Source organism: Tinamus guttatus, unplaced genomic scaffold (assembly GCF_059628265.1).
Source record: "Tinamus guttatus ecotype Peru unplaced genomic scaffold, ASM5962826v1 Tinamus_guttatus_pri_ptg000210l, whole genome shotgun sequence".
Lineage (NCBI taxonomy): Eukaryota > Metazoa > Chordata > Aves > Tinamiformes > Tinamidae > Tinamus > Tinamus guttatus.
In genome coordinates, this window is record NW_028288744.1 from 161,915 (window position 1) to 234,003 (window position 72,089).

The following is a 72,089-nucleotide window of genomic DNA, read 5'->3' on the forward strand; positions in this document are numbered from 1 at the left end:
TATTTCAGAACATGCGCCAGCATGTTCTGTTAGTCCCAGAGTGTTTGGTCATCTCATCTGCATTTGTCATGGGAAAGAACAGAAATGATAGTAAGGCAAATGTTACCCAGATTAATATATGGCATGTCTGAAAACTTTCTGTTAAGATTACTTTAGAAGTTGCTTTGGACTTTCCTACAAGAAAAGGACATTTTAGCATAAAGAAGTTAACAGGTGTTTAACTGTGTCTGTAATGCCCTTTCTTTTTGAAAAAGTTTTAATTACACCTTGTACTAATACACACTGTGAAGACAAAGAAACTCCCCAAACCAAAAAGAAAAAAAAAGACCCTATATTCCTGTAATGACTTAGGTTTTTATCATTTTTATCACAATACAGAAACCTGAAATCCCTGCATGCAATTAAAAAAAAGATCTTTCAGTCCCTTCATTGAGGTAAATGAGTATTTATCACCTCAAATGTTGACAGATTTGCCACTCACTGGTGCCTACTCTGTTCAACCCAAAGACTAATCCTAATTAAAAAAAAAAAAAAAAGTAACTATTTTTATGTGATGATGGAATGTATCAAGTGTTCCAGGTTGGCAGGTGACATCTTGTCATTGCACCATCAAGCAGAAAAACTTATTTTTGCTAGTGGATATAAAGTTGGCTATTAGCAATAGATCCAGCTCTGACCACATCCAGGCAATTTGGTTTAGAAAACAGTGGTCTGCCGCTTCTCCCAGGCCACAGGGAGCTTTAGTTCCAGTCAAAGCAGTTTGCCAACCCCAAGTAAGATCTCCTACCTTCTGTAATAGTGTAACACTTTTGATAGTATTGCTAGAAATTTTCAGTCAAGGCCTTGGATGGAATCTTGGACTGAACCTTGTATTCCGAAATTTAAAAAACCCTGCAGCCCATAGGTTAAATATTTGCTCGTTTGCTTTTCTTGTTTACATAAATGCCAGAATATTTGCTGAGGAAAAAAACAGCTGGTCTGCCCTCTGCTGTTTCTATCTGTCCTCCAAGAAATGCACTGATTTTCACTTGAATTCAGAAGGCAACCTATGCCTATATGCTATTACTCAGGTAAACTAGTCCAGATGGATGCTCAGTTGTCAGCAGTAAAACTGTGTCCTCTGCAATCTATGGCTGAGCACACTTTCTCATAGCAATAGTTGTGTTTTTTGGTTGGTGTTGCTTCACTTACCTCAGGCTCTGCCACTGTAATGGGGCTGTCCCTTGCAAATACTTCAGTCGATTCCCTCCAAATGCAGTCTGCAGTCGCTTTGAAGCTGTAGTTGTGACATTTTGGCCTAATCACTTGTGTTGCGTTGTTGAAAATCTGGCGGCTGTTTGAAGTGGCGATTTTGATTTTCAGTGTGGCGTCTACTCGATCGACTACCGTGTAAGTACCTATACTTCCGTCATCAAATCCAATAATGATATTCAAATGCCTCTGAGAGAGTGCAAGGAAAGTGGGAGTTTTATAGAGAGAACAGGCACCTATGTTTTTGCCATCTGCTAGCCTCATGACTATCAAAGTGGAGACCGCGCCGTTGTCGTCGTCGTCTTCGTTGCGAAAGCAGATGTACACAAGGTAGCGGCCGTCCTGAGAGAGCCGCTGCCGCCAGACGACCCCCGGCGCGTGAAGCACGCGAAGCTTCCCGCTGTGCAGATCGAGTACGTTGATGTTCTCATCTCCGCGGGATATAATGCCGAGCTTCCCATTGGGGGATATTTCAAAATCTTCCAAATTTTTTAAGAAATTGTTAGGCAATTGTACACGCCTGCAGATGACTTCCTCTGTTAGGCTCCAGATGTTCACAGTTTCAGTGGATGTTATAAACACAACAATATCTGGGCAATCTGGTATTAGCTTAATATCCACAATGATTGCACCGTCGTCACAGGAAAACTTCTTGGTTATACTGCCTGTCCAGAGACTCACTGCCAACACTTTATTCTTTGCCATTCCAACTACGAAGGTATTTGCAGTGGTTATAAATGCGTTGTGTAAGGCAACGAGAATATTGCAAACTCTGTGTCCTGTAGCCAGCCGCCACACTCTGGATGCGTTCTGCTCGCAGAGGGAGACTACGAATTGATCGTTGTGAGTAATCATCAGCTCTGAGATTTTCTGCCCGTTAATGCGAAAGATATTTTCACCACTGACAGTGTGCCATACGTACTGGCTGCATTTATCGTCCGATGTAACCATTATTTCTCCAGAAGAGGTCAGCACACAGTTTTCAACAGTACCTTCGTGCTTGAACACAGCTTCGATGAATCCAGTACTGAAGTTCCACTTATGGACAGAATCTGATCCATCCAAGGTATATATTAATTCACCTCTGGCTGGCAACACCAGTCTCTGGATTGGTTTGCCAGACTTGTCAATATTGGACATAGCTGTTATGATATCTATATCCCAAATAGAAAGGACACCACTGGTGGATAAGGATAGCAGCATGTTGTGATGATTGGATTTAATTAGCCTGACTATAGTTCCTGAGATTTCCTGTAAACTTGCCATACACTGTCCCGTATCTCTTCTCCAAACAAAAATGGCTGAGGTATTTTCTATTGAAGCGATTATACAGTTGCCATTTTTGGACAGCACGGCAGATACAAAGCGCTCGTTGTGTTTGGCTCTGAACTTTTCAGCCACCTTCCACACACGAGTGTCAAGCAGCTCGATGCTGGCAGCCTTACAAATTAAAATTGCACTTTGGTCTTCGGACAGCTCAACGCTGACAACTTCACTGTCTTCTCTCCTGCAGTCCAAGTCATCTGTAAGCTGGGGATTTGCAATTTCCTCTGTATTCCACACCGAAAGGCTCCCCTCACTGTCCACCATCACCATTTCCTGGGCTGTGTCCAGAATGAGAAGGAATTTCACAAATCCACTAGAAAATTCAGAGGTCACAGTGGCCAGCTTCTCTCCACTGCCTAAGTGAAAAATGGTTGTGGTGTTCAGATACTGCCCGCAGAACGCATAAACTCCATCTGGAGAGCACTGCACACACGTCACTTCGTACCAGCAGTGGAAGTGATAGAGAGGCCAGCCATAAAGCAGATCTATTACTGTGACATCCTTGCTGGCCTCCAGCCAGGCAAGGGCATGGTTGACTGATAATGTGAATCCATTTATAAAATTTGAGTCCCCCCCGATTCCGCAGTGTTTTGACCCCTTAATTTCTACCTCAGACAAGAGACAGGAATTTATGTTATCGTATATCAAAAGAGTGTTCTTTGTTGTAGCCACTACCAGATACTTCTCATCAGTGGTGAGTTTCATCCCTAGGATGACAGATGGAGATGTGGTAATTTGCCTCAGCAGCTGGCGTGTCTCTACATCCCAGGTGCTGATGGAGCCATTTTCCAAAGCAGCAATAATTGTGCTGGGGTTGAAAGTAGGCAGGATTTCCGTGACGTGCATGCAGCTGGAGGACAGGGGCAGGCGCTCGGGGCTGTATGTCACATCCATGGAAGAATGCAAAGGAACTATGGAGCAGTACTTGGGTCCATCCTTGTCGCATTCTAAAAGCAGGTGTCTCAGTTTAGGCAATGAACTTACTACCGGGAGGAGCCTCTGCTGCAGCTCAGCAGACAGAGAACCTGGGTATTTCACTACTTTGAACTTTATGCTGCGGAGGGTGCTCGCAAGAAATTTCAGCTCCTTTTCTTGCGAGTAGGTATAAGCCAATTCGATGTCAGAAAGGGCCTTATCGAACTGCCCTATTCTAATCATGGTGTACAGCCAGCTGAAGTTCATGATGACTCCATAGAGGAGATCATCTGTTCGCCCGCATCGCGTCAAGTGATGTATAAGCTCTGTCATTTTTCTGTGGTTGATAAAGAAGATGTCAGGCTCCAGTGGGTTACACTGGAAGACCCATGGCTGATCAGGTGCTTGCCTGTCAAAAGCAGCCTGATCCATACCGTGCTTTTCTTCCTCATTCATGCGTCTACTGCCACGGTCAGGACAACCATTCAAATACTGGTCACTGCTGTACAAAGGTTTTCTTCGCCCACCTGACCAAACACCAAGGAAATATTCTGCCATGACTGTGTGCATCTCATGCAAATCTTCTTCATTGTTCAAATACAATTTCTGGGCAATTAGTTGCAAGTGCCTGTTTGCCCAAAGAAGAAGTGTTACATTTTTCACTTGCCGTTCTATTAAGTATCCCTGTAAGCCCTCCTTAAGCCTTGCAATGTATATATATGGAATCCTCAAAGGGTTGCTTTCTTTGACATGCTCATTTAGTTCATATATAACACTGTTGTCAAGGGCTAAAATATCTTCTAATTCCATTTCACTGAGGCCAGATTTGGACATAGTGATGTAGCCAAGTGCTCTCGACAACAGTCTTGATCCGCACTTGCTTTCCAGTGACCAAAACAATTGCTCTATGCTTTCATGTACAGTGACACAGAGGGAGGACTCATCGACATCTTTGTGAGACCTCCAGTTGCGGACCTCTTTGAAGGTTAAGTTTACAAACATAGGCAGCGTACACTTGGAGAATGCTTCATTAACATAAATTTGTTGCCCTGACGTTACTTTTCTTTTCACTCGCAGCAGCTGATGTTTCAGTACCTGGCTACACATCTTTCTGTCCCTTGCATGCAGTTCGATGTAGTTGTCTTCGTCATGAATAAGGCACCTCAGTTTTTGCAGGATCCCATGTTTGTTTGGCAGTGTTGACAAAATTATCCGCACTGAACGGGGAAGGTGGATGGGAAGCCACCAGAGCTTCCTAGCATCATCATTATCTGTTAGTTGTTCTAGCGCATCAAGTATTATGACCAGTGGCCTGTGGAATGAAGACTCATTCAAGAGATTTATGAACAAGTCCCGAAGATCATGAATCTTCTTGGGGTAACTTTGTACGAGGCAACGATAGTTGACTGCTAATTGTTCACAAGTACTTTGAAGTATATGCTTCAGATCTGTACTTGTTTCCGTCGATCCCAAAAATCTTATGACCACCACAGGGTCGGAGTCTGGTCCCATCTCTTCTTGTAGCCAAGAATAGGCCTATAGAATACAGAACATAATTTAATTAAACTCTAAATGTAGCACAGTAATACCATTTATAAATAGCAATTCTCTATATAGAAATCTTATATTTTTAAGTGTCACTGATTGAATGGAAATGCTTTCACTAGCAGAGCTCCAAGATGGTTTATGTGCATTTTTTTTTTAAATCATATGTCATCTTTGTTTAGCTCACACAATATTCCAAAGCACTAAGACCCAGATCCATAAAGATCTTTGGCCTTGAGCAGAATTTAGACCATAAATCCAAGGTTACTTTTTGCAAAATGTATGCCTCATTTCCAAAGTTAGAAGTTTATAGTAAAAAAAAACTTCCTTTGACAGAGAGTGTTCTGCTATTACAGATATCTGAAGCTGACATACGTGGCGCAGTTGAGCAGCTTGGCACCTTGTCCCAGCTTGTTCCCAGTTTCAAAGTCAGGCTCTGGTTTTGGGAGACAGGGATAGGACTGCAGGATTGTCCTTTCCTAACTGGCTACCTTAACTCCTGGAGCACAGCAATATGCTCTCATCTGTGCGTGCGGAGGCTCTTGCGCTCCTGCGTGTTGCTACAAGGCCTAAGAACTCTCTCTTGTCCCTCCTTTCCATTGGAGTACTCTCTAGGCAAGAGAGGAACACGGCTTGAAATGCTCTTGGTCTGTGCGTGGGCTCCATTCACTCACTCACCAAATCTTTTCACCTCACTTTAAGTCACTACAGAATATTTTAAAAGAAAAGCATAACCCAAGCCCCCAGGTTGACTCACGTACTGAGATCTGAAATGAGATTTTAGGTTGCAAATCCCAGTTTCACATAGTCAACTAACATGAGTCTATAGGATGCTACTTTGTTTGGCAAAGAGATAGGATTTAAAACAGTATTGTTTCTTTAGTATTTCCTTCTGGTTGATGGGGCTGTTTCCTGGCCTGTTGTGCAGCCTGAGCAGCCTGCAGGGAACTCAAAGTTGGGACATCCAGCTCAGGGCTTAGGCTGGGTCATCTTTGGCATGTGCTCCTGTGTTGCCCAAGGTGTTTCTCTCACCCCTCTGTAGTACTCAGCTCAATGACTGAAGTGGTGTATGCCAGAAATAATAAGTACCTGTAGGTATTTTTAAAGATAGATAGATTTGTAATAAGGGTCAATTGGCCTAGTTGTAGAATAATTTCTGAAGAGAACATAAACCAAGATAGCAGGACTTGGAAAGACGTGTTGTAATTGTGAATAAGACAGGAACCAATACATGAAGTTTAAACAGCTGCACATTCATAGGATCTCAGCGGAGCAATATGGAAAGCGACAATTCTAAAACACAGGTTGGTAATTCAAAAATGTATTAACTCCTATTAGTTGAGTAAGACCGGTTTTTAAAAGCTCTGCTAAAGCTATTTTTGTTTCAATTAAACATATGATTCAGAGATGTTGCTATTAGAAGCTTTCTAGATGTGTACACAATCTAATATGTGGAGTATTGCTTTTTCTATCTTATTGAAGGCTGATATCAGAATTTATTAGCAAAATGAAGAATGAAAAATAATCTGGCCTCCACATGCTAATGCTCGTGAGGGCACCATTTTACATAAGGTATTTATTTACCTTCTTTGCCACTTCAGCCAGTAGAAGAGTTTTCCCTGTGCACGGTCCTCCATATACGATAAGAGGGTTAACGTGTCCCGTTTTGCTGCGTAAGAGGTACTTGTGAACTATGTTTAATGCCTCACATCTATATTCATAAAACATGGAGTATGTTTTACATAGTGACGAGTGTTGAAGAACTTCATCATAGAGCAAGTCTGTCTCAGTGTCAAAGTTCTGTTGTACTGTTGCTTGGATTATGTCAATCAAGTCTTCATAGAACTGCTTACTCAGTCCTTCAATGTAATGATTCTCCACTTCCTGCGAGTACCCCAGCTTCATGTCACAGTGTGTGATGGACGTGTACACTCGCAGGTTGGATGATGCAACTATGGTAGGAATGAACTCATCCCTGAGCTTCAGCAGCTTCTCATGGGCCTCCGGATCCCGCAGAAACTTCCCAGCTGTGTGTACTACATCCATGTATTTTCCCATCTCCGGAATTTTAACAAAACGCTCGATGTTGGCAATTTTCCGAATATAGCAAACACACTTTTTTAGGAAAGCTGGTGTTTGTTTACCCAAGGCAAAGTCAAGTTCATCTTCAATTGCTGGGGATGAAAAGAGAACAGTGACATTCTATTATTTTTTTCTTATTAAAGAGGTTCAAGTATCCTCCCAACTCTAAACATGTTGGTTCTGAAATGATGGCATTGGTCAGATGCTGACAGAAATACATTGTCATGTTTGTGGAAAGGCTGATAGAAAAGAGAAGGAATGAATATATGGAAATATTGGTCTAAACTTTACCTGAGGAAAGATACCTCTTTGCTTGGCTGCGTTTCATTTTTCCTTTCTCATACAGCAATTTCACAGCAGTCTTAAAAATCTTCTTAATTTCTTCTGATACATCCTGCCATTTAATCTCATTCACAGGATTTGAAGAAGATTCCATCTTTTAAAAATATCCATAGTTAAACATTAGCTGTAATACACATATCTACAACTTCAGAAAGTACGAATCTAATATTCAAAGTGACAATGGGTCAGAGAAATAGATACATTATACATAAACAAGAGTTCAACTTCTTGTTCTGCAGGTAATCATGATTCTATTCTAAAATGATATACTATATTCTATTGTCCTATTCTAGAGTTACACAAGTTAGCCATTTTGAATGTTTTCTACTTCAGATGGCTGAAGTAGTATTCTTCAAGAACAGGACTGAGAAAACCTTTCTATAAAGAGGGTTTTGAGTCTGAAATAGTCTAAATAATGGTAATAGATTAGCAATAATATTTCTAAAGCTATAATCACTTCCGCTACTGAGAAGTAATAGTAGTAATAGTTAAACTTGGATATCAAAACTGAAAATGAGGCTCCTGGCATGCATAATTAAGGACCACACATGAGCTAATATTTGAAAAATAAGGGATTTTATCTGTCAATACCCTAGGCAGCAGTAATTCCATCAGCAAGGGACTGTAATGTAAATTCACAAATCCTGTGAGAGGGTCTCTCTCAGATGTCATGACAAAGCTTTCTCTAAGGCACCTGGTAGTTGCTGCTGCATTACTTACTGCAGGTGAAGTGCTTAAGGGTGTAAGTTGTTACAGTTGAGGGGCATAATAGAAAGGATGAATGGCTTAATAATTCTTTTTGACATATGTTCAGAGCTGTTCATCCTTATTACTTTCTGTAAGATTATGAGGTGTAACTGTTAGTTTTTAGTTATGAGAATCTTTTTGCTTACTCCTTTGTGTCAGTAGTCAAGAGAGGTACAAAGACTTATTAACAAAGAAGTCAGGTCCCTTTATTCAGGGGATATTGTGGGAACTAGCAAAATAATGCGTGAAGTTAGAAAACTTGCTTTGGTTCTTGTGAGAAATGCTTCAGAAACAGCCACCTTATCCTGTCTTCAACTCATTAAAACTCTGTCAATATTTTTCATGTTTCCATTTTTTTTGTTGCTACAGATGAAATACTATATTTTGCTACGAGTAATGAATGTATTTGATTCCATTTTCTTGTATAATGCAGCTTGTACTCAGAATTAAATGTTTGGCCCCAATATTAGACACCTTATTTTTGTACACTGAATTCTGTCCTTGGATACACAGAATGTACAGGACAGTAAAACGGAACTCCAGGTAATATATAAGTTTTATTATAATCCATTAAAGGCAAATGCACATTTAAAAAAATGAATGGTATTCAAAAATCTCCCATTAAAATACATTTAATAAGTTAAAAGCATGGGATCTGACTCAGGACAGCACTTAAGCACTTCACTGTGGAGAGCTTTGCCAGTATGGCAGTCACAGGGAAAATGTGCATTTCCTCTGCAAATCACAAGGCAACACCCAGGAGAGCTTGAGCTCTCCCTGCTCCAGCACGAAGAAAAGAGCTATCTGTAATTACGCCCCTGTAGCCCCAGCACTGACTGCAGTGCTCTTGGTGCAGTTGTATGAGGCTGGCGGCCAGGGCGTGAACGCGACAGGCACCACCCACCGGGAATTTTGGCATTTCACAGCTTCTGCTGTCACCAGGTATCAGTGAGGAACATCACAGAGCCAGCTGCTCACGTGTGGACCGGCCTGCAGAGCTAATTCGTGTGCCTGGCCCTAGGGACCACCCTGCACTGTAACTGCTGCAGAGTTTTTCAGAAGCGGTGAACATGACCTACCGTATTCTGGTAGCTCTTCAGCATTTCAGATTTTGGTCTGAGGTAATATGCTGGTGGCACTGCATTCTCATCCCTGCAGTACCAGTCTTCCAAAATCCTTGTCTCCAGCTTAGCCTCTACTGCAGCATCTAGGATCATTTCAAACTCTGATGAGTCAACTTCTCCTGGTATTCGGATGTTCCCATATTTCTCTCCCAGTAGGCCCTGTGTAATTGCAGGAAAGTAGGGGTCATATTTCTCTTTCTAGTGATACTAAAACTCTCCTCAATATCTGACTTGCAGAAGAGTCAGTGTAGTTACAGTTTCATGACCTTGAAATTGATAGGAAAGGAGACAGATACAGCACAAGATGAATTACTATTGACAGTACTGTACTGAGCTACATCCCACTGCCATGACTCGGTAGAATTTCAAGTAGATCCATTATCTTTCTCAATATTAACTGCTAAAAAAAATATGAAGGCATTCAAAAGGTACAATTGAAAAAAACAAACTTCTTTTACAAGCACAGTGTTGCATTGACTCATGTTTTGTTTACACAGAGCAGTCAGAGGTTGGCGTGAATCTCAGGTGCAAAAGTGAACGTGGAACGCCCCTTCTGTGCAATACAGAGTAAAGATGCAATCAAGTTTACAACCCTTTCTAGAACCTGCTTTTTGTAAAAAACATTGCTGTCTAAGTAGCCTGAAGACATAGATTTTTTACAGCATAAATCAAAGCCAGTATTTTACAAACCACTAGACCCACAGCACCAGCATTAGGAGTGCTGCACCAAATTTACATGTACAGGGTATTGCTGTAACCATGCAATCACCTTAGCACTAAGGCTTCTAGTGGCTTCCAACGAAGCTCAGTTCTGGTGCTAGGTATGCATCCCTGGATTCTTGACTTGACTTTGACTTTCCACAACAATGGAACAGAAATCTTTATATTCTGTTTGAGGAAAATTCACATGATGTTTTGTAGAGCTTCATATTAGTCTTATTAAAAATGTGGCTTTATGGCGTATATCAGCAATATCAAGATCAATACTTCAAGACCACAAGTTGTTTGGCTGTCTCATGTTCACTTGCTTGCAAAAAATATTGAATCACTTGCTCCAGCAGCTGCCCAACAAATGAACGATGAAACAAAGGAGGGCATTTTGGAACAAATACCAAACAGAAATGTGTCAAACCCCGCTTTTATCCTGAAGTGCATATACCTGGTATCAATGCAAAGGTTTGTGGAAGTCAGTTTTTAAACCATGTCACATCAGATCTTTCACCTTCAAAATTAAGGATTAAAATACTGTTTATGATGCTGTAAATACATCAGCTAATATCTAGGAATAGATGCCTCCCTTGGTTGACCCTTCCCCCTTCATTCATTTGGTTCAGCTGCAGTTAGATTTTTATCTGGCTGTACAAGCATACTCTATCAGGGTACCACAAAAACCACTCAGTCTTTTCACATTTATGTATTTTTATATTTATATAAACACTCTGTTTATATTTGAACAGCACACCTTCCTCCAGGGCTTCAGTTCTAAATTGCGGCTCTGCAAGAGCCTCTCTTAGTACCTGCAACAGCCTCTGTTAATATCTGCTCCTCTCCCCATACTCCCTCTCCATGCAAGCAGGAAAAACAAAGCCATGGAATTGAAACAAGATGTTATTTCTCACAGTGTTCATGTTCCTCCACACTAAGTCTACCAGTAAGAATATTGCCGTTTCACACCGTTACGAAAAATATCATGGTACTCTATGGTAATAACCTAAAACTTCAATTTGTAGTAGCAACATTGCAACATTTTGATTATTATTATATAAAATTATTTTCAAATGGAACAGCAATGTTTACAGTATGTTTAGTACCAAGAGACAGCTTTATATGCAGACTCGTGAATCAAAATCTCCCACCTGATGAGTCATAATATCTTAATAGTAAAACAACAAATTAAAGATTCATTAGATTGCAGGTCATTAACTGTTTAAATCTACTAGGCTGGCAAACACGTATAAAACCCTCGGCAGCCAACTGCATCTAACCAAGCTGTGCAGAATTAACAGAGAGCAACCTCAGCAGTAGTCCTGTTAGTGCTGTTCAGCCTGTGGCTGCAGTTTCTGTTGAAGAAGATTGAAAGGTCACTGTTTAGATTCAGATGGGAAATATTTTTCATTCTCATCTTCTTGGTGTGGAAGGATATTAAAATCACAGTGCATTCATAAGAATGACCAAAAGGAAGAGACTAACCAGATTTTGATTTATCTTGATTCATAGTGCATGCCATGTAATTATTTCAAACATAATCACTAAAATGTTCATGCACCTAAATGCAACAGCTTTTATTAATACAGTACAAGTTGAAATTTTAGACATATTTTAGTTCCAGCTAAGTAGCCCTCTGAGATGTTTACTAGTAGATTTTAATAAAAACAAACTAACAAATTACAGCGAGTTATACTCAGTAGTAATTTGTTCCATTCACCCATTTTAAAAGAAAATTACATGTTAACATCTGGACATCTGGAAACCAAATCATTTAAGTTACATTTCCAGTGTTTTGTCAAGGGATTTTCAGATATTTTTCACCATAGGAGCAGCATTTTTTTCCTACTTTGCCAATGCAAAAAAACTGCAGATTTATTGAAATCCTTTTTTTTTTTTTTATCTGGTAAATGATCTGATCTGGTGATCTTTGCTGGACTTCACAGGATGAATCTTGCTATTCTTACATCTTACCTTAGGTGGAGTTCCATGTGCAGCCCTGAAATGGATAAACATTTTCGTTTTAACATGTTCTCTATGTCTCTTTCAAGACAAGTCCTCAATTTTCACATTTGTGAAGGAAAAAAAATAAATCACCTTCAAAGGAATTATATCTAATCAATTAAGAAGTATCGGAGGTTACCTGAGTAACCCTTAAAGTATTTGTTTTTGCAACAGCCCGGGGGGATTCGGAGGATTAGGCAGGGATTTGGAGCCCACCCCATAGGAGAGCTGGTGATGCCGGGTGGCGGGAGTTGCTGCTGCTGGGCAGGGCCATCAGGCTCACGGGAGCTGCAGCAGGAAGGCCTTGCCCACAGGTGAGTTGGCTCCCCAGGGACTTGGCCCCGGCCTGCTGAAACTGACATCGCTTACAGCAAGTGGAACAGTTCCATCCTCAAACAGGAGGATGAGAACGTCTCACCTTGCTGAGGGCGTGGGGAATGCTTCATGCTCCAGGCTGGAAACTGCTGCAGGCACCTCCTCAGGTGACTCCCAGAGGCACTAAGTGCTGTTTCAGCGGCTGCCTGACTTGTAGGCACCTCAGCTTCAGCTGTTACCCCACCTTAGGAGTTTACATTGTTTGCCGGTCACCAGAGGCTTGGAAATGCTGCTCCCAGGGATGTCACAGAGGCCTCCTGTTCCCAGTGCCCCAGGCACCTGGCTCTGTCTGATAGAAACCCTCAGTGTGCCCTGACTCGCTCTCCTAGGGTCAGTTGTTCCCTGCTGTGAGTGCCAGGGCCGGGCTTCTTACACACAAAAAAATGAGAGTAAATATAGGATCTTTGAGAAGATCTTTTTAAAAATTTGTGTACCTGAACTGAAGACAGAATCTTCTTGGCATAAATAGCAAGAAATGTTCTACTATATTCAATTCTTTTTATATTTATAGTGTCTAAATTCTGTGTCCTTTGTCCTTCACACTAAATTTGGATGTGTTTGCATGTGCAAACCTTCCTAGATGGCATCTTCAAGTCAGGGAAGAAATGCAAAATATCTAACATGTCCACTGCAGTTACTCTCCTTGTCTGCAGAAATGTGGGCTTACCTGACATAAGTAGATATACAAGTAAATCATGTCTTGAAGATGTGGAATAAAGTAGCCAGGATACCAATTTTGAAGGGCATTTTATACAAAGTATTATTTGAATAGGCTATTCAAAATCTAACGTTTGTTTGTATATACTGGTATCCTGTAACTCTGTTGTAAATGTATGCTGCAGAAATTACTTAGGCTGTATGATATATTCAGCTGCAGCTATGAATATTTGGAGAAAAAAAAAATGCCAGGCTTAGCTGGAATGTTGTTTCTGAGGGAAAAAAATATGACGTGAATTGAACTGAGAATTTAATACCAGAAAAAAACAGAACGTCCTATTTCTTTTTATTCCTTGAGGGAACAATAGCCAGTTCCTCTCAATCTCAAAAGGAAAATGCTAATGGCTAAAAACAGTGAATCCTCTGAATTGAAATAAAGTGTAGATTTGCTTAAATTGATTTTTCAATGCAGTAATGATTCCAATAAGAAGAAAAACAAATATGTGAATTCATTGAAAATCTCGGTGGAAACCCAGATACAGAAAGCTGTACTAAAATTAATCTAAACTACTATAACTCTAACAGTGTTTTAGATGCTGGGGTTCCAGAGTAGCTGCTGACTAAGAGAGGGCCCCAAAACTGCTTCCTCTACTCGTCCTGGCCCCGCTAGCTGTGATTTGGGACAGTGTCCTCCTCACACACGCATGGAGGGCATATTCTACCAGTAAATACTTTCAACTACATCCCACTGTGGAAACTGGGAACGTGCTGCTGCTTTTTCCACTTCCTCACATTGCCCATCCATAAGGTGAGGCTGACGATAGCTTGCAAAATAGGCTGTCCTGTTTTGACTGTTTGTTAGCATGTAAAAGATCTTGTGTGCTCATGTGTCAGCAAGGACAGGATTAATTAAGGAGATAATATAACTTCAGAGAAGTTAATGCAGAGAGCTCTTGGGAAGCCAAAAGCCTCTCTTCAAGAGCAGCACTATTCCCCTTAAATAAGGGCAGCTGGATGTCCTGTCACTGATTTGCTGGGAATTTGCTGGTTTGTTTTTGGAGAACAACTATCAGCCTCCCTTTTAGGTAGAGGTGCAGCTGCAGCCCATTCCCCAGCAATACTCAGTCATGAATGCGGAGATGTTAAGGATGCCAGAAAGTGCAATTTGCAAGCACTGCTGTGCACTTTTATTCTTGAAAAGGATACATTTTGTGCATGAGGTAAACAGAAAAAAAAATATTTCAAGTGAAATGTTGTACAGTTATAGTGGCAGCTACATTAAAAAAAAAGGATATGTACTAGGAATGCAGGCTTTAGAAAGTCAAACTCCTTTTGATTTTGCTGAAGAAAGAGCTATGACTGATGGTTGAATAAAAACTTTTCATTGGTGATTACATTATTGATATTTGAAGTAGGAAGATGACGGATATTAGGAGTGATGGTAACAACCTTGCTTAGAGCTAATTTGACCTAGAAGATTTTGTTTGTTTGGTTGGTTGTTATTTTTTTTGTAAAGATGGTTTTGTCCATGCTTACAGACAAATTGTGCTCAGTAATGGTTTGAGGTTATGCTTCTCCTTGATACATATTGTCAGTTGAAGAGAAACAGGGCTCAAAGGGATAGATTTCTTTTGGAAAACACTGAATATTAGTCCATGCAGAGGAAGCAGACTGTCTATTTTCTATTTGAAAAAAGTAATCTTAACCCTAGAGTAGACAAGGCAGTGCAAACCAGGAGCTCTACTATGGACAAAACAGAGCAAGCCTTAGCCAGACCTCTTGGCTGCAGAGGATGGTGCCACATAAGCCCTATTATTCCCCCAGAACCAGCCTTGCTATCAATCAGGTCTGAGACACATCTCGGGGGGGGAGCACTGACATTTGTATGTGCTTTTCTAATATAAGATCAGATAAACATTAAGTACACCTGAAATGTTATTAATTTGACTTGTTTCTGGATTTTGGTGACTTATCTGTAATTTTCATATGCTTATTTGCCAATTGTAACAAAACATTCTTTTTAAGCTGAGTAGTGTTGATTTCAGGGCCTGTTAATTGGGGAAACTGGGGACTGGTGTTCTCTGAACAGATAACTGATATCTTCTCCTTCAAAAATGAAAAGCAATGATTAGATATCTTATAGGGTAAGGGAAGACCCATACAGTAAGACTGTAATTTTCTTTCCTAAGCAATGCCAGCAGTCTTACGGCTCAAACACTGACTGATGAAAAAGTATCAAGCACTTCTATATGTTCATAAATGATTTGCATGCTGATTTCCTATCTTCCACGTGGCAGAAGGTGAGGAACCATTTCTTTGTGTTACTAAATTACTATTAATTTGGAGGAGGCTAGAACATAGAGCAGCATAGTTGCAGCATCTATGAGAGGAGCTACTAGCCTAATCTGTAAGAACGGTTGAGGAGAGCGAGCAGAACGTTTGGAAGGTGCCCCCAAAACACAAAACTTAAGCAAGAAGAACCCTAAAGGCTACATCAGTTGGAGGAAGAAACTACTGAGCAAATAAATGAGTGGAGGAATTCTAGGGAACTGCAGGAATTCAGAGGGGGCATTGGCCCTGGTGGGATACCCGCAATCCCTTGCCCTTGTCTGAAGAGGCTGAGGAAGGGCTGCGCTCAGGGCTGGCCTCGGCGCCAGCCACGGGCAGTAACGGTAAACGCACGAGCCTCGCCTTGGTGGAGGGGATTCCCCACGAAACCCATCCCCGGAATTGTTTTCAAAAAGGATCTAAGTTGACTTGGATTCCAACTTTGTAGCAGTTTAGTTGGCTTGGAACATTTTGCGCATAAACCAACAAAAAAGGTAAAAGGTGAAGTGGTTTTGTATTGTATCAAAATATTTACTGCAACACTACTTGGATTTCCTATTTTTTAATATTATTTATTTTCTCAGCATTCCAAATATATGGCATTTTGCTCAGAACTGCAAGCATTTTATCTGTAATTAAAAATATCCCTGGCATACATAACTAATCAGGTACCTTAAAATATTAGTTTTCTTATTTACACTCTTACTGCTTTATTTAGTGATGTCTAGCAAGAGGAGACAGACTCAAGCAAGCACATTGACAGCAGAGATTAAAGCTTGCCTTGGCTTCATAAACCACGTCCTCTCCATGCTTCTTTAAAGTTGTGGCTTATGAAAAATCCACATTGTTTCCATTATACAGAGTAGCAACAGTCTTATAATGAGCAGATCTCACTGCATATTACATTGAGAATGCTACCCCTAATCAGCGTGGATATAAATCCACCCTTTCATAAAGCTGTGTTCACAACTGTCATATTTCAGAAAATACTGTTCTTCAAAACTACCCATTATTAGCTTTCAATTTAAAATACAGAATAAAAAGATCAACTCTACAAATCCTCTTACCTTTCATTTGCTATACTCATTCAAAAGTGAAATAGATCAAAATAAATCCTTAGATATAGCAGGTTTTTATTAGGCTTCTTCCTGTCTTTTCTACCACTTATTTTTAACTAAAAGGTAATCAGGCCTAAAATGAATGGTAAGTGTGCAGGGAAATCTCTGGATACTGCCTGTGGGCAACAGGTCAAGTCATCAGCCAAATGTTTGAAAATTCAGGAGCAAGTCTCCGTGGAAACGAAGGACAGACAGCAAAGAACATGAGGCCGTGACGTGGATCTCGTGAGAGCGGCGCAGTGCGTGCGCCGGGGGCGCCGCGCGTGCCGGGCCGGGGAGCAGCCGCTCGGCCGCGCGAGGCTCTGCGCTCTCAGCTAAGAAATGCTGCCAGCATCCGGGGGCCTCTTACAACCGTTTCTATGCTATGCATATATTCCTATACTATCCTGTAGTTTCTATGCTACAGTTTCTGTACAAGTATTTTTACTTGAACAAGAAGGGCACACAAAGCTTACTCGTAATACTGCAGTCTCTATGGTGCTCTGAGCAAGGGTTCTCCGCTTTGTTTTTTTCCAGGTTGAATGGAATAAAGAATTCTTGTGTGAGGCTTTCCAGCAGGAAAGGAGGCAGCGTACCACAAACATGGTAGTACATGGCATGCTAACAGGACAGTAACTCTGAACAACAAGCGCCTTGCGTTGAAGCACATATATAGCAGAGGGAGCTGACACCTTATGGCTGCAGAGCCACATCACAGGAAAGAGCAGTTGTACTTTCTCCTGTTTTACTTGGTAAGATAGTATCTTACACCTAGATGATGGTTTGGGAAAGCTATGCTGAGAGTCAAGGATCTCATTCTCAAGCAGCCTATTTCTTCCTCCACATAAAAGACATAGCATGACACAAGTTTGAGTTTATACAAATCTTGTTCTCACTAACATGGTTATTTAAGTATAACAACCTTTTTAGAAGATAGCGTAAGACAGCAAACTCTGTTTATGTCAAGAAAAAGAAATGCAGTGAAATGCATTCTTTTATAAGAAAATCATACAGTCTTGCATAGGCTGAAAATGCAAGCTACTACAAGGCCAAGTCAAGAAACAACTGATATATGTTGATTCAGTTACTTCGCTTCAGAATTAGCAGTCAGTTCTGCTTCATAAATCAGTTCCTCATCCTTACTGTTGGTGAACTCCAAATTGCATTAAAGTTGCCCTTTTTGGATTTTTTTTTTCTGGTATAAATGTATCTGAATAGAATGCACTGGTTCCAGACAGGTTGTCATTAGTTTTATGCTATCAATCTGTCTAAGTGGTGTTCTTCCTTATACCATTAAAAGTATGATGACCTTAATAAGAGAAAGGAAGTAAAGCTGAACATGCAGAATTAATGGAGCATTAAACAGGAGAAAAAATCTTGGGGATATGTAAATTCAACATGTTTTGTTTTTTTTTTCTTTTTTTTACCCAGGATTTTGTTTTTCCTGTGCAATTTTGCTGAATTGCCAAGAGCTGGCCTCCCATTCTTTACCACGGTTTTACGGTTTTGGGTTTTTTATTTCTCCCAGAGAAAAGGACCAACTACTTTTTTTAGCACAAACACCTGCCAAAGGTTGCACTCTCATATTTACACATTCCGAGTGTACCTGGGTAACTTCGAAGTGGAGAGTAGCTAAGCTTTGCTATTTGTCTTTCCTATGCAGTGACAATAATTCCATTTGGATAGTGTCCTTTGTATCTGCTCTGTATCTGGGCATGAGTAAGAAAATAACTTTGATTTTATTTCATGTTTTGGGAGACTATCATTAGACACTCCCAGAACCGAGACTGTAAGCAAAGGTTACAGGCCAGCTGAGTATTCTCTTCAGACAGTGAAAGCGAGCACCTGATTAACTTCTTAATCTGACTGTTTTTTACAAAAATAAAATTTGTTATCAACATCTTGGTCTAAGACCTTCCAAAAGTTCATCTAAGACCCTCTAAATGCATCAAGTAGAGAGAAATCTGAACTTCAGTGCTTTCCCTAGCTACATTAAAGTTGAAAAGACAGAAAAGACACCTTTATTAGTATTTTATTCTGACAGTGCTATAACTCAGTGATGCATTTTTCATTGCATTTTGACATGCAAGGCTTTTAGAATTTGATACGCAATTATAGCAGTGAGCTATGGTTCAATTTGAAAGTGTTGGCATAACTAACATGTAACTAACAAATCTAAACATATTTTATATAGCAAATTGCTACAGGTGACAAGCTAACATTTCATTTCCATTTCTCCCTTTCAGTTTAAAATTTCGGAGGACCCAGGGATGCGCAGGCCCAGGCTGGACAGAGACGTGTGGAGCTGCCCAAGTGGCAGAGAGCACCACATGTTGTCATTGGCAAGGTGAGCTCTGCAAGGACCTGTGGAGAAGCTGCCTGATTCTCGACCAATTTTTGCAGCTTTCTGTGGATCTGTTCAGTTGTGACTAGCGTAGACTGAGACCAGACCCATAATGGATGAATCCTGCCCATGATCAGTCCTGGTCTTGGGATGACAAGAAAGCTCTTGTGCCAAGTAGCTCTGAATGAGAATGACAGGCTCATGTCAGCAGGTGAATTAAACGGGGAGAGGGAGAGGGCCCCATGGCATGAACCAAACACGGCTTTCACAGGACAGCACACTGCGGCTTTTTGTGTAATCCTTGCCATGGACAGAAATGTTCTGTAGCCTTCGCAGCAGATGGAGTGCTTTGTAGCCTTTCAGTACCTGTCTGGACCTATAGAATTGCAAGTTTTTAATTAAATTTTTAAACTTGTAAACTTAAAACCAAACAGAACTACCATTTTTTTCTAAACTTCTTTTCATCATTACATCAAGTTTGAGAGAACTGCAGTTCAGTTACTTCCCTTTTGTCTATTTATACCTACTTTTTTCCAAATTATTACTTAGCAAATACAAGAAAGGAAAGTTTGGAATAGCAAAGATGTGTGCTAATACTTTCCACTGAATCAAACATCAAAAGCCTCAGGTTAAAATGTTAAATTCTTTCATATGATGGAAGACATTAGTTTCCTTGTATTCTATGCTAGAGCCCATTTTAGAAACTTATCCTTAAGATACTTTATGCTATAAATACTATGCTGATGGTATATGCAATGTGATATTTAAGTTTAAAAAAAAAAAATCCTCGATCTCCAAGTATTCTCTCATTTTCTGTTTCCAGGCCCAGGCTGCAAATGTAGGATTTACATTTTTTTTTTCAATTTGCAATTTGCAGTAGCTCTAGTTTGGCTTTATCACTCCAATAACTTTTTTCCAATTACTTCTCAGTGACTTGTGGAGCTATCAGCTCTTTAAACTAGTCTCAGTATTTTTAAAGCTGTCTTTCAGCTATTTTGTACTAAGCTGAGGAACTTGGCTCAGGATTGATAGGCAGAATATGTTTTGCATCTGATTGGGGCATCATGGGAAAGATTAATTTATAGAATTAGAGATGTCAAAGGCGTGTCAAAGAGAATGCTTTTCCTAATATCGCTGCAGTCCTACAATTATGCATAAAAAATATAATGTTTTATAGCCTCTATTTACTTCTTAAAATGATGGAAATTCAAGATGGGTGATACAGTTAACTACATCTTAGAATAGCAGTCGAAATACGTTTCTTCAAGAGATGTATTCTATATCACAGCAAGTCTTACTCATTGTGGTCATTTTTGTACTTTTATTGAAGTCCCTCTTTCATGTAATTTATCTCATATACAAAGTAAATCCAAATTCTTCCCAAATTTCCTAATCTTTTGTTTTGAAGCTTTAACAGAAGCTATTAATCATGCAGTTTATAACACTAAATAACCAGTCTCATTAGAGTTAGATCTACATCTACCCACAAAGCTAAAAATAACCTTTATTCTACAAAGACAAAAAAGTATGGTTCTCTAAAAGGTCGGGAAAAGGATTCCATTTATCAAAAATCAGTTTATTTCTGTATGCATCAAAATTAATACTGTCAGTATGCCATGCCCTTAAATGCTCTTAAATCACCGTGCCATGCTCTTGAAGTATTTTTGAGCTGCCTAAGTTCACCTTAAAACATGTCACAAATCTTTCTAAGCACCACTATGAAATAAAGTTTTGTACTATTCTGCATCACATAGTTAATACAAAATCAGTGACAGCAAAATCTATTGTATAAGATTCACTGGAAAGAGGGGAAGAATACCTGGCAGGATTTAATATATGCAGTCTATTCCCAAGGCCTTTGCAGTCACTGAACCCTATACAATGTTTGGCCTGACTTCATAAATTCATATTACTTTGGCTGAAAAAACTATGAGGAATGGCTGGACAGTCCATTGAGCTTGATGTAAAACATCAGGTCTGTCCATAGAAAAATCTCTCTCCACCATTCAAAGCAATGCACAAAGCTTCATTAACCACTTCTGTAAAGGTGTTTCAGCCTCTCTTTTAGGCATCACAGCAAAACCCAATGAAGATGAACTCTTTTTGGCAGCTTTGCTGACTCCTGAAGAATCCTAAAAGCAACAATTTTTTTTTCCTGGCAACAGTCAAGAGAAGGTGGAAAGCAGGGTAAAAAAACAAAACAAATCACAGACCAGAATTAAGGAATGGTGCCCTTCAACAGGCAGTGCTGCCTGCCCCTGCAGTCACAGCTGGGGTACCTGAACACCCCTCACGTCTGGGCAGCGGCCAAGCAAGGCCCTTCCTTCCTCCCCACTGAAACTGAAGGTCTGCAGCCCCGGGCAGGGAAGCCTTCAGCAGCAGAGTAAGAAGTGTGCAGCAAAGAAGGGAAAACTGAGAGCAGCTATTACACCTCTCACTCATGCTAATAAAAATTTGGGGTTTAAAGTAAAACATTATTTTTATACCCACAACAAAACATGGACCTGCAGAAGTCTTCAAGCAATCTTCTAACAGCCTCATACGAGTCTTCTGCAGCTCAGGACTGTCCCATTCATCTGCTTCAACTCCCCAGTATAAGTCTATAACCTGAAAATAAATATGCAACATTGTTAATTTATCCTACACATTCTCTTTCTATCAAATTACAAATTAACTTCCATCACCGCAGTGTGTATTGCTCAGTGTTGGTCTGCCATCCAGTCAGGATGTAAAATCCTGTAAAAGGCTGCAAATCCTCTTCCTGCTCCTTAGGCAGCGTAGCAGGGCCATCTTAACTGAACGGCACGTCAAGACTATTTATTTTCCATCTTAGATTTTTTTTTTTCTGTTTGAATATAGATACTTTCAGGTAGGGACAGTCTCTCTTTTTGTATTCATATTTTTGTACAGAGATTAACATTACAAGATCTTGATCTGAGGTTGCCTTTATGTGTGACTAAATTGCAAATAACAGGTAGCAATAATGGCAAGCGCAGGGACAAAATCCTCGCTTCCCGGAAATTAATAGGAGTTTTGCTGGGGATCAGTGAGCACCAGGAATTGGTGCCTCATGTCTTTTGTATGCACAGGATATAAAATCATCCTGTGCATGTGGCCCAAAAGAAGCAGTATGTGCACTCCTGTGAAATCCCATTTGCTGTGCGGGCTGCTCTGGGCTGCCTGGAAGGCCAGGCTGGCGGACGGGCCGTGCCGGAGCTGCCGTTCAGCCTTCCCTGGCAGCTACAGACACAGCCAGTTTTGTGATGGTGCTAAGTGACAAACCAGCTCCTGGAGGAAACTGCAATATGGCTGTTAAGCTTATTTCAATAAATTAAGCGTTGAAGTTTGGATTGCAAAGACTGAAAAATTTTCATTGTAGGAAACCGGATTTGAAAGGACATGGACCATATGTATGCATTTCTTGATTTTGGGAATGAAACTTCTGGTACATCTTTGTACTCTCTGTACTGCTAGTACTCTCTGATTAAAGCTACTACTGATTGCTCATATGAGACTTGTGCGAAAAAGTCCAAATGGATAGTTTTAAAATAAAATCAAGCTGTATTGAGACACAGCTATATTACTGTATTATTTACAGTAATTACAGTATTATTTATTACAGTATTATTAGTACTGTGGGAGCACTTTGATGTTGCATTGAGGAACTAAACCACAAAACTGGTTGTTGTCTAAACAGATCATAAAATCAATCTGAAGATCTAATACAAGAACTAATAAAGGGTTCATAAAAAAGTTAAATTTGCCATTTTACTGCAGGTTAATCTCCTTTGGAAGTTTCCTACAACAATAAATGACAAGATTTAAGACCTAATCCTACAACTACTTATGTCCATGTCTAATTTGATTACCAGCAATCGCATTTGGTAGTTCTGGCAGGAAAGTTAAGGACTCAGCGCAGGGTTTGCTGGATTAGTAACAAATTGGCCAACATGACAGGTCGGAGCCATCTGAGTGGTGATGTGTTAAATAGCCCGTAGTATGAAATACACTCTAGATCGCAGTGCCAAGAAAACACACTTCATATCTTTTTTTTTTTTTTTGTACAGAAATTCTGTTCCAAATTTTTGCTGGAACACAAGGCTTCTGCTTTATAGCAACTCCATCTCAAATAGCTTTCCCATCTCCCTCAACTTCATGATTATTTTTTTTCTCCTTTAGTCTATTAAGAAAAAAGGACTTGCTCCTTTTCTTTCTCTCTCTCCCATCTTTATGACTTTATTACTGAACTTGCATTGTACTCAACTCTGTGATTATTTGAGCATAAAGAATATATAGAGCATAAACATAAATATGTAGAACAGTAACATAAAGGATGTATAGAACATAAGTAGTCATAAAGCTAGAGCATCTTATCATAAAGCCAGACATTTGCATTAGTAGTTATGCTTTATGCTGACTAAAATAGTTCTTTTTCTCCCCAAAAAAACAGAAATGAAGCAAGAAGACAACTGTCTTTGACATTAAAGCATACTTTTATTTATAATCAGAAACGCTGCTTGACAAATACGCACCCTAATTTTCAATAATGTTGTCTAGGTGTGGTGATGTGTCTTGCTCAAGAGCCAGTTACACAAGGTGGACTGGGTATTCATTTAATTCCACACTGGCTAGGAAAAACAGACTTTACATTCATGAACCAGTGTTTTCTTTTGCTTACTTTTGTCCAAACAAGTTTAGAATTTCATAGATTAACCTTTTCTTCATAGCAAAGGAAAGAATTTTATCTTTCTTTATATTATTGCCTTGACTTGCTTAAAAGTGAAACACTAATGATTTCATTGCCATGTGAAAGTACCACTTCCTTTCTACCATATATCAGACAAGGGAATTCATCCTTGTATCTGGAAAATACATATTACTTTCTGGAAACCACGGCACTAAATTTTAATATCCTTGATTTTGCATGCGAACATACAAAACACAACACATGAGGAATGGAAAAGGCAAAAAAAAAAATACTGTTTTAATGAAGTCTGTCTTAGAGCCTTCTCCAAAATGCTTTACTGCTTTTCCTTGGCATTTTTTTTGTACATTTTTTCCTGCTTTGCTCCTGCATTAATGTGATAACTTCCGAGTCATTTTTGGAAATGTGTCAGCAGAGCAGAGGTCTCAGACCTCACTCCGCGTAAGGATTCTCTTGGTGTTGAAACAATATAATTAAATAATTTTCTTCCATTAATTTTACTAAGTTTACCGAGATGTATGTCACTGAGATGTCTTCTCAAAGATGGCTGAGAAATAAAGATACTGAAAGAACTTACAGCAGCATTTCCCATTTCCCACAAAATCATATCGTACTAAAAGGAGAAAAATGCTTTATTATTTAAATTTCTTTTGATATTCCTTTCATGTAGCACTGCAGCTGAGACTTCTCAATCAGCTAATCTGGCTGGACCTTCAGCTAAAGCCTCTATATTGCCATAATCTAAAATCATGTTGGATTTTAAAACCATTCAGATTCAGCAATCCCACTATAACTCAGGGAACTAAGACCAAATATCCAAGAACTTGCTATTTTGATTTAAAAAGAGCTGCATGTACATAAAAAATAATCTACCACAAGTAGGAGGATGTTCTCTAATAGGAATTAGCTGTTCTCAAGTAAGAACAATGTTTTTACACTCCGAGAAGTTCAGTTATTGGTGATGTGGCACACAATACTAGTATGCTAGGAAGGGCTAGAGATTCAGAAGCAGAATTTTGGGAAAAACTGAACAACATTTTTACAACACTTGATAAGGCATTTGATCCTCTTATCAGAGATCCAGTTCTGGGCCTGCTGACACAAATGGTACTATTTTAATTGACTTTATTGGACTCTGAATCACAACATACCTGATTTAAAGTACTGTGATGTCAAATTCATGTATTTAAAGTTATATGTCATTACTGTAGTACTAACAGGTTCTTATTAAACATGTGGTGAGTCGCCGTTTTCTGTAGCACAAAGGAAAACCTGAATCCACTAACTGCAACTGGGAATTTTACCACTGACAGTGAAGGGAGCAAATTCCATGTTACGCAATCGCTGCAAAATTTTAATGAAATGTTCCTCATTCAATTACCTTTGGTAATGAAAGTTTCAATATTCTCCTGATTAAATTAATTTACACATTACAGTGGAAAGCAAACATATATGTAGAGCAGTAACTGCTCTGTGAATACAGAGATGCTCTGACTTAAATGCTGAGGCCATTAAATCGGAAAAGTTGCAGGGCTGACATGAGCCGGCTTCTGGAAGTGCAAGCCAGTAATTCAGATGTAGCATTATTCTTTCTTAAAGACTTTGAATATTTAAAATAAGAATGGAGTGATTAGGCTTCAAAAGTGAAAGGTGTCAGTCTGTTGCTCTATTGCTCTTATCACCAGTGAAATATTGTATGGTAGAGCTGTGTAGAATTTCTTCATCTACTTAGAATTTACCGTCAACTCTTCCGAAAGATAGTTTAAGTACATCAATCCAGTACAATTAACATACGGAATACATTTTTGTAATTTTTTATTTTACCAATGACGTGACAGCTGCAATATTTAAAAATACTATCTGTTCTAAGCAGAGCTAATTTCAAGAAATAATATTTATCATAACAGAAGATTCAATAATAGCATTCATCATAATAGAAGATTCAATGCAATAAAACCTACCTGAAATTCCAGCCCATAGTTTTCCCTGCAGAATTCCCTCAGCTTAGGATACACATGTTCTCTTAGGGCGCTCCTTTCTGCTATTGTATCTGCATTGGGGAGAAAAAAAAAAAGATGTCACTAACCATATTTACCCAAATTCTGTTCTTTTAAATGGACATTTATCACATTAAAAAGCACACACATCTAGTTCTGGCATTTACATTTCCAAACTGTATGTTGCACTTTGTCATATTTGACATAAATATATGCAGCATTAAGCTTAATACAGCCCTTAGTATTGCAGTATAATCCAACAAAACTCAGCCAAGTTAATTTTGTAATTCTGAAGTCAGAATTTCTTCATCAGCTTGACTTTCATTTTCAGGAAGCTGAAATTTAACCATTAGAAACACTATAAAACAGAGAGAAATACCAAGGGTGGGGCTGATCCCTACATTTAGTGTAATAAAAGAGAGACTTCACCATCTTTAATCTCATAGTATCTCAGAAGGAAAGCACCTGGTATTAGCATCATTATTTATTTGGCCGGGTGATTATCGCTATCATACTCAGCACACAGACACCGTCATGCTATTTGCCCTATGCAAAAAGATATGTGTGCTAATAGCAAAGTACAATATGGCTTCAAGATGGCCAAATTCTTACTGGAAATTCTGCATATCCAAGTTAATCTGAGCACATTTGTATAAAACCCATCATCAAAGAAGCTTACTAACAAATCCGTGGTAAATTTGATTGTTTAGTGACAAGATTTTATAGAGATTATACATTTTATTGTCTCTTCAAATAAGATGAAGATGTGATGAATTTTGCTAGGCCTGTGGTCCATACTAACAGAGTTAAGATGTGAAGGGATGACACTGTTACTAAGTTATTTTTGAATATAAAATATAACTGCTGCAAATAACTACACCCAAACACCACATCATGAAAATTAAACTGTGTTAATTTTTGACTGATGGAGAACATCAACTGCAATTAAAGCAGTATTTGTCGAATGGTGCTGAAATGAAAGAGTAAATTTGAACTGATTTAACAATCCTCTTTATAAGCCAAAGATGTCTGTGCAAGTCTAACCATGTTTCGTTAACCAAGGCCACAGCTGATACATTTAAGTGAGCCAGTGGTTTGCTTATAGAATCATGGTCACAGATGTGTATATATATATATACATATATGTTTATTTTGACAATTCTAGAAGAGTGTGAAATCTGTAATTCATTAGAATAAATTCTTAATATCCTTAATATTCTTAATATCCTACTTTAAAATAGCTCTGAAAAATTACATAAATGTAATTAGATAAATTAAAAACAAACAAGCCAAGAAATCTGCATATGAAATCTGCACCAAGGCCACCACAAAGGCTTGATGGTAGACCTGCTGGCTTAATCCCATTTATCCGAGTTATCCCTGTTCTTCCTTCACAAACTTGGTGTGGAAAGAAAATCAAAAGGATAGTAATTTTCATTAAATATCACCTCTAATATTAACAAATTTGGGTATTTATGATTTCATATTTTCAAGCACAGGTGTTCTAAAGATAATAGCCCAGAAGGTTTGGTCAGCTCCTTGCTCCGTTGCAAAGTCCCTGCCTGAGTGTGGACCTGCCACCCCAGACCCGATTCTCCAGATGAAGTATACAGCCTTATACATCCCAAACGTATACTTGTCAGTGTGCTCCCTTTGCAATTAAGGAAAACCGTGCCCTGGGCTGCACTGGGAGGAGTGCGGCCTCACTCCCTCTCTCCTCTCCTTGTCACTAGTCCTGGGCACCCCAAATCCGGAGGCTGTGGAGGAAACCAGAGCAGTCACCGAGGTGGCCAAGGCCAAGCGCTTGTGGCAGGAGCCAGCTGCCCAGCGGGGCTGTGATCCTCTGTCCTTGGAGCTTTTCAAGACCTGACATGTCCATGGCTGACAAGTTACTGCTGACAACACTTCAAGATGGTGGTGAGCTCGAATGACCCAGCAGGACCTGCAGGTTTGACGTGTACAGTCCTGGGGAGACTTCTGCTGCTCTGCTGCCTGGGCCAGTAAGAGCAAAGCTGCAGGGAATAACGGCCAGTGCCAAGGACCCAATGCCCAAGCCATGTGTGTTTTACACTTCAAATTTGGGCGAAGACAGAAGCACCTTTTAAACACTTCAGAATGGGAAGCAAAACCCAATGCTGGCCGCCCAGAGCTGCCCTGCGTTGCATGTAGGTACCAGAGGGATGGAAGAGGCGCTGCCTTCTCTGATACTGGTTAATTTTGGCATGCGAGTCTACCAAAACACAGAGCATCCTATCTTCTCAACTGTGGAGGATGAACTCTTAAAAACACCTTATTACTCAGTTACTGAACTAAAACAAAGTGATTCTTGCCTCTTTGTAAAGTGAAATTAAGCACGACTATAGCTTTGCTGTTCTGCAAGCAGCAGCTGACAGGTGCTCTGTGCAGATACTCACATCATCAATGTGATAGCAGACAAAATAGTCTTACGAGTAAACTAAAACAAGCTATCATGCAGGAACAACAGAAATGAGCTACTGGAGAAGGGCAGAAGTTGAGATTAAATATGATTAAACGGAAAATGGTAATAGTTGGTCTGAGATGCCTAATGCATAAAACCACATTCTGGTGCTTTGCATTTATCCCTATAAGACTCACCCTGCAGAACCCCAATGGATCTAATTTTAGAACAAGTCATCGTCCCCTGTGGCATAACTTGTAAAGTCTTGTTCAGAAAATGAAAAGAAAAAGAAATGCTCCAAGAGGTGGTACATTTTAAATTCCTTATGAATCAAATAGAAATAAAACATTCTTCCAGCTAGCATTCTGTTGTGGATAAGGCACCAAACATACCCATCCCATGTTTTTATTCCCACCTACAAATCTAGTGGAATGTGATTAACTGGAATTTGAGGCTGCTCCGTCCATTAATGAAGCTTAAGATTTTCTGTATTCATAATAATTTGTGAAACTCTAAGGAAACAGAAGTGTACGTAGTTCAGATGAACAACTGTAATTAGTATGGATGGCAGATAAGCTAGTTGAATTAAATAAAATCTAATCCGATTTCTACTGATAGCAAATCTGTGAAGCTGGCAGCTCCCAACAACAAGATGTCACACAGGCACATGCCACCTTGCAGGCTGCTGCTGCACATGAACAGATTAACTCAATGACATTCTTCTAGCAGCCAAAATGAGGCTGTTTTATACCTGTCCTAGTGTTAATTCTGGTACTCTGAAACCCTAGTGATAGTCCCAGTGATAAACTATGGGAATGAAACTGTATGTGAAAAAAACAGAAGACTTAAAAAAAAAAAAGCACATCAATATTTAAGTCAAACTGAAAAAGATGGTATTGAATAAGATGGTGGCTTGCTGAACGCAGAGCTTTCTACAAGGGATGTCTCTTCTCACCTGCGGCGCTGCAAGCCAGTCCCTGATGGTACCACCACCAGAAGCAGGTCCTGCCCCCAGCCCACTACCTCATCTAGTGCTGCCTCCACCTTGTGTGCGTGCTAGCAGTTACTGAGAGGATCTGAAAACCCTTTTGTATTTATTTCTTGAACAGTTTCAGCCAGGAGACAGCTGAGACCTGACTTGCTGCATATTCCGGGGTCCTGGTGTCAACACCAGGAAGGCAGCGCGAATGCCCATGATATGGACATCATGGAGAGACAGAGGGCACAAAACCATCCGCTTTGGTGGATTGGGATTTTAGCTCAGCTTCAGCTGAATACCGCACTGGGCAGCATTGAAACCCGCCTGGCTTCAATCACAGCTTGATCCAAAGTCCACTGCAGGCAATGAAAAACTACAGTGGACAACAGTGGGCTGTGGATCAGGCTAGGAGACGCCAGACGCTTCTCTATGAAAATTCATATTGAATTGATCTGAAACGTCATCCCAGCTCTCCCTCCTGACGTGCAGCACCAGGATGATGCTGGAGACAGAGCCGGATTAGCTACACACGCACACGGGGTCTATCTTCCTGCCCAAGAGCAGGCAATAAGAGTAGTTTCAACATTACTGTTGCTGTGAGATGTGGCTTCTGGAGGCTCGTAGCTCAGTGAAATCACTGCCTGTTCTCACGCGGCCCCTCCAGGGGTACTGCTTCTCACTGTGAACTGTTTCCATGCCAAAGGCTGACCTTCAAACACAAGGTGCTTTGTTATTAAAGTTCCTTCTTTTATTTTTAATAGAGAAAGTGATTTTACATTCTGGTGTTAGTAAACAGATGATGTGTATTTGCTCACAGTTGCCAAAATATTAAGCTCTAGGATAAAAAAAAAGTCATGGAAAACAGCCCAGATGAAGAAATTTTCAGAAGATATATGCAAGTGAACAGCAAGAGTTAATGTGGAGACCCCATGGGCAGTACCTGATTTCAAGCACCAGATTTTCTGCCCTATGGGTGCAGCAGACAGTTTCTCCTCTCTGCGGCAGTGACTGGGAGGGGAGGCTGACGAGGAGGCCGCTCGACCCCAGGCAGTGCTGCGTGGGCACAGGGAGCCCCCGTGAACACGGCCCTGCGCAGGGCACGCTCAGGGCCCGCCGTGGGGATGGTGCAGTGCAGGGATGGCGTCTGCAATGCCACAAAATTCTCTCTTCCAGGAGAACTTTGCATTCCCCAGCTCGGAGAGGCAGCAGGAAAACCAAGGCCCGACACAACAGGAGGAGGCAGCTCAACCTGGGAGAACCAAGGCAGAGCAAGAGGAAAGACAAAACAACCCCACACTGCCCTTGGCCCCACACTGCTCAAGCTGCCACAGAAACTGAGCTTGCACCGGGTTGCAGGGTTGCCTGCAGGCCTGAACTCCAACCAACCCCACAGGAAAGAGCTGCCCCTTCTCAGCACGGAAGGAGCTGGGTGGGAGATTGCAACGCGGAGCCCTCTGTGCATCTACTGAGGTTTGTGGCCCAGGGTGCGCAGAGAACATCTAATCCGGTCCTAGGTGCGCAGAGAACATCTAATCCGGTCCTAAGTGCACCTGCCCTAACATGTGCACCTATTTGCTGCTTCCTCCTGGTACTCTGCTTAGCTCTGCTGGATGGGCAGGACAGATCTTGTCACAGGAAATTTTCAATATTAACAAAAAAAAAAAAAAAAAAAAAAGTGGGTATTTAACCATTGTGTATTAATTGCAATGAGGGTTTTTGTACTTATCTAAGGATGTGATGCAAATAAGGTTAACAATTACTTAGTGGCAATACCAAGTAAGGAAATGGCTGCCAAACCTCTTAAAGCAGATGCGTTCTTGTCACAGAAGACTATTCAGCAACAAAATTACTCCTTTTGAGCTGCGTTTTTTTTTAAAACTAATGCTGCACAATGTATCACCTCTGTTACTAAGAACTTTGAATATCAATAGGAAATTAATGTCCTTAAATATTATGGAAACCTTGTCTTTGAAAATAATACTGTAATAATAAGTCATTTGCATTTCTATAGAGCCTTTCCTCTGAGAATCTCAGAGCACTTTGCAAACGTCAGGTTTGAATCAGGTAACTAGTACTGGAGGGAAAAACGACTTGTGCTAGCAAGTGCCCTTGAGTTCCTACAAAATAGCTCCAAAGAGGGCTGCTGGGTTGTGTTTTTATTCTCTTGGGTTTTCTGAATAGAGAGCATTGGAAAGCAGCCAAGCGTCCCTAAGGTCGACTGGGAAGGGAACAGATTGGTCTAGGTTACTTCCTCCATATCCTTTTCCCAAACAACACTGTCAACCTTCTGATCTCTGCTGACCCTTCCAGAAGGCTAGGCCCTCCAGAAACTGGAGAGAGGTGGTGATTCATTGAGAGAGAGAGACAGAGAGAGAGAGAGAGAGAAAGAAAGAGAGAAAGAAAGAGAGAGAAAGAAAGGGAGAGAGAAAGAGAGAAAGAGAGAGAGGAAGGAAGGAAGGAAGGAAGGAAGGAAGGAAGGAAGGAAGGAAGGAAGGAAGGAAGGAAGGAAGGAAGGAAGGAAGGAAGGAAGGAAGGAAGGAAGGAAGGAAGGAAGGAAGGAAGGAAGGAAGGAAGGAAGGAAGGAAGGAAGGAAGGAAGGAAGGAAGGAAGGAAGGAAGGAAGGAAGGAAGGAAGGAAAGGGAAGGGAGGGAAGGGAGGGAAGGGAGGGAAGGAAGGGAAGGAAGGGAGGGAGGGAAGGAAGGGAGGGAAGGAAGGGAGGGAAGGAAGGGAGAAATGGAAGGAAGGGAGGAAGGGAAGGAAGGAAGAATTGAAAAGGAATACAACTGATTTGTGATTCTCCAGTTGTGGCAAAACACAACTACTGTGATGCCACACACGGGGGCTTGTCCTGCTCCAGCCAGCAGGTCAGCCTTGCCTACCGGGATGGGCACAACGTGCACGTGGCCTCAATTCCTGGACCTTCAGCTCCTAGCTAGTGCTCTTGTTATATATAGTAACGTTGGTGGCATCTCCTTCTCCTCAACCTTGTCAGTTCTTAGAAGAAACCCGTGGGCTGAGCACCTGAGCCCAAAGCAACGGCTGCCTAGCATGAAAGTCACTAAAAGTAATGGGAAATATCATTAAAATAGCAAGCAACGTTGAACTGGGTATCTCAGTTGTGGGGAAATGATAGGATGTGACTGCGAATGTCTAAGCTATTAGAAGCATTTAAACAAAACACTTTCAAAACAAAAAAAACATAACCGCCCGAGGCAGGATTCAAAGCGTGGCACATAATTATAGGCCGAACACTTCTCTTTGCATCAATTAGCTTCTCTTTTTCCCCTGAGAGCAAAAAATATCCTATCTAAACTAAGGCACAATTATAAAAACATAAACATTTCCTTCTTTGAAATGTTTCATACTATCAGTTCTGTATGATGGCAAATTTAAAACAACATACACAGAATACGTACCTAGAAAAAATTTTAATTACCATTTTTAATAGCTGGGTGCATTTCACAAGAGACAACTTATTTATGAAACACTGTATCTTGCCTGTTAATATGATTAACCAGTGACATCTATTGGCTTAACAGTAACATTTAGCTGTCCATTTACATAAAAAATGAAGCAGCTAAATTATACAAAGGAGTCAAGACTGTTGAAATACAGAATTTAGCAGATATCTCAAAATAAAACTGATATGGCAGAAGGGAAAAGAAACTCCTATATCCAAATATCAGTAGACTTTCCACAAAATTGTGTTCCCAATGTAAAGCAAATGTTGGTTTCTGAAAGTTCTGAGCTCTGTTTTGCGTATAATACGCTTACAAGGAGCAAATCTGGAGTCTGATCCCAAGCTCAGTGAAGTTAATAGAAAGCTATGTTAAGTTTGGTTACAAGGAGCAAATCTGGAGTCTGATCTCAAGCTCAGTGAAGTTAATGGAAAGCTATGTTAAGTTTGGTGGGTCTTAAATGAAGCCAGACATTTGTGGCATGAACTGAAACCCAGGATGTTCTCATGTCTTACTTTCATCTAGGGCTTGGATTAAATCCCTCAATCCATACAGGATGAACACTTGGACACTAAATACTCATTAAGTCTAATGGGTATGGCACTGCTGAGTATTCTGAAGCAGAACTTCATCTCAAGAAATGTAGTTATAAATATAACCTCACATTGCCCGTCAGGGACGTAGCTGCCCTCAAGTGTAGGCGTTCAACAACAACAACAGCAAAAAGAGCTAGGTTGGCTTGGAACACTTTCCTAATCCTGCAAATGGTCCCTGCGTTGAAGCTTGGCAGCCCCAGAGTCCTTGCATCCCTTGGATAAGACCCGTGGCCAGGAATCGTGCAAATGTGCAGTGGGTGCTTGAGTTGCACCACAGGTTGAAGGGAGAAACCTGGCAGGAGGGGGAATTTTGTGTTCTGTAAACTGCACATGTGGAAGAATTCAATAAAAAGCAATCCTGTCATTTAATAAAGCAAACTGGGAAAGGCTCTTGAAAACATGACAATTTACAATTATTGTCATACAATTAAATGATGTGACATGAGAAACTGAAGACACAGCACATTTAGAGATACCAAAATTAAGTCTGAAAATTACCCCTGCAGAACACCAAAGCTTATTACAACTAAGCACTGGCAAACAGCAAAGCCTGCAAGGACAAGAATTTGCAACTATAATCAAAATTAATGTGAAAGAAAAAGTTCTTATGAGATATATGAGGAATTATGGGTGAGATGTGAAAAAAACGCTTAACATAAGACATAAAGAGTGCCAATGCAGTAACAAAGATATATGTTAAAATCCTACTAATTCATTTAGTGTCAACTCACACTTCAAAAAAGTGTGTAATTACCTAGAAAAGAGAAAAAAAATAAAGCTGCACAAAAATGGAAATACTTTTTAACAATTAAGTGGTGTGTGCTGCAGTAGTTTTACCTTTTTCTCTGATAATAGGAGAAGAAAGGGAACAATGAGGGTATGTTACTAAAGCGCCTAAGGCAATGAGTCAGTGACAATCAATAAAACAACAGGATGTCACAGACATTTTGTCTCCTAACTAAGCTGCAGATTGGAGTGTTGGAAGCAAACAACACAGTATGCTACAGGCTTTGGGAAGACATAAAACAGAAGAGAGTCATAAAAATAAGTGAAAAGCAAGTAAGGCTCATAAAACCGCACATGTAGTTCACTGCACATCATAGTTAATGATGAAAGAAGAGTAATTATTAAATCTGTCAACATATGGGTTGCTGAAATAAGCAAGCCGTGTGAGAAAAAGGTTTTGCAAATGAACTGTACCTCAGTACAGGTCCATTAAATACACCTAATTCTGAAGTAAATAATATGGCATGGCTTTAACTCTGGCAGCCCTGCAGAGCTACGCAGGAGTTCTGCAAGCACGACCTGCTCTACTACAAAGTTGCCCTTCTCTTCTCTGAGCTTCTTACTTGAGTTCTTTGTTCAAAAAAAATCTTTTTCTTTTCCCCTGATTTTGGTGGAAATTGGCCATTATTTGGGACCTACAAAAACTGCTGAAGTCAGTGAGACCTGCTGGAAAAGCCTGACTGATAAACACAATTACTGTAGCCTTGAGTGTGGGTGCCAGGGGAGACATATAAAGACTTCTCCTGCAGGAGCTAAAACGGCCTTAGGCTGGACACAGAGAAGAAGGGAGAGGAGCTTATCCATGAGGACGTCAGCAGCGATAAAGGAGGAGTCTCCTTTACAGAACTCTTTTTTTTTTCTTCTTCTTACTACTAAATTGAGAGGACTGTTAAATTATACCACTGCACATGAAGCAAAGTACTTTGGCTGCTGCAGAAACAGTTTTCAAAGATGAAGGAATGAAATGATGCTCCCTGCAACAGAGAGCAGCTGCAACAAGCCCAGGACAACAGGACGGTGTGAGGGAAGGATGCCAGGAACTCAGCCCTGCATTCTCTAAGTCAGAGACGCTCGGCTGTTTATTTGAACAATTATTTCATACACCTACAGTCAAGTTCTGGTTAGCTTTATGACCACCCACTCGTAGGTACTGCAGTACAACAGGTTTTAAAATACAAAAGAGAATCCTGGATGCTGTCTGAGCTAAAAAAGCATTAAACAGGAGCAAATAATTGACAAAACTGGCTTGCCTTGATGGGTTATGTGATGTCCGAGAGGAAAACAACGACTGACATATAAAAGAATGATTAATCCACCTCCCCTCTCCCTAACCCTTTCTAATTCTAATCATTCATGTAGCAATTATTATTTTGTGAAAATAATATGATCCAGCTGAAAAGGGTTTTTTTCTTTTTAATCTAATGTTCCTATTTTATTAGTCAAATATTTCTGTGATGACTTATTTTTTCCAGATTTTTCTTTGCTTTCTTGTTCCTGACTTTTACTGATTTCTTCTGCTTGCTAACCACACTTAGTTGATTATATATAGTATATTACACACCAAAGGAACAGTGAGCTTGCTGTTTATCCCTCTTGGGGACTTAGAAATTGAACACAAAAAAGCAACGTATGTACTAACCACTTGCTCCCTCTGAAAAGCAGGTGAGTTTGAAACAGCTAAGTATTTTTCATAAATAAAAACCTTTGACAAATGCTATGTAGCAAATAATATTTCAAGATTTTCCAGAACTGCTATACCAAGTTGATTAATCGCTGACTGAATGACAGAATGTCTTACAAACTACTACTTTCGTATGACTTCAGCAATTCTCTATGTTCATAATAATAAAACAAATGTTAACTATTATTCTTACAAAGTGGATTTTAAAAAATCACTCTCCCACAGCGAGGATTTTTCACTAGATTCTTGCATATAGTAAGTAAATGGGATGTTAAAAAGGCACATTGACAGTCACGTCTAAATACCACACTGGCACTGTGCCTGTAGTAAAACATCCTCATAGTAATGGAGTACGAATGTCATGCAGTACATTCTGTGGAGCATCGAAAGCAAATTCAAGTTCTCTGTCAAGCCCCTTCATGTCATAATTATGTGAACATAAATTTTATATTCTACATGCAGAACGCAATCCCATAAATAGGTGATACCAGTAGAAACATGTCGAAAGACAAAATAAGACCATGCTAATTCACAGCTCCTTCAAAGTAGACAGGAAAACCATTATAAATACCATGATTTTTGAATGAAGCCCAGCAGTTAGTCTTCAGAAGCACACGAGCCTATTCAGAGTGAATGTCCTTGGCCAGGGAATTTGAGGGATGCTATCCAATGAGCTGCAGTGACCTTTAGAAGAGGATAAAGATCTTTTATGATACTATACTCTCTACAGCAGTGTAGAAGATGGTTGAAAGGATGGACTTAATTTCCATTCCTAGCACTGCCAGACACTATCAGTCCGTCTCAAAGCCTGTGACTGCCCCTGTCCCTTGGCTGCAGAATAGATAAAACCACGTGCAAGGTACATCCGTCTGGTACATCCATACCTGCACAGGGTCAGGCAGAGCTGAACCCACAACTGGGCATCTCATTTGCTTTATTGAAAATGATTTTGAATTTGCATAACTGTGAGGAGCTGACAGTGGTATTAGCACTAAGAATAATACATGAGCAGCGGGGAAAGGACCTCAGTAGAATTATACAGTATTATATATTGCCGATTATAGAAAGTATAAAAAATAAAATTCATAATTAAAAAAAAAGGAATGTAAGATTGTTATGGGTACTGAGGTATTTTTAGCTGTCTTCTAAAGGAAGGAGGAATCCGTGTGATCCGTGTGCTTCAGCTTTCCTGTGTTTTCTGTTGTCTTTTGGAAAATACGTTGTAACTCATCAACTCATGTTAAACAAACTGGGCAGAATGAAATTCATGTCAAATAAAATTAATATCATGCATCAGAATATATCACCAGGTAATAAAGAATATTGTAAATGACTGTCTCCCTTCTTAAGTGAACAGGTCAAAGGGAAAGCTGCAACATGAGTCTGTGCTATCAGATGCTAAAGAAACCAGAGATATCATAAATGCCCCAGGTACATGAAAGCTTTACCTCAAACATGCTGTCCACTGCAGCACATAATGTCTGTTATAAAATCTTTATGAGTTTATTGATTTATATTATCTATGTTTTATTTTGGTACACCCATTGGCTTCCTGACGTGGTAAAATAAAGAGCCAGAAACTGGATTTGAGAAATGTATGAATTGTCATTTGAGAAATGTATGAATAATGTCATTAGCAAGTGAAAGTTACTGCAACTCATTCACAGCAAGGCAATTTCCACCTGTGTTTTTGCTTGGTTTTATTGACCAGTGAATTTATTTTGCATCTGTATGGTTTTCTGCGAGCTGCAGTAGTGCTGTGGAAGGCAGTTGAGAGCAGTATGTTGTAGCACCTATTTTCCTCTGTGTGTGTGTACTTTTAATGAATTTCCTTTTTATTAATTGAGAGTATAAATAAGATTAAAAGTTAGAGAAACTTCTTTTAGGAATAGCACAAGGGTATCTGATCCTGCTTCGGGCAGCAGGACAGACTGAAAGGCTTCAAGAGGTCCCCTCTAGCCAGCTGCTTGCAAAACAGTAACAACCCGGTGAAATATCCCTGCTTTAAATGGCCTGGTTTTTAAATTCAATTTCAAATCATTTTGCTCACTATGGATTGCCAAATTCTCTATATTCCCATAGTGCCAAATGACATGTATTTCAAAATAAATCATTATCCAAACTTTGCTAGTGTTTTGATGGGCTAAACTGGGGATATCACACAGGAATGCTTCAGTAATTTGCTCAACAGCATTGCATAAAGCTTCATTACATTTAAATACAGGCATGAAAGTAAATTAAGACCAATATCAACCAGTTTTATTATTTTATCATTGTCCTAGTATTTAGTAGCAGTAACTGCTCCTGGAAAGAAATCTATTTGGGAACTAAAAAGTGAATTCAGACTTAGTGCTCACTGCGTTCAGTATGTCAAATACTGGCTCTTCTGCAGGGTGGAAAATGGAAAAGAGAGATATTTTCTTGAGAATAAATATGTTGGTCTTGCCAGAACAGTATAGATTCCTTCTCTGTATTCATAAGAAGCTCGCCACTGTGATTACCATCAAAAGATGTTTTTACTTTGTTCTCCTTTTCTAGATTTCATGGAACCTTGATAAAATAACAAGAAGCATGGGAAAAAGAAAAAGGATGAGGTTCTTCCTTTTGAGGTAAGCACTCTTACTGCTCAATGACATGTCTGACTGATGTTATTCTAATGTTTTGACAGTAAAGCTTAGAATTGCTGTTTGGCAAGATCCACTAGCTATGTGATGCTGGCATAGGCAGGTGTGAAGCGCTCCTCCCCAACTACTGAAGACTGCTTTTCCTTGTTTATTCCTGAGGATGGCTCCATTTTAATAATTCCTCGGAAATAAGTACATTCAGATAACTGGTCTTCACATTAGCCTCCCTTTCCATACACAGATGGACTAAAATGGATCGTTGCATCAACTTTTTTCACATACAATTATTCTGTTAGGGGGATTTGCTTTTAGGCACTCCTCCTCTGCAGGTATTTCCACCTTTGCTTTTTAAGATCTCTTCTTGGCTGAATCTGCTTGGTCTTGTTCATACAAAATACTCAAGTTAGTAGGATCTAAATTTGAATAAATGAATGCAATTAGACACTTCACTGAGCAACAGTCTATTTCAAAATTTGGAAGGTTGTTATAAATACCAAGACCATTGACTGATGAGTGAGCAATTAGACCAATTTATGGAATAAAAATACCTCACTGATTACTGAACACAGATTGAACCTTTGGCCAAGAAAGTCCCTAGCCCACAAACTGCTGGAAACTGGGAGACAGGCTGTTGGAAATTACAATTGTGTCCTGATCTCACATACTCTCTCCTTATGCAACTGAGACTGCCAGTGTCGGAGACAGAACATCGGACTGAGTGCTCCTGCAGCCTGCCTCGCTGTGGCCAATCTTCTTATTTACCTTATCTATAATAAGTGGTGTGCATAACTCTACAAATATGGGTAACCTCTCTCATCGAGAAGTATTAAACTCATGTGGTTATTTGATGCTCTCAATCATTGAAAAGGACTCTTCAATCAAATAAAATCTAGTGAGTTAGACCATTTATGAACAAGTGTTAAATGTAAGCGCAGGCAGTGCCAGGGCTTTGGTTATAGATGCTCTAAAACGCCAACCATTTCGTCCTACCTTGCATGGCCAAGCATCAAACTGGTACCACAAGATAATTAAACAGATAATATACACTTGAAACAGTTCTCAAAAGGGCTTTGTATAAGGATTTACAGTTCCTAATAGCCATTTATTTTAACAATGCAGTTCAAATTTTCACTTTTGTATGCTTCTGAATGTCTGTTTCTGTACGTATATAACGTAAGTGCTGTAGCTTCTATTAAGTACAAGTGCTTTTTACTAACATGAATGCATCAAAGGATCCAGGCTTCAGAATCGCTCAGGTAATACAAAACATCACAAGTTGTAGAGTTATGTGGAACCAAACAGTGCAAACAGGACTCATTTAATCTTAGTGACTTTTGAAATGCAGCTAGTTAGAGATTCCAAATAACAATTTTACAAATAATATTGTTAGGTATCATCAGCACACTCCAGTAACTCATGTCTGAGAAAGGATACCTAGTTCAGAGAGGTAGAAGGCAAAGGTAGAGCTTTTTAAAGCACAGCTGCGTTTGGAAAAGCAGGCAGTTGCTAGTATAGTGAGCTGGACTCTGTTCACATTTTAGAGTGTTTTACCACGTTGAAGACAGCAGCTGCGTCACCTCAAATGCCTGCACAAATATGATGTTTGTAGAATAACATTTTTCAGCTTCTGACAATGAGAAATCTGCTCTGCTAACCTATTTGAAGCTTAGCACCGGCATGGCTCTGGATTAAATCCAGCACGGAAGTCCTGCCATGGCCTAGTCTTTGCAGCTTCTGGCACCAGGTGTATTTTGAACAGCCTGGTGAACCTGGCCTGTAGAGATGACTTCGTTCCCCAGGTGCAGCTTCTACACAGGACGGGCAGTTGCTGCCCAGCTCTGGGGTCTGTCCAGCACAGTGCCTTGTCTGCAGGAATGGGCACCAGGAGGTGCTCCCAGCAGCTGCTCCCACAGGCCAGATGCAGGGGCACATATATAACAGGAGTGCCGAGGAGGCCGGTGTGGGCCTCAGCCTGCCTCGCTACAGCCCCTGGCCGCAGCTACCAGGGCCGTAGGGCCTGCTCCCCTTCTGACTCAGTATTGCTGGGGTAAAGGCCTCTCTCTCATACAAAACCTAAAGTTATGAAAGTAGAATCAGGCCAGTGGAGTTATTCTAGCGTTGCACTGTCTATGATTAAATTGTGTCCTCAAATTCTATCTATTATTATCCTTCTTTAATTAAAATCGCATCAAGGGGATAAATTAGTTGACTTGAACAGCACTGCCTATATTAAAAAATTGTCAGATTTCTCTGTGTTCCTTACACATGATTACATGGGACTATATTATATTTATATCTACCACCTTCAAAATCTATCTATCAAAATGCTAAATTATTGGTGGCTACATATTGCTAATGTATTAAGGCAGCCTGAAAGTATATCACCCTGAAATACTATTACAGCAGCTGAAAATTCAAACGAATTTATTTTTTCAAAGAAATATATTTTTTAAAAAGTCTGGTATTATTCACATATTTAGAAACAGGAGTGCAATATCCCCATGATCTAAAGGTCTCTTTCCACAATAAACATTTTAAAATTCTAAAATCTAATATAAGATTTTGTCTTGTATGTTCACACACTTGTGAACACACATGTGCCTCCTGACCACACTATTTCTTATTATTCTAATAAAGAGATGCACGCACATAAATGTTTGATACAGACAGACCAAACTATAGGGAATCACTCTAGAATGCAAATACGCCTGAAGAGATAAAGCAAATACTTGCAACGTTATCCTGGTAAACAAGAAAAGACATTACAGGTTCTGCTCCACTGTATCACTGCTTCTTCAGTGCCATCAAAACATGTATGAACTGCTGCAGATCTGAAAAATCTCGAGCAATTACAGGTTACTACTGGATAAAATCCTGAATTTCTCAGTAAGGACTTACTTTTGCAATACTGGTAAACAAAACCTAGAACTTGAACTACGTTTAGCAAAAGTCTTAATTTCTTTTACAGTTTTATGAACCCAGGCTGTTTTTCAGCATAACCCATAAACACTCTGTTCCCACAGGAGGTCACCACAGCAGGTTTGAAAATTGTCTACAGCAATGTTGCTAGAATTTTATAAGTATGTTAATAATATATAAAAAGCAATTGTGTTTGTGTGTATATATATAAATATATATATGGGTGGATAGATGCATACGTGTATATATATATATATATATATATACACACACACACACACAATTATATATACAAATATCTGTATTGGGGAATATATTTGAAGACAGATTTTTAAGTAGGCAGGGTAAATACCTGATCCAGACTTTTAGAGAATATAATTCTGGATGCCAATTAATAGGCAAGTAACTGGCTTTCAGCTAATTCTGCTTATTTCTAAAAGTGAAGCAGAGAGAACAAAAACAACAAAATAAATAGCTTGTTTTATTTAAAGAAAAAGCTCCTGATCTTGCTACTTGTTCTCCAAGCGCCCATCCTGCCTTGTGAGTACATGAATGAAAATCTGCTGAGCCATTTGGAGGATGAATTAAACAAAAGCTTCTTCGTGATTCCACTCACACAGTCAGTGCCTGTAGCACAAATTCAGAGCCCAGGCCCCAAGCTGCACAAGCTGAAGAGCCAGAGAGAGCACAACAGGTCACGATGTAGCTCTTTTCATGGAGCAGATTCACTGCTGTTCTGTGGAACAAGCTCCAATCCAACTCAGTCTCCTTCTGGGCCTGTTTTGATCAGATCTTCTAAAGGGAACGAATGCTTGAGGATTTGCTCAGCAAAAAGCCCTCTCTGTTCTGGTTGTGGCTTACATCTACCTGCCCTGCCTTGCAGAAAAGGTAACGCCTGCTTGAGGCGGGGTGCCGCAGTGCAAGGAGGGCTGCGCAGCTTTCAGGTCTTGCCCCATAGCGTCATTCAGCTCCTCCTGCCTGCTCCCCTACACGGACACGAGAGCTGTGTTAGTGCTGTGGCCCAAGAGGGAAGAGAGAAAATGTCACACCAAAGCACTGAAAACAGCAAGCTGCTTTCCAAAGCCTAACAAATACAAATTATACGCGTCACTGACACCTAGCCTTCCTGAAATAGCAGTATTTCAAACTAAGGACCACATCAAAAAAAAACAAGTAAATACTTGCCATCATGCTGCTCTCTCAAACTCAGCTGAGATGCTCAACTTTGTCCCTGAAACTACCAAGTTTTTCTTTTTCGAGCATAGCTTGTTTTGTAGCTTTTAAACACTACAGTGATGAGTGTCATGTAAAGCCATAAATAGGTACAAAGTTAGGTAACCACAACTAACACTTAGCATAAAAAAAGTCCTGGAGTTATTTGTCTCCACATCTCCGCAACACCTCCCTTGCAATTTCATACACTTGAACATCTGTGTTTTCCTTTAGCCAAGGAATAAATTCCACCCAGATTACATAAAATTGTCTTTATAAAAAGACCTCAAGCAATATATCTAAGTAGAGACACCATATGGTATTTTGGAGCAGGACAAAATGGACCATAACTAACTAAGCATTAATCCATCTTTTTTAGCATTTATTTTTCCAAATCGGTATTGCCTCAATGCTATATTTCTTAAGAGAAACAACAGTTCAATTTAAATGCTGTATATCCAAAATATGCTACAAAATATAAAGTTATACCTTTCTCTCATCACATATGGCAATTACACTGTAATTAAAGCAAGTATAATTCTTCATCTGAGGTGCCCACCCTTATGTTCAATAGCAATAAACTACAAAAGCATACACAAATGCCTCTCATTTTATTTTTTCCCTTTCACATGTACATTTAATTCCTTCAAAGCAGCCTAAATAAATAACTCCAGACACATACATTTCTACTTATATAAAACAATCCTTTTCTCATTAGGAAAACTAAAGGTAAGTGTGAATTTTGCCTGATGCATCATGAGCAAATATGTAAACGGGGCACCAAGCATTTTTTCTGTATTAGAATGGAACAGTTTATAAATCAACAAAGTTCTAGATTATGTATATCAATGAAAAATAAGAAGCTGAAAAACTGTGTAATAATTAAAGAATCCCAAACTCTTTCAGTAGCACAACACAAGGCCACTTGGGCAGCCTAAAGTGACGTCGGTAAAGACTGAACCGTAAAGTTTAGATTTATACTATGCTTGCACAATGGAGGCACTGAGGTGAGGGTGTTGTTAGTAGCATCTCCTGTCAGAGGAAGATCTTTTTATTATATTTTTATGTGTATATGTAGAATTTGTAGATTTTTTTAAAAGAAGCTGGATGATCGGCAAATATGTAAGGATTACATTATATTGTTAGGGATTATAACATAATAACAAAAGTATGGCATTTACTGCTATTGCCCCGTTTTAGTAGAGAATTTATTCTCTAGATAAAGTAACCAAGTTCAGTAAGGACCTATCTAGCAAAGCTTGCCAGCAAGGGAGTAGGTAAACATCTGGCTTCTGTGGGTCATGGGCTGGTTTGGGGAGCCAAAAAGCGCTATGGCAATCTGTGACTATCCCTGCAATTTTACAGCTCTTAGCTATAACAGTTATATTCAAATAAAAAAGCAACATTCATGTTTCCAAAGCTCTGATCTTCTTCACGTGTATGAAGTTGTTTGATCTTGCGTACTTGATGTTGCAGATGTAACTGAAAACCGTGGAGGTCTCTGACAGCCCAGCCCTGAGGTGCGCAGGAAACAGCCCACGGCGACTGAGTCCTGCTGAAGGAAGGTAGGGAACCCGCAGCCCTCTCCATCACACTCCTAGCCAGAAAGAGGGATCAGTTGCACTAATATGCTGCAGATTCGCAAGAAAGGCCCTGATCATGCAAAGCCCTGTGGTTGAGGGCTTAAATATGCTAAGTAGTTTAAGTAGGAAGAAGACATTTTTCCCAATTCCTTGCACTTATTACTCTTCTAGATGTTTTGCACATGTCATTTTTTAATTTCTACATAGGTTTCTAGATTACATCTAAATTCCAGTGTAGGCTACTTTTCTTGTTTTATATATATATATATACACACACACACATATACGTAGTTAATACCACATGCAGTTAGTAATGCTTGTGTGCCAATGATAACAATCATTGATTTATTGATCAATCAAATACAGTCATAGCCATTTCATTTAGATTCTCTGAATGTTCAGTAGTAACCACTACTGATTTTAGGTAGCTTGCTCTGATAAGCAAAATCTGGAGTTAATTTGAAGTTTTGGTCCAACACTAAAAGTAGGAGTAATGTAAATAAGATCTTGGAAATGAAAACTGTTAAGCATTGTGGACTTCTGCTCCTATAAAGATACTGAAGTCATTTATTCTAAGAAGACCAAATTATTTGCTTCATTGCAGTGTGTGTTTAAGACTGAGTTTTAGAAATAACCAGATAAGGTGAAAGCCTGCAAATGGATATATATGGCTTTAATATCCAACTTTTAGGAAGAGTAGTGCTATTTATTTTCTATAGCAAATGTCTGTTAACACACCAAATTAACCTGATAAATGGCATTCATCTGGAGGCATCAATAACTCCACAGTTAAGATGACAGAAATCTATTTGCAATGAAGAGACTTGTAAGAATTCACATCAATTTGCTTGCAGGGCAAAGTAAACATCTTTTGGGTTATCACTATTTATACATTTGCTTAGCTCGCAGCAATAAACCGTGCACATTTTAAACGCCAGCTTCTACAGAACACTAGATATATATGTATGCATGTGAAGTGAAGTTGCAGATCTGAGAGCTGGCAGCGGGCCTGCGTGCGGAGCAGCTCGCGCTCCGCCTGCCTCCGGCCTGCGCGTGCGGTTACTCATCATCGTGCCGGCATCTGGGCACTGAGGATTTTAAAACTCGACCTAATCTGTCATTTTAAACCCAATTTGCAGGTCTGCATGGAAAGGTGACAGTGCTGTTGCGTTGCAAGCGTTGCAGGGAGGGTGGCTGAAGGAGAGCCGCCAGCGCAGCGGTCTCGGTTCTGGAGACCGGCAATGACAGCGGCACAAACGCCTCGTTTATTATTTCCTTGCGGCGAGCGGGAATGCACTTAAACGGCTTAAATAATATAAGCCTCGCCGGCGGGCACGACACCCCCTGGAAGCGGCAGGCCACGAAGGGCAGATTTCAGCACAGTTTGCAAGTTTGCTGCCTGGGGCACGGGGAGGGCGACCCCGGCGTCGCCGAACTAACCCCGCGGCTGCAGCGAGCGGCCCTTGGGTGGGAGTCCCGCGTGCTTTATCCCAGGAAATCGCTCCCGGCAAACGCGGCCGCGGGCGGCGCGGGGGGCTCGGGGAGGGGACGCGGCGCGCGTTACCTTCGGGGTTGGCGCTGATGAAGACGCGGACGCTCCTGCCGCTGGGCACCAGGTGCGGCGGCAGCGCGGCGAGGTTGCCGGCGAAGGCGGCCCGGCGCAGCGCCGCGTCCCGCGGCCACGCCGCGCGCCCGCCCGCGCCCGCCGCCCACATGGCGCCTCAGGGCAGCGCCCGCGCCCGCGGCGCCGCGCCGGCCCGCGCAGCGCCGCCCATGCGCGCCCGCCGGCGGGAGCCCGCCCGGCCGCCCCGGCAAGAAAGTTTGCGGAGGCTGCGCGGGCGCTGCCCCCCGGGCGCTGCTCCCCGGGCGCTGCTCCGCGGGCGCTGCTCCGCGGGCGCGCGGCTCGGCGCTCTCCGAGGCAGGGAGGTCTCCGGCGGCGGCGCCTCCTCCGAGTGTCTCACAGCGCCGGCATCGGATTTTTATAGGGAAACCGCTCCCGGCTCATCCTCTGCGCTCGGGAGAGTTCAGAGACCTTCCTCGCGTTTTGTTCTGCAGAGCCACCTGCTCGGATCCAAAGAGGGAGATGCCCTTGCTGCTTCTTTTTTTCTTCTTCTTTTTTCCTTTCTCTTCCCGTTTCCTCTTCCCTTTAATCAGTTATTTATTTATGGGAATGAACGCAGCGCTGCGGTGGGCAGGAGGCGGGAGGCAGCGCTCCCCTCGCAGCAGCGCGCGGCGGGCGCCCCGTCGGGCAGCGCCCGCGAGATATTGAGGCGGGCGGCGGGGCGGGCGGCCCCCTGCGGCCCCCCCGCCCGGCCCCGGCGCCAGCGGGGGCTGCGGGGGGAGCGGGGGGGCGGAGATGGCGGGGGAGGCACCGGGGGGGGGGGACGGGGAGGGGGCTCCGGGTGGCCCATGAGCCCCGGGGCTCCCGGCTTGGGGATCCCTTCTTGGGAGGGCGCCGCCGGCTTCGCGGGGGGGGGCGGGTTGGGGGCGTTCGGTGTCTTTAAAAAGAAAGGGAGAATTTTTAAAAAAAAAGGAAGAGAGGGAGGTGAAAGCCGGTAATGCCGGCGACGCTTGCAGGGGCTGTTTCATGCGCTAAATGTCACGCAAACCCAGTGCGTGCAATGTAGTCACACACCGGCTCTCTCAAAGGCCGTGTGTAACGCACATAATGAAGCCGGCCCGCTGGGCGCACGAGGAGGTGCCGGGCGGCAGCCGCGGGCTCCTGCTCCCCGCGCACCCTGTCCTGGGAGGCCCGCGGGAAGGGGCCGAGCGGCCTCCCCGGTGCCCCAGGCCTCGCGCAGGGTCAACCTGCCTGCAGGAACGGAGGTGGCAGCCAGATGGGCTGCCCAAGAGCTGCTGAGCAGGGTCTGCAAAATTGCACCCCAGGTGTATTTGCGTGTGAGTCTAATTCTGTTGCTGCTTGCTTGCTGTTCCTTTATCGTTCTCGTACTTGGTAAGTTTTGAGTGAGTTTCAACAAAATTGTTAACAGAAGGGCAAATTTTAAAATACCAGTTCTCAAAGATTCCTGTAAGCTCTGTGAAAATAGCTGGGCAGGGGAGAGGGAGCTTATCTGCAGAGAGGAAGAGTATTGCAGCGTACATTCGACCATTAGTAGTGATATGTCAGCACTGGGTGGAGAAGTTGTGCCACTGTCATGGGAAAAAACTCAGAGCGTAGAGTACCTAGAAATAGGAAAATACCCATTTCTGTCAAATTTCTCTTCCTGTAAGGTTCTGTAGTGGCCAGTAAGGGGCAGATTTCACCTGAAACCTTTCATGATAGGCATTCGTATTTCTTTCTCCATGGATTCCCCAATGTATTATATAAGGCAGGCTTGTATGGAAGCTTTGATATAATGCAGTTACAAAGTCCAGCAGTTACGATCTAGGACATGAGGTTTTATATATATCACTGCTTACAAAACTATTAGTCTCACGTGGACTTTGCTTACCCTTGGTAAGCCAGTCTCACCAGTGGCTCTGTTGCATCTTTTTGTGCCTTGTGTCCCTGGCAGATCATTTCTCTAATACAGATCTGCAAAGAAGCTTCTTGAGGTTGCAGACAGCTACTGAATGCATGAAGGAGATGATTTATAGTGTAGGCTGGACCGCATCTTAGGCATTTTCCTGGGACTAACTCTCAGCTGGACTGCCTCATTTTCTCCTCCTGCATAAAGTGCTGGGCAGTTCTCACATAGGAATTCAGTTGTGGAAGCAGCTCCTGATGAGGGTGCAGAGATTCTCACTTTATATTGCTACTGCCTAAGAACTCTGATCAAGAAATTTCTCAGACAGCTTCTTTGGAAAATTAGGCTCATTGATCTACCCCTTTGCCACTCCAGCTGTAACACAGGGTGCTTTATGGCTCTTTTTGGCAGTCATTTTTACTAGATTCAAACCCCGCATTTGCGGCATTTGAATTCTTTTGGAATTTTGTCTTTGACAGCTCTGACAATAACATCAGCTTTTAACGGAATATATTGTCTCAAGAGCCCAGGCTGAATAAATTGGGGTTATCATTTCCAACCGTACGCCCTGTCTCTTGCCCGGACATTTGCGCTCTTGCGGCAGGGATAGTTGCATTGCATATGAAGCAGCTTCTTCTCGTGGTTTGCAGACTCCCGCTATGCCGTGCAGAACCTGTGCTGCTCTGCATTACTGTTTTGGTCTGAAAACTGGCCTGGTGACTCAGCCTTTCCTGCCATGGTAGCTGCCACCTCTGTGAAAGCTGAAGTGGGCCGATACCGCAGAGTTGTGGGCTTCAATCCGCCTGTGTTTGGGACTCAACAGCTTTAGATTCAGCTCCTGTGAGTATATAACGCAGGGAGTGAAGTGAAGTGAGGCTGGAGTGAAGAGGATAAAGAAATGATTGCAAAGCAACTAATTTATGCCTTTACCTGAGACTTTATCAGTATGAAGGCATCTGGGTTAACTCTGTTTGGAGATTAGTTGGTGCCTTTCCTTAAATAATACAATTTTTCATTTGTGAATTCAACAAAAGAATATCAAAGAATGTCATGTAAATTCAAATGCAAATTATAAAGAGAATGCTGCTCTGTTCTTTAGGAAGCACGAATCAAAATTGCTCTATCAAATTTCATATTGAATAAATAACAGATTTTGTAAGTTTTGTCACATGGCAAAATATATGTGGCTACAAAGCAGGTTTACAAGTCAGTCTCCATATTGGAGTCCCAAACCACCTATGTGGAAGCCGCCTGTTTGAGCACAGCTTCCCACTCAATAGAAATGATTGCAAAGTATCAGGCCTAAAGGCCTGACTCCAAACTTTCACGCTGACTTTGCTGGATTTTGGAGCACATTTTAATGTCCGCCTTTATTACCATTGTGCTGGACAGAAATAAAACCCGATCTGTGGTTCTGCAAGAGATTACATATAAAGATCTATGACTAGTAGCCTCATCCTTAGCAGAGTCATGACACAAGGATTCCACATACCTTTTTCCCCCTTCTACCTGAATGTTTCTTGGTTATCATTCTGGCTTTACTTGCTTCAAGTACAAATACATTTAAATAAAGCTCCAGAATGCATCCCTTGGTAGAACACTGGAGTATAATCAAGTTATTCTGTTTCCCGATGCCCTGATCCTGCTGTAATTCATACTGAGTAGCACTTTACTTCTTGAGCAGACCCAAAGGAGAGGGTAAGCTCCTGCACGTATAAAGGATAGCTCAGTAGTCCTAATCCAAATCCATGGAGGTCAATAAAATATGCATGAAACTGTTTGGCTTAAATCCAGCCTGGATAAGGGTTTGGAGTTTATTACTGAGATACTCATTCTGAGTTCATTTCTATGTGTGAAAATGAAGACTATAGATCAGCTACAATAGTTTGAAGATCTTGGGAAATAACCTGAGTGATACATTAGAGGAAGAGTTATGAAACAAACTAAACTATGTGAAACATTTGTTCCAACCACAAGTTAAACTTATGTTCTTCTACGTATGTGCTTCAGTACTCTGAGAAATGTTATGGGCTTTTCAAATGTGTTCAGCAATGGTCTAATTCAAACTCATTGAAATCAGGGGAGGTATTTTGTTAATTTTGCTGAAGTGAAGCAGACCTATAGTCAACACTTTTGGAAATCCTATTCCATACATATGTAAAAGGGTCTTAATCTCTGAGTTTTTTATGATATGTTTCAGGTGAGGTGTTTTGCCCTACCCTAAGGTATGCACATGGAGGTAAAACCAAGCTGCTTGAAATACTGTTCTCCTAAGTTATTTAGGGCCTGAGTCAGTGAGCGGCTGCATGTTTGGCCTTCCTGTTATCTGTTATCTTTTTTTTTGTTGTTGATGTTCCAAGATGTTAGCTATTTGCAGCAGTTGGGAAGGCAAAATTGAAGATCGAGTCAAAGACCAAATTGGCTGGCACTTCCCTCTCATGCAGAAGCTAGAAGTCTCTTATGTGGAGCTACAGTTCTTCATTGAACACTAGCTTAATATAGTGTAATTTTTGAAGCTGCATAGCAGCCTGGCCCAGTTTTAGGAGAAAGTGAAGCAGGCAGTTGCCTGGAGTGACAGACTAAAAGAGGCACTAGAGTCATGTGTTTGTTAAGCAAGAGGGAAGCCCTGTCACTCGGAGCCTGTTCCTGCCCGTTCAGAGCAGGCGAGGTGCGTGCCCAGGCGTCGCTCTCCCCACGCTGCTGGGCTGCAGCAAGCTCCTTACCACGGGAACCATGAGAAGTGTCCTCTGGATTGAATATCCCATCTATTTGTTCATGTCTCTGCCTCCAATTTCTGCACCTGAAGCAGAAGGGAAAAAACTTTTTTTCTGTTCCTTCTCTGCTCTTTTTTCCTTGAGAGTACTGTATGATTTTTGCAAGGGTGGTTGCACAGGCAGGAGAGCAGGGGCAGATGTGCTGGGACTGGAGAGCTCATAGAATTCGTGCTTCACTAAAAAAACCCTTCTATTATTACCTTTGCAAATTAGGAATGACAGGCTGCCTAGGCTTACTGGGTTTATATTTATATCAAGAAACCAACTGCAAGAAATAAGACATGTTGCTGAAAATCTTATACAGGTACTGGCCGCGGGCCCTATAAGAATCTGTGGTTTTTTATAGCCATTTTGGGGCTGCGAGTTACTCCTGCCTGATTTAAACTTCCATTCTCTGCTCAGTCTTGAATGCTAAATATATATATATATCTTTCCTTCCCTTTCTTCTCTCAGTTTTTGTGCTCTGAGACCTCTAGGCTTTTGGGGTGCACCTCTTCTGAAGAGCTTGTTGTCGAAAGGAATTGACAGCAGCCCTGCCAGCCTCACTGACAAAGGTTGCTGAATAGCAACAGTGGAGGTGTCCAGTGTGACGGTAATTTTGCTGTCCTGCTCTTCAAGAGAGATACTGGGAGCAGCAGAATTTTCTGAGCTCACTGCAAGGTTTGGGAGATGACACTGCCTTTGTTCACATTAGGTTCACTGTTAGAGGGTTTATCGTAGCACTCATGAACATACACCAAAAGCTTTGGTAGGTCAGGCGTAACAACATAGGAAATATATATGGATTAAAAACTCACACACACATAGGAAAAAAAAAACAATCAGAATCTTAATGATATGTACTCTATGGTGCTCATAAGTAGTAATATGAATTTGCAAGGCATACTAGATTTTATTAGCCTTTGCAACTTAATTCAATCAAGATCAAGAGGAGATGTACGGGAGGCTGATTATTCTCCTTTAACCTAGGGGCATGGTTTACTATATCCAGAAGAGGGTGCTAAACTAGACAGGCTTTGGGTTTTACAAAATAGGGGCAAGTTGGAGTTTGTGTGTTTCTTATCTAGCAATTACCTGGTAACATCTCAGTATTTTCTGCACAATATAATAGTATTTTTTAAAAAGGTCTTTTTTTAATATTTTGATATTTTACTTTGAAATATGCAGTATAAGCTGTGTGTTATAAGTGAATTTCTTCTCAAAAACAAGCAGATTTTATAGGTGATGTAGATCCATAAGTATTTCCTCTGGGCATATTTTCCTGTGAATAAATTTGGACTTTGGGAGTGTTCATCTGTAAGTTCATCTACTTCTAGCTCTAAGGATACCAACTACTCAGATAAATATGTGGCATATGTAATACAAGAGTGAAGCTTTTGATTTCATTTTGGAAGTCTGTATATGCATACTTATCTAGGTACAAAAGTAGCTATCCTGAACTTCAGTAGAAATTGATTTTTTGGATGCAATGGGAGTTTTGTCTTTGACTGGACTGAATGAATATATAGTCTAAAAACCTGCAGGCTTCAGGGTGGGTATTTTCTTCCTGTCTTTCTTAAAACAGACTTAGTTTTATTGGAGTAGAAACAGCCACTTTTTGAAAGCATTTTAGATGGTGGATTTAAGTTTCCTCCATGAGCATACGTGTTAAACAAAAAAACAAACCAGAACAAAATGACACCGCCAAGGATTTGCCTTAGCTCTTGTAGTTGCAATGATCTGGAAGGCCTTAAAATGAAAGGGGTTTGATTTGGAAGTGGGGAAGGAAGATTATTTATAATTTCTCTGTTTTCTTTGCATTCTAGAAGGTCAAATATATCCTTCTCTCATAAAATATTACAGTAAGTGGCTAAACCACATCTTTATTTTTTATCTGTCATGCTTTGTTGAAAGGTTTTTTGCAGCTAAAATAACATGGTGAAGTCCTGGAAGTTATTCTTGTCTTACTTTCGACTGCAAACTTGAAGTGAAACTTAGTTCTTCATACAGAATTAATGTTCTCTTTCTGTCTGTCTCTTGCATGGACTTACACTCCCCATGCACACGTACACATACACATATGTGCACCCACTCAAGGACTCATGGACACAGGGACACATTTCATGCAGGGAATGCCTAACATTAAGATTGTAAGATCGGTCATTTAACTTTGCCCGTATTGCTTTATTTGTGCTTTGTTGTACATATACATTACAGTAGATTTTAATTAACTGACTCAATACTCTATTTCAATTCAGCTTCAACATCCTTTGATATAACTCAATGCCTAAAAGAGAGTTGTTCACTTAATGCACAGATCTTATTTGAAGACAGAAGAAGTCTTTTTCCCTGAGCTCTTCCATATCATTTCCACTGATGGTATCTAGGCACTTCCAAATCTGTATTTATTTCATATCACCCTGGCCAGAGAAAGTTTCTTTCCTGAAGCAGATGTTCTGCAGAGGCACAGGAAAATTAAAACCAAAGATATCTGTTAATTTTGGATGCCCTCTCTGAGAGACCAAGGACTGTTTTTTCCGAAGTGGCTTGTACCGTACAGCAAGTACAAGCAACAATGTTTATCAGCTTCAGTTGTAGCTAAGAGTGTTCAGTGTATGTGCACTTTAAGCTCTAGACTTTCCAGTCAGGGGCCTAGGAAATGAAGAATCTACAGTTAATGAAAATCCATGACATATTTAAGTGCCTTGATTAGCATCGAAGGAAATCTGTGGTGGAAGCAGGGATAGAAACCAGTTCCCCCACCCGGTCCCCTAGCAGCATGCCCTTTCCTAGCCATGAGCTGATCTGTTTTTCTCCTGTAATTCCTTGCCTCATTCTTACACCTTCTAACCTCAGCAAAGAATAAATCAGGGTCCTCTGACAGCAGTCTGTTTGATTTTACATTTCCTCCTCATCTATAAAGGTTATCTGTAGTTACAACAAAAGAGGCAGGAGCTTGTTGAGGTAAGGAGAGAAAGCATATTATCATGTTATTAAATCCTTATCACTGTGTTTATGCACACGTGGGTCAAATTAAGCCTGCAGTGGTAACCTTAATCCTGGCATATCCTAATTTCTGCATATGTCACGTAGCAAAGTAGATAATAGCTGATAAATGTAGTTAGGAATGTGAGTTCCTTCCTGGTTCTGGGAAGCCAGGAATGCTGTTTTATGCAGTTAACTAAATCCGACTACATTTATCAGCAGGGTCGCAGCACCAATCTCTGCCACTTGAGCTGCTGCATTAATTGTAACCTGTGGCTAGTCGTTAGCTGGTGTAGAGCTGGGGAGTTTGTGAGATGGTGCTGGCTGTTTCACAGATGTTTTCTGATTTCATGGAAATGGACAGTAAGGAAACTTGGCATTGTGCTCTGCTGAGCACTTTCTCTTCCTGTATGTTTTTTCCCAAGTTTGATCACTTTTGTCTGCTGCTCTTGTGCTTGCTCTTGCTTCCCCGTGGCTCTCCGTGTATACTCCCATGCATTTTTAACACCTTATTCAAGAACCTACAGTTTCCTTTCCCAGCACCCATCACAGGCTTTCCACATATTTTCCTTCCCTGGGAACATGCCTATTCCGCTCTCCATTTCTTTGTTCCACGCAGCTTGTCTTACCCACCCTTTTATCCCTTTCCCGGATTCTCACCCCAAAGTTTTGCCTCTTCACCTCTATTTCCAGTTGACCACCACCTTTTTTTTTTCCTGTCTTTTAGCCGCCAGTCCCAGTGTCCCATTATCTGCTTTTCATCCAGATTTTTCTACCTTGTCCTCTCTTTGTGGCTCTTTGGCCACCCTATCCCTGTAGCTGTTTTGTCCTAGGATGCTCCTAGGCGTCCTCACTCTGCCTAGTGCCCCTTCTCCCTGTTCTCCATGTGACAGCAGCCCTTCCCCTGGAGGCTTCCTCTGCCCTCTTCGCTTGTCTGTCTTTCAGCCTGAACTTTTTTGGTGCTTTATCCCCTATTCCTAGGGAGCCCTCTGAGATGGACGCAGACGGGCTGGAGGAGCGCAGAGGCCGTGGGTGGCCTATGAGGAGGCCGTGGCCAGGGCCCAGTGCTGCCCGGGAGCTGCTGCCTGCTGAGGTGCCCTGTTGAGTCTGGCCCATGGTGGCCTGGCCTGTGGTGGTGCCCGATGGCCACGGCCAGGACTGCCCCGGGTGCCCAGCTCAGTGGCGGGGTGCTGGGATGGGCCCTGACGCCAGGCCCGGCCCTGCCTGTGCTGCTGCCTGAGGATGCGCTTCTGGCAGGTGAGTAGAAACAAGCTTTGACCTGTAAGAGCCTCCATTTTACAGTGACAGGCACTGCGGAGTTGCATATGGTGAGAAGAGAGATTAAATCCCAGCAAAAGGCAGCAGTTGAGGAGGTCCAGGAAGCATCTGCCATGTCTTGCCTGCCATGCTCCTCCATGCTGGGATCACATCGTCCTCCTCCACCTGCTGCACATGGGGTGACCACGGTGTGAGCAGGAATGTCAAAAATTCCCCGCTGCTGAATCCAGTTTGCTGATGAATCAAGGCCAGCAATCTGATTTTAGGCAGCCGTGCATATTTGTGCATGTACATTATGCGAAAATTTGGATTGCTGCTCCCCAATTTGTCTGTGCTGATGGAAAATGAACGCATTTACACCCTACTGTTAATGCGATTTTACAGGATTTATTGACATGACAAGTTTATTTTAGACATAAGAAGAGCCAGGGGAGTGGGATTATAATAGCAACACTAATTTGTCTATTCAGTGCTAGGGAAGAAAAAAAAAAAAAACTTGCAAAGCTTTGTTTTACCTGCAGGTGTTTTAAAAAAGCAGCTGTCATTATTTTTTCCCCATGTTATTTAGTATGTGTCATTATTTTTTATCCTGATCTTGAACTGATACTGCTGCTATGCAAGAAGAAAAGAGAGTTCTCCACTAGTTCCAAACCCAGAAAAAGATACTTAATCTTGGAGACAAGACACAGAGAGAAAAAGGGAGTTTCTCTGTATGAATCCAGTTGCTCTCCTGCAGAAATGATGGCAGTGGATTTCTGTCTCCAATCTACTGTATCTAATGCTGATTTCTGTAAGCTGATGGAGCATGCAGTACGCTATCACCAAATGCCACCGTGGATATGTTTTGCAACCATTGCGGTGCCACAGTTGTGCTGTGCTGTGCTCTGAAGTGTTATGGAGGCCCCGAGGCAGCCTGTGTGTAGGAGCATTCACTGAAGAATCGTGCAGACAACTATCATCATCTGAGGGTGAATTTTAATTTGAAGCAATCACTATCCCCAAATAAAATCTGTCATTTGGGTCATTGCTTTTTTTGAGAGAATCCTTTTTCTACAGAAACAAGAATAATTTGGACTCGTTCTTGGCAGCCAGTCATATTTAGTAAGCCATTTAAATAATTGAGTAAGCCTCTTTGCTGAGTTGGGTATTACTTGTTGTAAAGAAACACTGTGGAATCTGGCCTTTCGTCAACGTGGGTGTGTTCAAACCAGCAGATGCAAAAATGTTCTTTCACTCATATATATATGCTCATGGTTGTATCAAAAGTCCTATCACAGTGAGATGATGTCCTAGCCTCTCTTGCACATTCTTTTTCTCATGAAGAAAATCCACTTGTTTGGGCTACATGGGAGCAGTAGCAGAGACCAGACAGGTAGACAACTGCTGTGACACTCACTGGCTCTTTAGTCTAGGCACAACCTGTAACTCTTTTTCAAGTACTCTGCTAGCAGGTAAGTGTGCAAAATCTCAGATGTGTGATTTATTAATAGCATTTTTTTATTGCCTGAGCTGTCAGATCAGATTCCATCACTGCTTTTTTAGCTTCCCTACATAGGACAGTTGGCTGGTGGTCTTCAAAGAGATGCAGTTTCCTTCTGTTTGTCTGGCTGCCAGCTTGAAACAGTTGGACAGCTCTGAATCTTTTATAAAGGTGAATCTGTAAATAAAAGCCTTGCTTCAAAGTGTCCAACCACTTGTTAAAAAAAAATAGTAATACAGAATATTACAGAGATACAGCTGTTCTGCCACTAGGCGTGCATGAACTGGTTGTTTATTGGCTTTTTTTGTAGCACTCTTCCCTCAGCAGAAGTGAAGCCTGGAAATGTCAAGTGATAGTTTAGATATGTTTGGGGCATACCTGGAAACTAACCCTCAAACACTGTAATCTTAGTAGAAATGAGTGAAACTCAAGTTCGATTCTTACTTTTTCTCCAATTAGGAAAAAAAAAGTAGAAGAACAAAAGAAACTGACAGCATTTTATCACCACCTGACTCCAAGTTCCTTTATTCATGAAAAACAAAACAAAACAAAACATTAAAATCATGCAAGGTTAGGAAAAGTGCTTTCCTGAGATGACATGAGAAATCTTATCAGTAGAAGACTGAGCCCTACTAGAGCTAGGTTGATCTCTCAGCTTCCTTCTTGACTGTGTCTTGCTCCTGCACAAGGAGTTAAACCAATTGCTAACTCTGAGTGAGGAAGAAGTTTCCCTGCAGGTCAGGTGGGCTGGGACTGTTGGATGTTTTTGCTGCCTTCTGTAAAGCGTGGCCTGGTCAGCTCTGAGCAGTCGTTGAGTATAGTCACCTTGCAAAGTCTCATACCTGCAGTCATTTTTGTGCCTTTGTACTTTTGTACTATTCAGGCTTCAGTTTGTTACTGTATGTGGAAAAGTGTTATGGTGTATAAGAATGTGTAAATAATTAACGTTGATTTCTTTTAAAAAATCTACTTTGGCCCAAATACGTATTATGTATTTCCTTCAGCTCACTGAGAGGATAGTTTCCTGAATAAAGAGTGCATTTAATTTCCAGGCCTGTCAGAATTTTCCTGTGCAATGACTAAGCAAGTCATTCAGTACCAGATTGACTGAGATATTTAAGGACATAATGCCAGGTGATCGTGATCCTTCTTTGGCTGTTACTTAATCCTTAATTTCGCATTTGCTAATTTAGGTCACTTATTACTCAGCCTTATGGCTTTCTGTGAGTCCCCCGCATAAGAAAATAACTTTCCCCCTGCGTCTTCAGAGCCAGGGAGTCAAAGCTGTGGCTGAGGATTTAGCTGAGCAGCTTTAGCAATAAGCCCCTATACCTCATTTCCTTATTCATAAGATATGAGGCAGTTGAGGGACAAGCTGTAGTACCTCTTTACCTTGTAGGAATAATGAAAACATTAGAGACCATGAGGAAAATGTGAGCATGAGTCCTTGGTGGGCAGAACTGTGTTACCTCCAAGTAGTGTTATGTTTCCTTACAGATGCCAATGACTCTGATCCTCAAGAAGGAAGAATTTAATTGAAGAAATTGAAACAATCTAATCTACCAAGTTAGAGTTCGGCTGGGACAGTGGACTTAAATCTGCTCGTGAGGTGATTGCTTTTGCTGCTGCTGTAACACAAGTGCATACAACATCATTTAGCTTTTCACCTGGAAAATAGCATTTCGATCCACATACTGTGCTAAATTCATCCTGTGGTATTGAATCAGTGAGAGCAGATAGGCAGTACAAGTTACCATGGCACCTCCTAGGCGATTTCAACTTTATGATTCCCTTGAGGAGCAGAATCTGTTATACGAGTACTGGTTTCTTCACGAAACTGCTTCCTGGGACAGTGTGTTTGCAATAACAGTGTTCTTCTTCTCTACTTTTTGTTTTGTGGTATGAAATCAAAACTGAACTTTGCAGATTGTACGTTTTTCTTTGAAGACACAAATGTCAAACTTCATAATGTTAAAACATTATGGGCCTAAATGTGCTGAGCTTATTCGCACTGCTAATTTTATCAGCCTCTAGGGACCCACTTGGCAAATGATCACAGTTTGGCAGTATTTTGGGAAGCCAATAGCAAAGAGGCTTCTTGATGTGTGTGTGCTCTGTATTTATACGAATGAATGAAAGTTCTTCATATTAAGGATGTCACAGAGGTTGCTCGTTATGTCCAGAGAAGACGACCAGCTGAACTGTTCAGAAAATAAAAGCTCACTGCCAAATGAACCATTGAGCAAATTACTGAATGTGCCTTCTTAGCTCAGCCTGCATGGTCATCATACCGTGACTGCTAAGAGGAAACATCTCTGGAAATGTCTAGTAAATGGTAAAATCCAAATATTACTCAGAAATTTAACTAAGTATCACAGCCAAATACATGCAGCTGTTTACTTCTGTATTCTTAAGAGCTTTGGTAACATTTTGCAATAATATAGAAATAGGTGGCACATTACAGCTATTACACTTCAAGGTCTTGCTGTACTTTTAGGAAGCACTGGGCTGATTATTGAAGAGAGATTTTTCTTACTCGTAGAAATTTAGTTGTGTCTATATTCTAGATAAATAGGTTTGTTTACAATAAATTAACCGTAATTTTCTTGCACATGAATTGATTTGCATCATACCTATGCTATAACATAGTTAGTGTTTTAATTTTAATGGTTACTTGCATGACTGTGTTTTAGTCCCCTCTCCCCTGCTTTCCATGTGAATAAGCAGTCATGTTATAGTTAACAAGTTATGTATACTGAAGAACAGAGTTTCCATTTCCTCTGTTGCAGATTGATTTTGTAGCAGCAATGAAAGCCTTCCAGCCACTAGGTGACAGCGGGAGCATCCGCATTAGTGTTTTCCTTTGGATTGAAGTGAACTTCTGAGGCAACTTTCCCGTTGTCCCAGCTTACTGCATTTTGTCTCGCGTCACACAGCAGTCTTGGAGTGAAGGAACTGCGTTCCTTTTTTGGTCATTTATTCATATTGCAAGGAACAAAGTCCCTGTTTGACCTTCCTAATAGCAAATGTTTTTCCCTGGATTTTTTATTTTACGAAAATGGCTGTTCTTATATTGTTTGTGTGACAACGTCCATAATAGAACAAATGTAGAGCATGCACAGCCTGTCTTCATGAAAGAGAATCACAGAATTGCAGAATCACAGAATCACAGAATGGTTGAGGTTGGAAGGGACCTCTAGAGATCATCTAGTGCAACCCCCCTGCTCCAGCAGGGACACCTAGAGCACGTGGCACAGGGTGGCATCCAGGCAGGTTTTGAAGATCTCCAGCGAAGGAAACTCCACAACCTCTCTGGGCAGCCTGTTCCAGGGCTCTGACACCCCCACAGGAAAGAAGTTAAACAAGGGAACAAAGGGAACAAGGGAAACAGAGTTCCTCAGGCGAGCTTAGTGCAAAACCAACAAACTTTTCATTGACTTCACTCATATATAGGCAGCTCCTGTAAGTCCTTGTGTCTGGACTTCGCTAGAAGCCCTAGAAGTCTTCACTTCTATCAGCTGGGGCTGGCTTTTGTCTGGCAGGACGCACAGAAATTCAAGGAAAATGTTCATTGTGCACAGTCAAATGGCCATTTCTTCATACAACATACTCTTGTCTCTGAACTCCTATTTTCTTGGAACATTCAGGAAAACATCAGAGTGAGAGATATCATGAATTATTTACTGACTGCTAGATCAGGCATATGGCAGCAGTTTATATCGAGTACAAAATAGCACACAGTGAATAGAAGCAGTTTGATAATATTTTCTACTTATTATGGCTTTTCTGACTCTAACAACCAAAATTTAGAGTATATATTGAAATGGAAGCTCAAGTGTTTTCCTGTTTTCTGAGTTGATATGAGGTACGCATGTCTTTAAAGCTTAGCAGACACTCGCACTACGAGGCGTTTGTCTCAGTAAGGCCAAGCAGTCACCTGTGCTTGTGACTGCTTTCCTGAGAAAGAGCCCATGACCAAGAAGGAGGAAGACCTGCTAGGAAAACAAGCTATGGGAAAACAGGTTAGGAAAACCTGTTCAGGGAAAGAGGCTCTGGATCTGGAGCCCCCTTGGGGACTCCACAAAGGGAAGGTCACCACAGGGACAGACTTGCAGAAGGCATTAGATGCTCAGGATAATCCATCTGTGCTCTAAAAGAGTTCTGCTGGGGAAAGAGTAAAAGTGAAGGCCTAGGAATAATGCTGCTGGAGGATCCCTGGGAAACAGGAAAGCAGACCAGGTTTGCCACTAGGAGAGAGGGCTTCCCATTGATGCAGGAGCCTGTCTCCGGTGAACACAGGGAAGGTAATCCTGTTCCTCTGGCATTCCCTCAGAGGTGGTGCTGGAGAAGGACTGCTGGGCATTAAAAAGGCTACCAAACCTCTATATAACAGCAAAAAGGGTCCTCAGAATATGGGCTTCCTGGGAAAGCCAATTTGCTCTACCTGTCAAGAACTTTTGTTTTGCCTTGGAAAAGGGCAACTCGTATTTGAAGACACAGTGAAGCCATGTAGCATGTAGTTGTCACTTATTTGTCAGGGGGAAAAAAAAAAGTTCTATTTTTGTTCTTGAGCAATCTTTTTACTTTCCTTCTTTTTAAGCACAATGACAGTAATGATTAATAGACACAGTCCACAGTGCTGCCAGCAGGAAGCCAGCCTAAGTGTGGGGGAAGTCTAAATAATTGAAGGGAAAAGGTGACAGAGGCAGCCATTAGTTCTGTGGGATAAGGGAAGCTTCTTGCTTGGCTATTTGCCCAAATAAAAGAGAAAAGTTACCATTTGAGGAGTGCAGTCTGTAGACTTCATGATGCACTTCCCTTGGGGGCAAAAGTAAAGAAAGGGCTCAGTGTTTCTAAATTGGTAGAAATTGATGCAATATCCCCTCATCTTTAATTGCATTACAGCACATTAGCAGGCTTGCAACATTGCCAGCTTGTCAGAAACAACTGGGCAGGATTCCAGAGTCAGAAGTGAACACCCTATTCCAGCATGAAGCATGTAGCCTGGGGCAGGACCTTCAGGGGGTGATTCTCTGCAGTGGAACTGAGACATGGACATCCTGGTAGCCACAGGAGACCTGGTGCACTTGCAAGAATGGTCACTGCATTTTACAGCTGAGCTTGAAACACTAGGATTTGATTTCTAAGAGAATGACACCATCAATATCATATCAGAGCAATAGATGTTGAGCAAAAAAACTAGCCCCAGTCTTCTCACACTGGGCAACAGACCCCAAGTTTTCCAAAATGTGGACTTCAGTTTTTTTGCAGAACCATCTGTTTCAGAGCTCTGCACCATGCTGATACTTGGAGCATATTGTTTCAAATTCTTACTAGGAGAGGAGGATCCTTTCCCCTGTTTTGGACAAACTGTGGGACAACGGCTTCATCCAATACTATACGTCATGTAGTTTCTTTTAATTTCTAGGCTGAGTTTGACAAAATACATATCACAGGCTGTGCTGTCCTCTACCAAAAAGTTTTCTAGAGGCTAATGGGTCCTTCCTTTTGCATGAACATTAACAATAAGGCAGTTGTTAAATGTTTAAATGTAACTGGTGATATAAAATTAGATTGTGCTAAAAGGAGAAACCAAAACCCAAAATGTTAGGCAGATGTAGATGTTTGAACTTACATAGGAGACATGAGGCCCGTTCTGTTCTCCTTTCTTCTGTTCTCTGTTGAACAGACACAGCAAAATTCATGTTGCTCACCACACCCCAGCATTGGAAGCACTGGGAGCAGGGGCACAGGGAAGCACATGAACCTTTGCTGGGCCACTTGGATATTCAAACTGGTCTGGTAACTCTAGGGCTGCCCTAGGTAGATGTGCTCAGCTGGGCAGGTTCAGTAAAGGATCCCTACTTAGGACATAAAATCGTGATAGGAGCGTAATTGAAATTTGAACTGCGCTAACTAGGAAGAACTGAAAAACAAAACAAACAAAACCCCCTACCAAAACCAGATTGGAAGTATTATTGGAAGTTTGTATCCTTCCTTGTTTTAGGTTGCTTTTGACTCTTGTCAGGCGAAATACTCAGTAACAGCGAGAACAGACTGGGTAGCAGGGAAAGATGAAGCAGTAGCTACATGCAGTTCTTGATAGCATCTCCTCCTGGATAAAGTTATTCAAAGCTGTGAAGTGATTAGAGTGGTAGCCACATCCTGTGCAATAAAAGAGTTATATGACACCTCTCCCCATGATGAGGAAGCTGAGCTTTCTGCCAGCTGTGGCGTTCTGGGAGAAAGCCATGGTGGCATAGATGAGGAGAATCATTCAGGAAAGAAAATCTGGGATCCTTGGCAATGTGGCAGGATTTCTTGCAGTCTGTCTGCTCCAATCCTGCCTCCTTGGTAAGGTTTTGGTGCTAGTTTCAGGATGCTGCTTGTGTTAACTGATTGTCTGCCTTCTGTACAACTTTTCTAAGAGGCAGCTGGTATGTTCAGAGTCTTCCCAAGGCTTTCTGATTTTAGAGGAATGTGTAGACTAGATCTGAAGTGCTACAATATTCAGCTTAACTGTATATAGGTTAAAATTCTTAAGAAACACCTTTAACAACAAAAACAAATAATAGATCCAGTTATGCTGGTCGAGTAGGTGACTATGTAACTTTCTGGTCTTCGAGATAATCTGTTAAACACTGGAAAGACTTCAGAACAGGTTTGTTGAACATATATATAGTAATCCAGGGGAGCCCCCAAAAGATCTTTTTCTTTTAACATTTGCTACTGTGTTCGTCACTCGGAGATGGCAATGTGATACCCTCTTTCATTTTAAGAGTCTAATTCTTGAATCATTTCATTAGGATACTGATGTGTGTGCTTGATATTCTCTTGGTGAAGAATAAGAACTGGAATTTGTTTTTATGCATGCAATAATTATGAATGCAGTAATTCTTGAGAGTTAAAAAAATCCATAAAATGCAAGAAGAAGGGGTGAAAAAAATCTTTGTGGTTATTATCCTTGTGAAGAGATATAATTATTGTTGCATAATTTTCTTCTATCTTGACATTCAACTATTTACATGCATTCACCATTTCATCAAATGGGCCATTTGTGACTTTGTAACATGAAGTGTCTCCTCAGATCTAGTCATATGTGATCTTGAAATATATCAGGCCATTACTGAAGCAACATGAAGATGGTGGTAATGGTCAATGTCCTTTCAAGGAGTTTAGAAATGAAGGGGAGACAAAAAATGGCTATCGAGTGTGTTTCCTGGAGGACAGAGCCATGCTCAGTCCAGAGCATTAAAGGGTGGCTGAAGAGAGAAACTGGAGTTAGGGACTTCATTTTAGCAGCTAGTACTAATGATTTCCTAGCTGTTGATGAGAAGGAAAGGTGTCGAGAGAGAGAATAAATAAAATAACAAGAAAAGTCAAGTAAAGGAAGCTTATGGATTTGGAAATTGGAAATGGTTGTGGCAGCACGATGGTGGCTGAATAGACAGGAACAAGTGCTCCATGATCCAGACTCAGAAACATTTTGCTGAATTCAGGGCAACTCTTACATATGTTTGAAAGTCAAGTATATAGTCTGTTGCTTGTGTAAGTGGGAAGCATCTATTTTCCAGAGGTATTTTGCCTGCAGAGTCTCAGGTTGCACAGTATGAGGATAATTTTTCATTTTTTTCATTAATGCCCCACCATAATTACAAAATACTCAGATGCCTTTTATAAGTTTGCCATGCATGAAGATACTCTAGACAATATTATAGGGTATAAATACCCGATACAAGTGACTTTTAGAGAGAGGAATACTAGATCTCAAAGAAAGGCCCCTCATGGCTTATATGTTCATTTAGATCTCTCCATTCCTTCAGAGCATCTTCTGAGCATTCTGCAGTGGATATTTTTCAGAGCCCCTGTGACTTCTACCAGTCTGATGTCATTTTGGCACATGAGAATCTGATGTACCAACCAGCATGCTTTAAACAGGGCATTAGTAGGCTGAATCATCACAGCAACTTGGTTTCCTCAGATGAAGCTTACTAAAGTAATATTTTCAGTGCATTAATATCCTTAACTTATTCCATTTCCATATGCTTCATGTGCATTCTATTTTCATTTTCTGATTTGGCTTGCAAAGAAGTTTAACCAGCCTTTATTTACTGAAGAGTATCTCCATGTAAAGAGTTTATTTATTGACAGAAAGCTCAATGAAATCACAAGGGCAATATATTCTATCATTGCTTCCATTCTGCATCCATGCTGTAAAGCTTAAAGGCATCTTACTCATTTCTGTCTGCTGGGAAGAACATGAGCAAACCTGCTTCTGAGGCATTTTTCTCAAAAGAATAGCACAATCTTTTCCTCTGTTCAGTGCAAGCATCTCTCTCAAGCTTTAATCCATAGATTCAGAGAAGTTGGCTTAAGCATAGTATTTTAAGGCTCAGGTGCTCAAAAGTAGGCATATGTTGTTAATAAACAAGGTTATAGGTGAAGGCTGGGTCTACTACAGTTTTGAAAATTTTCAAGTAAATTAATTTTAAAGATTAAATATACTTGATAGAGTAAGTATGAACACCTTGAAAGTGTTCCATGAACCTGAAAATCTCACCTAGTTCTTGTTGGTCAATAAAAAGAATGCTTAATTCATTGATCTGCTGTCAAAAAACTCCCTGTTTGTGCTTTTTGCTAGAGGTAGAGATTTTAGATTCCTAGCTCCACTACAGAGCTAGAATGCTGTTTTCTTTTTCCATCAGAAGATCCATCCTGGAAGTGTAGTCCTTGGGAGCTGTGTAACTAACTTCGGAAAGTCCTAGGGATAGACATACCTGGATCAGGAGTCTAGGTTCCACTAGCTCCCAACCCTAGATCACTCAATCAGCGTTTATCAAAAGCCTGAGATACTTTGGATAAAATAATCTGTGTTCCACAAATTGGCATTTTTCAATAGGAATTCATCAGCACATTTCCAGCCAGATGAATTCCTATGTAACAGAAGCCATAAGATTTTCTCGAGTGATGCTCCAACAATAGGATATATTTGGGTCGAATTACAGCATGCATCTTCCATGCTAAATTAGCATTCTCTCTGCTATTGTTAATTTAGGCAGTTCATAGCTAGCCAAAGCACAAGCAAAGCTATTATTAAAAATTACTGAGCAGTGCTAAAATGGCCTGTGAGTTGGTAGTAGGTCATGCAATTATCTTGATTATTTGAGGAGACACTCTTATCATCTATTCAAGTTATACATACTTGTATATGCCGAGGCCCACCCCGCGAGACGGAATGAACGACACTTCAATGTGAAGCAGGTTCAATTCGTTTACTATTCTCTACGGTGTAGCTTTATACAATTCTATCACCTGTAAGCGTACACACGCGCTAAGCAACAGCATTCTCATTGGTTAAGCTATAGTGTCCATGCATAACTAGCTTGCAGCTGGCTGACATTCCTTTCCGATGCTCTATTGCTGGTCCTCCCGGATGCTTATCTGGCTATGGCCGGCCTAGCTCATTAAAAAGTTGCTAACGAGCGTTATCTTCTCCGGGTGGCCTTGGTTCCCATCGCTTCAGTTCCCGGTTCTCACCGCCTCAGCTCCTCGGTTCTCATCACTTCAGCTCCTCAGTTCTCATCACTTCAGCTCCTCGTATTCCTGTAAAAGTGCTAAGGCCCCAACATTTCCCCCTCTTTTTTCAAAAACAGAATTAGCGGTATTATGCATCAAGCGTTGCAAGCATTGGCAAAAGCAAGGTAACATAATCACAAGCACGAGTATAACCATCCCGATCACGCACAAGTGGTACAACGTTTCTGTAATCCATGGTCCTAAGCCTAACGATCTGAGCCAATCTTCTAATCCCCAACTTTCTTCCTTCAACTTGTGCAGCCCTTCTTTCAAGAGTGCAATCTTTTTATGGATAGACTCTGAATGATCGGATAAGTTTAAACAACACATACCTTCAAAATCCTCACACCCATGCCCATGTGCTAAAAGCAGAAAATCTACTGCGGCTCTATTCTGCAATACTACATGATTTACACTAGCTACATCTTGCGATAGCTGATCTAAAATGTCTGATGTTAAATTTAATTCATTCCTTGTCCAGCATGCTAGCTGTTTCAAGGAAGTCATTGCTCGTGCGGCAGTGCTCCCTGGGATAAGCAGGGACACGAAGATAGTTTTGACCCTTGACCAAAATCTTGGATCCCCAACTTTTGTACAATCTAACTCATGTATCGATCGTTTCTTCCTTTTGGATACAAAGGTCATCACTTGAGATATATTAGGGTGAAACAAACTCAGTCTCCCCAGATAACATGGACCTCCTTGTGGACTGGACGGTACTCCGTTCCATGCCCGGTCTCCGCATATTAAAAACACTCCTGGTGGTAGCCGTTTTGCAGAGAAGCTCGTTAATTTACATTGGGTATATGTGTGAAGATAAACATCATTAATTTTCAGCCCCGAGTTAACTGTTGCCCATTGCGATGTACTTTCTTCAAGTGCACCTTTGCTATGCAGTTCAAAACTAACCCATCCACCGTTTCGGGTAGCATTTGTGGCATTCAGACTTCCCAACAAGTCTAATTCCTCCGGCGGGGAAGTCAGAGTGCCATTCAGACTTTTAATGATTTCACATTGCCAGCACCCGTCTAACTGTTCTGCCGTTCGCTTTGATCGGTAAGAGCACATAGTAGTATTTAATAGAGTATCATTAAGCACAGCAAAATTAGCTACGTACCCATTGAATTCTTGAGGTTGCCAAACAGGGACACCTATCAAACAAGTACGAAAAGGGTCTCCTGGACGTTCCAAGCTAAGACAGAAGGCACTTTGGCCTGTCTGATTAGCTATGGTGACCCAAATGTTCTCCCTCTGCTGAATTTCTGTCTGCCATTTCCCCTGCACTATTCCTGTCACTGTTATCAAGATGATTACCAAACAGCTGAACCTGGTCCATTCTGACATCCTGGTCCATTGATTGTTCCTGTCTGTTCCGCAACCACGGTCGTACCCACTTGGCTGGTACCCAGGTCGCTCCATCTCCTGCAAGTACACAAGCATAACCCCGTCCCCACGTAATTAACTCGACTGGACCTTCCCAGATCTGTTTCTGCGGCCAGAAAACTTCTACCTGCACCTTCTTTCCTGAAAGATCAGCTGGGTTTTTAGAAAAATGGGTGAAAATAGGTATACTATCATCATTTCGAGGGTTAAGCCAATTTAAAACATAACATGCTTTACTGATTAACTCGTAGGGACTCTTCTCCCCCTCTTTTTCAAAGCAAACAATAATTGTTTTAAATTTTTATGGTGACGCTCGATAATGGCCTGACCACCAGAATTATAAGGGATACCCGTCTGATGGATTATTCCCCATTGCTGGAAAAAGGTTGCACAGGTGTTACTCTTATACGCAGGTGCATTATCTGTCTTTATGACGTCAGGCTTTCCTAAAACAGCAATTGCCTGAGTCCAATGTTTACAGGCTGACTTGGCATTTGCAGAAGTGGCTGGGGTGGCCCATAAAGCCTTTGAACAGGTATCCACAGTAACATGTAAATACTTGAGGTGCCCAAAAGGTGCAAACTCCGTTACATCTGACTGCCATATCTGTCTTGGTTGTAATCCCCTCGGGTTAGTACCCATTTCCTGTAAAGGGGTCAAGCGTGCACAATCAGGACAAGCAGCAATAATAGCACGAGCTGTTGCTCGGGAAATTTTAAATTCGCGTTGTAACGCTCGAGCAGACTGATGAAAAAATGAATGAGAAGATGATGCCTGCTGTTCCACCGAGCAAGGAATACCTGCTGCTGACACAACACTATCTATGACTGCATTGCCTTCTGTTAAAGGACCAGGGAGTGCAGTGTGGCTACGGATATGTGATACCCAAAAAGCATACCTCCTCTGTTGTATGATGTTCCAAAGCTGAACAAGCAAGGCTTGGAGACTATGGTTGTTTACGTGCCCTATAATTGCCCTATTAATTCGTTGAACAATGCCTACCACATACAAGGAATCAATGACTATATTTATGGGCTGATCGTGAAAGGTTAAAAATGCCCAAACTACAGCTTTTAGTTCTAGGACCTGCACGGATGCAGTCTCTTTCCGAATTTGTGTTTTCCAGAGATCTGACTCCCGGAAAGCATACCCATACTTTCCAGTTTTGCTACTAGCATCCGTGAATACAGTAATCGCGTTTGACAATGGTCTTGAGCTCCGGATTTCTCGCTCTTCCAGCTCCAAAGAGGTGTGGAAGAGAGGATGCTTAGGATAGTGATTGTCCACTTTAATTCCCTGAATGGCTAAGGCAAATTCTACGCTGTTCAAGCACCATTCTTCGACTATCTCCAGAGCCTTTAGAGGCAGAATAATACTGTCAGGCTCCCTACCGGCAATTGTTCGTAAACGCTGCCGGGCTTTCAAAACTCCCATTCCAATTGCCTCATGCCTCTGAGTTAAGGTGCGTCGTAGGTGACTTGGAAGAAAAACCCATTCGAGTATAAACAAGATCCCCTTCTCATTTATCTGGGCAATGATTACTGCTACCTCCCTTTTCCGATTATAAACCACCAAAGATATTGGTAACCCTTCCTGTAATCTATAGGCAGCTGTTCCGGCTATCTTCCCCTCAATTCGTTCTAAGGCTGTGGCAGCCTGTGGAGTTAAGCTCCGCTTTTCCGCAGGCTCTTTAGCTCCTCTGAGCAGTTGAAACAACGGCTCCATTTCCTCATTGGTAATACCGCAAAAATTTCTGATCCATTGGATGTCTCCCACTAATTTTTGCACACAGTTAACAGTGTCAATTTTTGTCTGCAATTTAAGCTTTTGGGGTCTAATTCTAGCCTCTGTGATAACCATACCCAAATAATTCCAAGGAGCTTGCCTTTGCACTTTCTCAGGGGCAACGACCAAACCAAATTCCTTTAAACAAGTAATTAATTCCTCTTCGTGCGTAGCTGGTAAAACTTCAGGGCTTGCTACTAGGATGTCATCCATATAATGATACGTAATTAAATCTGGGTGATTTTTCCTCCACGGTTTCAGGGCCAAATTCACAAACCATTGACAGATGGTTGGCGAATTTTTCATTCCCTGTGGAAGAACTACCCACTGATATCGCTCCGATGGGCCTTCCCTATTAATCGTAGGAACCGTAAAGGCAAATTTGTCACTGTCTTCCGGGTCGAGGGGTATTGTAAAGAAACAATCTTTCAGATCAATTACTAACAAATGCCATGCTTGTGGGAGCATAACAGGTGAAGGCAACCCTGGCTGTAATGCTCCCATGTTTGCCATGCATGCGTTAACAGCTCGGAGATCATGTAACAATCTCCACTTTCCTGATTTTTTCTTAATGGTGAAAATAGGGGTGTTCCAAGGACTTGTTGACGGCTTAATATGACCTTGGTCTAATTGTTCTTTAACTAGTTCCTTCAGGTAACGCAGCTTCTCCTCTGGCAGCGGCCATTGGTCCACCCACACAGGGTCCTTCGTGGTCCATGTTAACTTTAAGGTGGGGCGGAAGCTGCCCCCAATGGCCGCTAGGGAAAAGGTGTCTGCAAGATGATTCCCCACTGGGCCAGAACATCCCTTCCCAACAGCCACAGTGATGTACACATCACATAAGGTTTTATCATGGCTCTGTTTCCCTCTTTATCCATGATGGTTACAAAGCATCGACTAACCTGCGTAGGAGATTGCCCTCCGATACCTGTCACAGGAGCATCAATTTCTTGCAGATCCCACTGAGGTGGCCATGCAAACTTGGGAACGATAGTGATATCTGAACCTGTATCAATCATCATGGCAACATCAGTAAGACGAACACCATCCGGTCCCACCATACTCACGAGTCTTGTCGGACGCTGAGTAGTTATTTTTTCACAAAAGGCAACCTGGGGGGGTCCAGAAGATCCAAAGCCTTTGTTTCCACGCTGGGCCTGTCCAGGATTAGGAACTAGAGCTCGAAAAGGTATCAATTGGGCTATCCTGCTCAGTGCTGGAATAGTAACAGGAGGATTGAAAATTTTAATCATTATGCCAATATTTCCAGAGTAATCAGCATCAATACACCCTGGTAGAACAAAAATACCCATTTTTGAAGCTGAGGAACGGCCAATCACCAAAGCGGATAGGCCCTTCCCCAGGGGACCAGTGCACGTAGATTCCAATATGTGCACATCAGAATCTCTAATTACTGTGGATTTTGCCACGGCCAAATCGACTCCTGCACTTCCGCAAGTTGCGGAGGAGAGCTCGCAGAGGCAGCCATCGTTCGGGGATATTTGTTCGCCGCGTCCCTCATAACGCGGCAGCTCCCGTTTCCCTGCAACTGTGTACCGTTCTTATAACATCGTGACCGACATTCTGCTGCCTTATGCCCAAACTTTTGACATTTAGCACAGTTCCCATTAAATCCTTTCGGGCCCACACCTTCAACTCTAAATTTGTTAGGACACCTTCTTTTCACATGTCCTGGTAGGCCACATTGAAAACACACTCCATGAAATCCTTTATCCCCCTTTCCAGATATTCTCCCCTCCTTGAGTGCTGCAGCCAAAGCCACGGCATGTATTTTAGCCTTCTGCTCTTCTTCGACCAGTGGTGCTCGGGAACATACTTCTATCATTTGAATAATTGAGGCTCCTGGAGGCAGAGTAGCCAACAGTTGTTTACAGGATTGATTTGCGTTTTGTATTGCCAATTCCTTAGCCAATATTGCTTTCATCTCTGGAGGCACATTAGGTGCCATATCCAGGGCATCCTTCAGCCGGTCGACAAAACCGAAAAAAGGCTCGTCTGGCTTTTGCATTATTTTAGTATATGGTAATTGAGGTGTTCCTATCTGTGGCAGGGCAAGAAAGGTTGCTAAAGCTGCATTTTTTGATTGTTGTAATACTCTAGGGTGAAGCGCTGCTTGGGCCTCAACTGCCCGATAACGCCCATTTCCCATCAGTTGGTCGAGAGTGGCGACCCTTAACGGATCATCCATACTACGATTTAGATTTTCCAATTGCTTTTCTTCTAACCTTTCTTGCCACTTTGCTAGCCAGAGCATATAGGTAGTAGAGGAAAGCAGAAGTTCCATTATAGCCCTGCTGTCTGCAGGAACCATACTCGAATATTTAAACAAGGCAGAGACTTGGTTTCGAACAAGCTTATTATCATGTCCATATTGCATCACTGTTTTTTGTAAATCTCGCACCAATTTCCAATCTAAAGGCTCCCACTTGGGGCCCTGGGCTCCCACTACTACGGGGGCTGCTATTGGAGTTAATATAAAGTCCCCCTGTAACCGAGCATTCTCTATCAACCCTTATACCGCGCTCCCGCGTTAAAAGTTGGATCAATAGGTGGCGCCACATCCTTACTTTTTCCCGCACTATCACTTCCACATACAGTGGCTCGGAACCACGACAACAACCCTTCTTCATCTGGATCGCTTCCTCCAGCTGCTTCCCCTTTCTTTTGAGCCTTCCATAACTCCTCAATCTCTCCACCCAAAGTGTAACCCTCCATACCAAATTTTGCCTGTAGATAATTTTTTGCTTCGTCAATTGTCATACTCCCTTCTTTAACCTTCTGCAGTACCCACTCCTTTTGTCGTTTCATAACCTCTTCATTCACCTTAGAGCTAAAAGCACCTTTTCGCGCCTCCCATTGCCCCAGTTGTTTATCCACATTCTCCAACCCCTCTACGATAGCCTTATGGGCAGCCTTATATGCTGCCTTCACATCCCTTGCCCTGGACCCACAATCTAAGCGCCGCATCTGTTCCAATAACTCCGTCATTCTCTCTGTTTGCTCCCGAAGTTCTCGTCGCATTCCTTGGATGGTACTGTCATCGTCATCCGACCCATTCGGGATCGGTACTTTAATCGGATCCACGTCCATTTCGGGCGCTGTGGGGAGTGGTCGTTCCGGGGGTGGTCGTTCCTCCCCCTCCCATGGTGGAAGATCCTCATCCACTCCCCCCCATACTTCACGTTCAGCTAGAGTTACTGGACACGCCTGTCGAGATGAAATCCCTTTTTCCTTATTGTCCATTTCCTCGTATGGATTCGGTTCAATAATTTCAGTCCACTCGGAGTCTCCTGAGCCACTCTCCTCCCCCTTTTCTCCGCCGAGTGCCTCTCGCAAAGCAGCAGCGACTTGAGCCTCCCCGTGCAATTGTTCAAGCATTAGCCGCACGGGACGATATATTTTCGCAAGTCGCCGAGCTTCCTTTGAACCTACTTGCACACCATCCCACAGTTCTTTTCCCACTCGCTCCCAGGACTCGATCTTATATACCTGAGAAGTTTCTTCTATGAGTTTTTTCTGCTTACAAAACAGCAGCAAGTCAATTAAATCGTCTTTTGAGA

General features: G+C 41.5%; 1 protein-coding gene across 2 annotated transcripts; it reads right to left on the bottom strand.

Annotated features, from left to right (window-relative positions):
• Positions 1-320: 320 nt before the first annotated feature.
• On the bottom strand, positions 321-45,516 carry NWD2 (NACHT and WD repeat domain containing 2). Of its 2 annotated transcripts, XM_010223253.2 has the most exons (7): positions 45,366-45,516; positions 25,509-25,597; positions 21,333-21,449; positions 9,288-9,491; positions 7,411-7,555; positions 6,622-7,211; positions 321-5,028 (listed from the first exon to the last, which is right to left on the bottom strand). In XM_010223253.2, exons 1-7 carry the CDS (start codon positions 45,514-45,516, stop codon positions 1,093-1,095), a joined length of 5,232 nt encoding a protein of 1,743 aa, XP_010221555.2. In that variant the 3' UTR covers positions 321-1,092. The 2 variants fall into 2 exon arrangements, with proteins under 2 accessions (XP_010221555.2, XP_088380469.1); XM_088524343.1 differs by lacking the exon at positions 45,366-45,516 and having other exon boundaries at positions 21,347-21,449; positions 25,509-25,629.
• Positions 45,517-72,089: the final 26,573 nt, after the last annotated feature.

Coding starts and splice junctions, on each gene's coding strand:
- NWD2 (XM_010223253.2), bottom strand. CDS start 45,516: ATGTGGGCGGCGGGCGCGGGCGGGCGCGCGGCGTGGCCGCGGGACGCG. Junction 25,598..45,365: donor CATCAGCGCCAACCCCGAAG/GTAACGCGCGCC, acceptor TCCCCAATGCAG/ATACAATAGCAGAAAGGAGC. Junction 9,492..21,332: donor CTGCAGGTCCATGTTTTGTT/GTGGGTATAAAA, acceptor GCAATTACACAG/GGCCTACTGGGAGAGAAATA.